At 39.1% G+C, this 72,089-nt stretch overlaps 1 protein-coding gene and 1 pseudogene across 1 annotated transcript; both read right to left on the reverse strand.

Moving 5' to 3' along the window:
• Window positions 1-2,052: 2,052 nt before the first annotated feature.
• On the reverse strand, window positions 2,053-43,768 carry STMN2 (stathmin 2). Its single transcript, XM_032469961.1, has 5 exons — window positions 43,390-43,768; window positions 25,425-25,520; window positions 21,345-21,517; window positions 9,280-9,471; window positions 2,053-3,404 (listed from the first exon to the last, which is right to left on the reverse strand). Exons 1-5 carry the CDS (start codon window positions 43,406-43,408, stop codon window positions 3,345-3,347), a joined length of 540 nt encoding a protein of 179 aa, XP_032325852.1. The 5' UTR covers window positions 43,409-43,768; the 3' UTR covers window positions 2,053-3,344.
• Window positions 43,769-57,760: 13,992 nt separating this feature from the next.
• LOC116660544 lies at window positions 57,761-57,863 on the reverse strand (annotated as a pseudogene).
• Between the last annotated feature and the right edge of the window lie 14,226 nt (window positions 57,864-72,089).

A 72,089-nucleotide genomic window follows, 5' to 3' on the forward strand; every position in this document is an offset into this window, starting at 1 on the left:
AATCCTTTACATTAGCTCATCTAACCTCATCAGTAGTCTCCTCAGACATTATATTAATCACCTTACAATGCTGTGTTAACAAACCATGTTAAATCTTGGTGGCTCATGACCATAAATATTCACTTTTCTTGCATACTTTTTTCTGTTTCAGACTGTGGGTCCGCTGGGCTTGGCTCCAGGCTTATGACTGGGTTCAGGTCTGCTCATGTCCACATTCTCCTCCTAACAGCAGCTCCTCCAGGACAGATTCCCAGGACAGATCATAGAAATGGAAATCTTCGCTAAGTTAAAGCCTTTACTCATGGCAAATCCATTATTATTCTATTGGCCAAGGGTCAAACCCAACATCGGTGGGGTGGGGAAATATATCCTGCTTCCTCCAGTGAGCCTTTCATGTTGTGTTAGAGATGCAGGATCATTGGTTCCCTGAACTCACCAGTCTCTTAGCCCTAACCCAGCCCCGAAGTGCTTTTTTTCTATTGTTTCATTGTCCTGCAAGTGGAGTTGTTCATCTTTTTCTTCTTGAATTCTTTTGTGTCCCACTTGTTTTGAGTAAGATTGAATGCGTTTCATTTCATGCTCCACCCTCAATGGAAAGGTGCCCTGACTGACACAGTTACCCTCGGTGTGGCCGCCACCAGGAAGCTCCACACCTGGGTCCATTTCACTGCAGTGGGGCTGCTCGAGTGAGCTTGCAGACAGACAGCATCAGTGCATCATCAGTGTTACCTGGGAGCGTGGTAGGAGGCACATCCCCAAGCTTCTACACAGACCTCAGGAATCAGAAACTCTGAGGCTGGGGCTCAGCGTCCTGTTTTTCACAAGCCCCCCAGATGACCCTGAAGCATGCCAAAATGTGAGGACCACTGGTCTAGGGATGTCCACAGACATAACCCATTCTCACCGGTGTGGTGAGATTTGGGGCTGATCTACTGATCACAAGTAAGGAGAGTAATGATGACAAGTGGGTGTTGTGACCTGGAGCAAAACTGCTTACCCCTCTCTGGGCCGTAGTTTCATCACCTTTGAGATGAGGCTGTTGGACTGATCAGCAGTTCCAGTTTAGGGACCCACAAAAGAGTATGAGAAGTGTGTTGACTTATTTCTGATATTTCAGAAAGCTTCAGAGAAATTTTGTGTTTCTCCTCCATATGCTGCAAGGACTGACCAGTTCTGGGCTGAGAGAAGTTACGAGCCTGTGAGCTGCTGGTGGTGATTCATCTTCATATTTCCAGGGCTTAATCACAGGATCTGGCTCAGTAGAAGCCCAGCAAGTAATGTTTTCTGAACTCAGTTATATAAAAATCAGAGTGAAAATGCAGCTAATCGGAAGCTCTGACTGGCTTCCCAAAAGAAGATCACAGAACTCATGTTTCTAAGGATGTGTGGCAATGGGTGCAATGCCAGGGTCCCACAAATAAAGGATGCTGAAGATCGGGGCCAGGTGGCCCCCACCCCACACTTGGCTTGTTAGCACTCCCATGGACGATGGCCCAGTTTACTTATTCATAAATCTGTGCGGTTTCAATTATTTATGATTTTCTGCTAAAACTGGCTGTGGTTCCTTTGGTCCTGCAGGGTCCATCTGGGTCATTGACAGGACCCTGCTGTGCCCATGTGTGCAGTAGCTTCATTGGCAGCGCAAAATTCAGCAGTATGGCAGGGAAATCACATTTTAGCAGGCTGGGGAACATGTCCTCTGGCCACATGGGAGCTATGAGGTGATGCCAGGAACCATCCAAGCGCTTGGAAGGGGGCTGTCTTCTGCAGAATGACTGGTCCCAATCCGTGGTATCTCCTTCCACCTTGAATGTTTTTAAGGGGAACAGATTGAAAACCTCTCCCGCTGTGTGGGCCTGTCAGAGGGAGTGAGAAAAGCCATGGTTCCCGCTGATCCAGAAGGGAAGTGAATCAGCAGGAAACCCTGGTTTCCTTCAAACTCGAATTATTGTCTCTTTGCTTAGGAGACTGTCTTATCCCATGGCCACCCTTTTAAAACCTGAACTATAGCGTCAGACACATGGAAGGGCGAGAGAACAGACCAAACCTGTATTAGTTCACAGAACTCCAATTCTTTATTAATCACAGCTTGCTCACAATGACATACAGGAAAATAGCACTAATGAAGAGTAAATATGCAGGCAGCAACCTTCAGGAGTTGGGAGTTGGGGGAGAAACGACTTCAAAACTGCGATAGGTACTGATGGTGGGTGTCTGGTGATTCTCGTAGTTGGCACAAATGCCCTGCCTAGCCCCTTTAGTGGCATCAGCCCTCAACAGATGGCGTGATTTTTTTTTTTAAAATAATAGGCAAGATCGCCTCACACTGGGGAAGAAAGACCAGCTTACGTGAAAGTCCGCAGTGTTTTTGACTTTGTGCGTGTGTTTTAATGCAACAACCAGCTCACAGTTTCCAAGTGGAAAAATATTCAGTAGCATTATGTACTTGTTCTATAGGTAAGAGCTTAAAAATGAACATCAGCAATCATGGCATCCACAAATAAGCCACCTGACACAGTAATTCATTCCATCAAAAGAACTGAAACTAGAGAATTAAGCCCACTTCATGAAGAGCGATTTCGCGGCTGCTTGAACCACTGGGGTTTGGATCTGTGTTCCGCACTTGAAAAGGTTCAGCTTTTTGCTTCTACCCAGATTGATCTCAGATCTGTCTTTTCGTCCATCCCTTTCTACAGCCAAAGCACATTTGTAGCACATAACCCAGTAGAAGCGGAAGTAAATGCTAGGAGTAGTGGTTTTTCTTAGCCTGGTTTTGTAGTTTCTAGGCAGTAGATTATGAGCAAACAAATGTGGCGGATCGTGTGGAGTTGTAATACCTGTGATCTAGGTGTGGTCTCAGTCAAGTTCAGAGATTACAAAGCTGTCTAGGTCATTAGGCAATGGTGGGTTTCTAGCACCAAAGACTGTCTACTGACCTCATTTTTCCGTTGGAATGAAAAGGGCAGGGAATGGAGTTAGACATGAGGGCTTCAAAAAGAACAGACCTAGCAAATTCATTTGAGTGGAAAGACACGACATCAAAAGCCTGTTACAGGACATGTAAGATTATGAAATAACTTGCATAATGCAATACTCGTATTTTTTAACAAAAATGTAAGTATTTACAAAATAAGATCCAAGGTATTTTTTTAAACATCAAGCAAAACATTCTGCCAAGAGACCGCATTGATTTTTTTTTTATTTTTGATTCTGTTTTTTTTTTTTTTTTATAATGAGTTCTTTTTAAACCATGTCATACATTTCCCATACTGATACCGCATGATCCATTATAATATAGGCAGGGGGATTTACTAATGGTGGGGCGGGCCATACCCTCCGTGGCTTCAGCCGGACAGTTCAACCTGGAGTTCCTTGTTCCTGCGCACCTCCGCGGCATGCCTCTCCTGAAAAACACGGAAGTGAGAAGAAACATCACCAGCCTCGTCTGGTCCATGGAAAACCATGAGGGCTCATCCACTCCTTTGCATCCTATGTGCTCAGCTGGAGGTAACCCAGTTTGGTGTCTACCTTTAAGAGGTAGTCTCATTTCAAAAGAAAGGAAAACATTTAGGGTCACATTACAGAAGATAATAGAAGATGAATAGTGTCTAAAAAAATGTTATCACTGCATTTGATTAAAACGATGACCTAAAGGTCCTATGATTAGTTTTTGACTCTTAGGTCTACTGTATAAATCCAGAGAATAGCAATAAAATATTGTATTGTTTTCTCTATCATTTTTAATGGTGTTTGTCTATTTCCCTCACATTTTAAAGGTTTGATAATTGCCAGTGGACACTCTGGGGGGGGGGGGATTAGATGCAGAAAGAGGACTTTTTATGCACTTCCTAAGTTCTTAATCCATTAGTCGATGCCTTTGATGAGTCCGAATGATCTTTCTAGGCTTACTCTCCACCCTTCTCCAGCTACATGATGCTTCAGTTCAACAGAATTGCCTTTTCATGCAGTTTCAATGCTTAAGTTCCCTAGTCTTCCATCTCCACCTGTCAGGAGAGTAAATTTACTCTTTAATCCCTCTAGCAGTTGTCTTTCTCCATTAGGATTTTTTTTTTTGAAACTGAAAACTCAAAGTGATCTCACTTTCCAATTGAAAACCTGTATAAATCTTCCCTTTTATGTGGCAGCTGTAAAAGGTCAAAAAATAAAATTCTAGCTTATACTCTGGGCGTTTCTGTTCTTGTCTCATCTGCTCTGCCAGGCAGGTGCTTACACAGAAGCTCACTGAGGGCCAGGGCTGTATTTTCTCACTTCTGTTCCAGGTGCAGGGCCCATGATCGGATGCTTATTGACACAAGGAACTGAGACACTGCACTTGGTTTGGGAGCTAAACTTTCTCAGGAGGGGAGCTGCTGGAGGAAAGGTGAAATGGTATTTTGAGTTCATGGTTTTGCATCGAGTGATTACAAGCACACAGTCTTGCCTATCATAGGTGCAAAGTCAGAATTTGTTAAACTGAAATTGAAAAATGCCAGTTACTCTTAGTATTATTTATTTTTCTCTTTAGAATTTTTTATTGCTATTTCCCCCCTCTGTAGCTCCAGAAATTTCTTGTGGCTCTCTATATAGATTCCTTTAGTTCAGGGGCAATGACCTTGACCAGCTATAAAGGAAATCTTATCATTAAACCTATAAGCAGAAATGAGTCTTTGCTTATAGTTTCTTTATAATATTAAGCATTTATTAGGCACTTAATATATACCAGTTCTACACAAGCACAGACTTTACCTGTATTAACTCCCTCGATCCTCACAACAGTCCTGTGGTTTGGAGGCTCTATGATGGTTCCCATTTTACAGATGCAGAAACTGAGGCACAGAAAGGCTAAGTTGCTTGCCCAAGAGCACATGACTAACAAGCAGCAGAGCTGAAATCAACCCTGGGAACCTGGCTCTACAGCGCCCCCTCTTAACCACTGCTGTGCAACCCCAATGAGAGTGTGAGGAGAAAATTTAATAGTTGTGTGGAAAAATGTGTCTTTTCAAATGCAGATTCTGGGAGAAAAAGGCACATCCAAGGCATTCCTTCAACGATACAGAATTAGAGTAAGCAGGAGTTTGACTCCCAAGAAAGAATTTAAAAGCAATTTTATTTAATTGCTTTAAATGAGCTTTTTGTCTATATAAAAAGCCATGGAAAGAAAGGGAAAAACGTGTATAGAGAAATCATGTCCTGGTTGGTAATGTCCCTGGGGAACCAGCATGGACAGCTCTCTTCCTTTCTTTTTGTTATGCTATTATGAGAAAAAAGATGCCGCAAAATGTTTTCCTCATGCAGAAAGAAACTAATCAGTAAGAGCTGAGATCCGACAAAAATTGAGAAAAAGTCCAGACCATCACTCTGCTAGGAAAAAGCCAGCCTCAAATCTAAAGATTCATATGAACTCAAATTTATAATGTAACAGGAAACATTATAATAAGTAGGCTACCTTGGAGCACACTATTTCGTCAACTCAAAATTAGTTGTAAAGAAATGGATTTTTGCTGTTGGAAAGAACAATTATAACCTTTGAGCTTCAGATAACATGAAAAAAAGGAAAAATAGTGTTGATTTTCAAGTATTTCAGTAAATCTATTATTTGAAAATTTTACATTCAATTCGTCAAATACATATTCATGAAATTGTAATGTAACCTTATATAAAAATGTGGGAGAATCAGAGGCAGATATGCAGGAGACATGTAATTTTCAGAAGAGTCTGTTTTTCTTACTAGTAAACTGTTGGCAATTACTAGTCACTGAAGCAGCTATGATTCAGAGTCAAGTCTATCATTGATAATATTCATTTCGTTTTTGAGCTTCTAATATTTGCCAGCCACTGTCAGACACACTGGGCTGGACAGACTGAAGCAGATCTAAATTTAGGATGCTCCCTGCAGTTTAGCCCCGGCCTCCCATCAATATTGTGTAATAAATAGTGTTTTAGCATTATATGCAACTGTTCCTTTGATATGCAAAAATGTATGAGAGGTGGTTTTAGAAAACATTCTGATTCTCTGAGAAAATGTGATTAGAGATATTTCTGTACTGGAAGCCAAGACATCTGATATCTTTTCTTTTTTTCTTTTTTTCCCCTTACCTTTTAATATTCCCTTCACTTCACTAGATAGCAAATGTAAAAAAGCAGCTTGAACTAGATAAATTAGGGTATCAATGCATGAAATTCTGGTATGTAAGTCTATTTAAATGCAAATCGACATCATCAGAATCCTTCTTTTCACTAATAACTATGCAATTCCAATACCAAAGAGGGGTCAGGAGTGGCTGGGCGTGCAGGAAAGTGCATTTTCATACATGAAGATGACACTGGTCATGGAGGAGTATAAACTTCCATGCTGCTGCCAAGCCTGCTTACTCTGCAGTGTGTTGTGAATGACAAAGTTACAGCTTGAGCCTAGCATGCAAGTTTGGAGTCAAAGAGACACGGGTTCGAACATAGGTTCAAACTGAGACTCCATGATCTACTACTTAGCTTTGTGATCCTGGCCAAATGGCTTAACCTCCCTAAGGACCAGGTTCCTTAGATGTGAAATGAGGATGATAACAATATTTCCTTTCAGCATTGTTGTTTGGGTTAAATGTGCCTGGCCTACAGTGAGAAATCAGTAAAGGCTAGTTATAATCATCTTTTTCCTCTCATGATTCATTTTCCAGACATATCCCATAGGAAATAGTTACACAAATGGCATTTGTGAATCATAAGGACAGAAAAACATAGTCAGATGAGAAGAATGAAAGGTTGCAAGTGGATGGAAATTGATAATGGTTGAAAATCTTTATCTGTAGAGTTATTTATCATCAAAATCATCTCTTAGGGCAAGAATCAGAGTCTGACTCTCTTAAGAAAAAAATATTTTAAAAAAATCATTTTAAGCTACATCATATTATGTGATACTACTTTAACTAAAATAATAACTATAATGTTTTCACTTGATCTTTTCTCTATTGTTAGAGGTGAAAATATCAATTACATTGAAACAGGGTCTAATTTCTGGACTTTGTGGTTGGGTAAGGTAAAGGAGTTGTCAAGGAAGTCTGGTTTTTTGACTTCTCTCATCCCTGAACACCACCTGAAGCTCCTTTTTAAGTCCTGGGTATGACTATTTACAGCACTCAATTTGAGTGACAGAAATAGATCAGCCTAATGTAGGTCTCTGTGGCACAGGCATCCTTCTGCCCACACCCCCCTCATTTGATTCTTTTCTATATAATAAGCTGGAGTGTTGAGATGAAGTGCTATGGAAACAGAAATGGAAACTTGAAAAAGAGTGTAACATTACTGTTTGAAGGAAGAAAGAAGACTTTTACAGAACCAAGATAAAAAATACTTAAATATAATTATGACAGCATAACACAACCTATTTAAGAAGCCTTTGGCTCAGTGGTTCTCAACTCTGGCTAAGCTTTAAAAATAATGCCCATCTCTGGGTTCTGCCCAGACAATGACATCATTTTGAAGAAGCTCTTCAGTAGATTCTAAAGGGCAACCGGGATTGCTTTTGCTTTAGGCTTACAGTTTCAGCTAAAGGTTTTGTGCTAACATGGCTGGGATTCCCAGAGGTCTGTGGGAATTCAGCAGCAAATGATGCCGAGAATACCATCATAGCCTCCATCAAAGGACACCTTCCTCTCAGTCCAAATTGTGACCCATCACCATCTAAGGACATTTCCCCATGCTCTGCTCAAATGCTCAATTCTTTCATTTGAGGAGGAGAGGGACTGAGGGCGGGACAGTAGGCAGGTTGCTGCCAAAGCTCACGTGGAATTGTGTCACATCTCTTGGCTAATTGACAGGGCCAACGAGGGTGTCAAAACGGTTGGCCTCATGATTAACGAACAGGTATCGTTTCAGTAGTAGTCATCTTGATGTGGCAGATTCCAGGAGAGCTTCTGTTGTGTTGTGTATGTGGCCCGAAAAATTATGTGGGCTGCATTATTCAGCACAGGATGAGATGCTGTCAGCTGAGATTTACATCAGAACAGGCCACAAATCTGGCTAGATACTGGAATACTGGAATAATCTAGAGAGTTTAAAAAATATATGGATGCCTTGATCCCCTCCCACCCCCATCCCCACCCCAGAGATTCTGCAGCCTGATGTCAGGAATATTAAGCATTCCACAGGTTGATTATCTCCAGGACCAACTGTATGAGTGCACGCGTGCTTGTCTGTGTGTGTGTCTGTATGACGAGGGGGAGGAGGTCGATCCCAGGTAAGAGTGGAAAGAGAGAAAAAAGGAGCTGCCCAGGGCTGGGGGGATGGGTGGCGGTAGATACACACACAAAACTTAATTGCCCATTAAAGTCCAACACTTCTGTAAATACTAGCTAAATATGCAACTTTTATGAACTATTTTACAACTGAAATCAAGAAGGATATGCCGTGCCTATGGGTAATTTCAAATACAGTAATTCTCCTGAATTGCCGTGGATTGATGTAAATCTTGCACTGGATATTAAACGTGTAATTGAGAATCCTGGCTTAAGATCAGCATGTCCCATTCCTAGAAACACCACTTGACTTTTTTTTAGAGCCTTGGGTGAGTGGTGAAGGTTGAGTCACAATCATCCTGAATTAAAGATACAGTGGTTCTGACAGGACAATTTCCAGAGGGTCTCCAGCACTGCTCATCCTGACTGATGGGAGTGGGTGTATGTTCAGGTTGGTGAGAAGAAAGGCACCAGGATATCAAATCTTGAGGAAATGAACACCCCCTGCTAGTTTTCCATGTAGATTTTCCTACATGGAATGAATGGGCTTCCCACCGTTCATAAATATTCTGTCTTTTTCTGACAAATATATTTTTCCGAATGTGTGGAAATATGTCCAAATATATTTGACCAAAATATTTATGTAGGTAATAATACATATGAATTAAACATTAGACCAAGTATTCAATCTATTATTTTACCATAGATTATTGTAATTCATTACTATTTGGATGAAATATTTAGTATTTCCAATTTAAAATTTTCCAGTAGATGGATTCTTAAGATTTATACTGAAGCCTTTTATACATTTGAAAAGCAGGACTCAGTCTCCCTCTGGAAAATGTGACAGAATTCCAGCTTTGAGTGGCACTCCCATTCTCAACCATGTTGCCCACCAAGGCAACACAGACCCCCGGGAGACCCTGCCCATGGGCTCGGCTGTCCTCTGCACCTGCAGCAGGTTATGTCTCTGGTGCCTGGGCATTTGAGAATCCATCTGGCTGTGTTGCACATGAATGCATGCACCTGCTCAGGACTCGGTTATGATTACCTTTTCCTGCAGACGTTCAATGATAGCAGCTAGATTAGCCTCACGGTTTTCCTTAATTTGTTCCATTTTCAGGATCAGCTTCTCCTCCGCCATTTTGCTGAAGTTGTTGTTCTCCTCCAGAGCCTTCTGGAGGACTTCTCGCTCGTGTTCCCTCTTCTCTGCCAACTGCTTCAGCACCTGGGCCTCCTGAGACTGGGGAAGAAAAACATACCCATCTCAGAATCACCCGAATGCAAGCCTGGAGGAGTAATGGTCCACGGATTGGAGAGCGAGTTCTTTTCAAATAAATGGTACTTCTAGCCCTGAGCACTGTGGTCAGTTCCCTCCTCATGCGCTGGCCTTGGAGCTTCCTATAGAATATGGTGAGTGAACTGGTTAGCTGGATTGTCAGCTGTGAGTATTTTGGATAGACTGTTTTAGAAGAAGAAATGTTTAACCCTCACGGAAGAGTTTTTGTTTTTGTTTTAATAGGTTGCCGCTAAGCATTTATACAACAGGGAATGCTGTAATTAACCACCGGACGGCAACAACCATAGAAGCCCGAGGAAAACAGGTGAGGACTGGGGCAAGTTCCCTTCCTTTCTCCGGCCTCATTGTTTTTTGATCAGCCCTAGGCTGGGCCCTGCAATGAGCCTTTTGACTTCCCCCAATCAAATCGTCAAATTCACTTTCTCATTTTATTCCATTCCCACCTCCACCCTTTTCTCACCCCATGCACCAAATTCTCTGTGGAAACTTGTGAACAGTGCAAACTTCACATCCATGTGGCCACAGACAACAGAAAGTCCTTTTCTGGCCCCATCGTGAACATGCCGAGGCCACCTGGGTCATCTCTGAAACCCTGTAATTGCTCAGTGATTACAGCAGAAACATCAGAGTCCTGTGCACCCCACTCCTGCACTCCCCCCATGTTTTGTGCACTGTAATTCTCCTGCAGCACTGGGAGGCTGTCTGGCCCTGTACAATGTGTGTTAACAATCATAGGGCACTTGGTAAGTATACAAAGGCTGCTATCCACCTCCAGAGATTCTGTGGTTCTTCGGTGAGACCCCGAAATCTCTATTTTTGATAAGCATACCTAATAATTGTAATGTAGGCAGTTCATAGTCTACTTTTGGAAAAAATATAGCGGCATGGGCTTTGGTGTCAGGCCTGTGTTTAAGTCCTAACTGTGTTACTGACCCTGGAGGTGTTAACATCATTCCACATTCATTTTCTCCTTCACAGTTATGCAGCCAAGAGAAGTCTTACCCAATAGTGAACTATCCAGATTTAAGACTAAATTATTACACACCCATCTTTCCTGGGTAATTCCCTGGGATCAGCTGGTCTCTGACGTGAGCCTTCACGGGAGTAGTTGTAAATGTAAATATCTAAACAATGGTAGATTAAAAAAACATCCCATGGGCTAAGCATTGATTTTCATTAAAAGCATTAATAGGAAAACATTTTAGTTGACGGTGGTCGTTGTGGGGCCTGATTGGAGAGATCTTGATGTTTAAACAGTATGAAGTCGGACGGGAAGAAAATTCTCTTCAGATAAATTCCTACAGGACTGGTAAAATCAGGCAGCCTTAAGAGTCTCTGTTGACGTGTTTATTCTGAAGTTTATCAGGAATATGTCTAGTGATTCACTGGAGATTAAGCAGGTCATTCTGGGAACCAGTCCCACTTCTTGTTTTAACCCCCTAACGTTTTCACTGACACCTTCAGTAGACCCCGTTCATTCCTGCTTTGTGGCAGCTTGCAAAAAAAGAATATGAAAAATGATAAAAAACAAACAAACAAACAACAACAAAACATTAACACAAAGTCAGTTCAAACTCAAGTGGAGCCTTTTGGGAAGAAACATGGAAAAATATTTTCTAGCTTGTTCAGCCTCCTGCCTCTAGGTGGGGCTATTGGTAAAGCATTCTACATTGATTCTGCATTTCTAACGCCACCACGACTACTGAACTGTGACAGGGAAGCAGAGACTGCCTAAAGGGGTGTGTATATGTGTGTGTGTTTGTGTGTGTGTGTAAAGTTTCTCTGAGAAAAGTCCTCATGGAATTATCTTTTTGGCAGATGGAAAAAGATAGTATCTATCTCATAGGATTGTTTGTCAGCCTCAAATGAAACAATGTTGGCCAGGTACTCAGCAGTGTCTCACATGGAGTAAGTTCATACTGAGCCAACAGCAGCCATTATTATTGAAAGTAAAACTCAAAACACTTGTGATGAGGAGATGATGGAAACTGGACCTCCTGGTACAACTAAACTCAAATATAGACTCTTGGTTATCTCATGAGTGCAGGATATATGTTCCCATTCCTTTGAGTATTGACAGACAGTGGGTTCAGGGGTCCTCATGGTTGATGACAGCCCTTCCCTAACTCCCTCTGGGCCAGCACACGTCCATGGAATGAGGCTGTATTGACAGGAGTTTTCGCAGGTAAGTGAGCACCACAAAGAAGAGGCAACGACTTCAGTCTTTCATTTCAGCAAATTCAATTCAATCTATGTAACTTCCAGCCCAGAAAACGTTCTAGAGGGAGAGAAGTCTGGGTTATCACCAAAAAGCAAAAAGGGTGCGATGTATCCAAGAATTAAGGGTTAAGATGAGGGCCCTCGGTTTCTCCTGTAATGTCTAGAAAACAGTGGGGCCAGCTTCAGAAAACCAAACCAAAGCAAAACGATTAAAATAAAGCAAAACTAAATTTCACTTTTCCAACTCCGCTGTAGCAGTGCTTTCTGATGGTGTTCCTCCGTACAACACCGTCCATCAGCCAAAGCTGCTGAAGGCAGCCATATGTGACCTTTCTGCTCAGTGTGTTAGCAAGTCCTGCCCTCTCTTTCTCCTCCCATTGATCAGTGCAGCCCACGCTGCCCTGGGTAGGAGCTACCTGGACTTTTTTTTCTTTTTGTGGTCATTTCTCACATAGGGAGTTATCACCGAGAGTTATCAACTGCGTCATTTTAAATTTTCAGATGCTGAAATTAATTTTGGCACTTTGTTAAATTGTGTTGTAACTTAATGTTTATATTTGCATTCTTCATTTTCTTTCGTTAAAGAGCCAAAGACAGTCAGGAGACAGCAGGGACACAGGATCGAGCAGGGAAGGCCTTGGCATTAAAAGGGTATTACAGCAACATACTCCTTTTCAAATCTCTTGACTTGGTGGGACACGTTTGGTCTGTGTGGACAAACGCTCCCGCAGGGCCGGGATCGGTAACAGAGTGAGGCCTTCTGCATTGAGTGGATGTGGCGTCTGGCCCAGTTTGAAAGGCCTCAGTTAATGGCGTTAGTACTTTTGTAGCCGTTGGGGCTAAATGAGATTACCCAGCCTAGGTGTCAACTGCCTTTCTTTAGCACAATTAACGGGGTGACACAGAAACAGAAGGCAGAGTGTTTTCACATGAGGCCCCCGCTAAATGACAAAGACCTGCCAGATGGGGCCAGGCTGCCCTTCAGGGCCACTCACTTCCATGGAATCTTTCCTTCACACCGGAAGGGAATGTTACAGCCACCGTTGCCGCAGCCAGTGCGTTATGTAATAATAAAATATAATAATTAATATATATTTAATTATTACATAATATAATAATATTATATATGTTTCAAATATTCAAAGCTCAAGCCCATGGAAAAAAAATACAGGGTGAGAACTTAATTATGGAAAGAATTCCTCACCAAGAAAGTATGTCTGCCTCCCTATTTTGGGGGGACAGCGTGGGTAATTGGGTTTATTTATTTACTTACTTTTTAAAAAAATTATTTTTGGTGGGATAATCGGGTTTGCTTAGTCCCTTATTTTTAGAGCAGGTTCTGGGGATTGAACCCAGGACCTCAGGCATGTGAAGCCCATGCTCTACCACTTTGAGCTATTCCCTCACCCCTGCCTCCCTACTCTGGTTCTCCCTCACAAGGTCTCCACTCTTAAATTCTTCTGTGGAGCTAATAGCCATGAGGGCCTTTGCCAAAGTCCCTAAAGTCTCTGGAACGCCATTGCTGCAGAAAATCCTAATGCTTCTTCCTTCCGACACAGCCTAGCATCCGGATGCCACTGTCTCTAGCCTCTGTACCTTTATTCCTGGGGAGAAATTGATTCTCGCATGAATGAAGCTTCATCTCCCAGTCATAGCCTCACTGGTTCTGATTCTAATATTTCTGTGCATGAGCAAATAAGCATCTGGCCCAGAGAACTGCCCTCAAACAGGAGGTGGAGTAAGTGTGAGGGTGCGGAGTGAAAATGTGTAATACACAAGAGTGGAAGCATTTTCCTTCAGACCAGCGGAGGTAAAGGTTTTGCTACATGGTCAAATAGGTATTTTTACTTTGTTCCTTGCTTGGGCAGATTAGCCAAAAAGAATCTCGATGGCACTGAGTGATAGGGAGGCTGGAGAGTTGGGGTTAGCCGAAGATTGTTAAAGATAAATTGTTGAAGGGGAAAGGATCTGACTCTGGAGGAACATTTCTGAATAGTGCATACTTCCTGTTGAAGGTCACTGAAATATTGAAATAGAAAATAAGGGCATGATAATGATCAGCTGGTGTAATGCAAATGTCAAGGCGAAGTATTTATAGAACCAAGACATCCAATGTGACATTCTGGGAGACGAAGGGACCGTCTCCATCTTGCTGCCGTGACAGCAGAGCCGTATTAGTGGTGAACACCTATGCGAGGCATAAACTTACACTGAACTCAGTTATCACTGCAGTAATTACGTGAGAGACGCGTGAAGGGAAAAATAATGAGATGGTGAGAAGAGTTATTGTACGTTGAGGAACACTTTAACTGGATCATTTTCCAAAGAGGTTCATTACCATTTCTTATATTACTGAGTATAAGAGTTTAATTACTGTATAAATAAAATGGAAGATAAATTCGAGTTAAGCGGTATATAAAGTTCACTTTACTCTATGTACACATTGGAGTTTTAAGACGGTATTTTAAACAGTGCTACTTTCTATTTCTACGTGTTCTGAAGTAAAGACATTTCTACCTCTTTATTTTCTTGTCCCTTTTATCATTTTGATATATTACTTGCCTTCCAGAACCGTTTATCAGATGCTAGATTTCCTACTACAGAAGTGCTTTTATGGTGGTAGGTTAGATGGTGTGTCTCTAATTTTTGGAGTTACTGTTAACAATGAAAAAAAAAACATTAGTAACCCAGCTAGAGTCACAAATAAAGGCTTGTTAAGTGTATTTATATTAATTTATTATTAAATTAAATATAATTGTGTATAATTATTAATGTTATTATTAAAATTAATTTAATTAAAATTAAAATTTAATTGTGTGAAACAAAAGGGCTCAATATTCACTTTGTGCTGAAGAGTCAGAAGCATAATAAGACATTTTAAATGACTAAAATCCAGAGACTTTTAGAATGAGCTCTTCTTCAAGAGTCTGTAATGCATTCACTGTGGTTAACTCCTAGGAAAAGAATCACGGGGGTGATTCATGGAGAGAACACCTGTGTTGAACTGTGGACTACGTGTTACGTTCTCTAAGGAGGAGAACGCTCCCTGAATGTTGAATTGTGAATAAGCTAGGACTTTAGTTCATAATCCATTGCTATACAAGCCACCCCCTCTTTCCCTGGATTCGGCTTTAATTACCATCTACAATGTGAGAGGCCAACAAACGGATAAAAGAAGTCTAGCAAGTTTGGTGACTAATGATCCACTTTGAGGCCGTATTATTAAAAACAAGCAAAGCAACACAACTTTCTTTCGGAGTTTGGAGTGCCAGTATCTCCAGTAGGCCAGTTATAGCTTACTGGAGCGGTCTGAGTAACATTCTTTTTAATTTAATCTATTTGAGGGTGAGATTTTATCAATGTCATCCAATTCCTTAAGTTTTCATCATTTTTTAATAATATTAATTTTTTTCAAGCCATGTTTAGTTGGGCTGAACACTATACATCTGTTAATCATCAAACTGTCTTTCTTTGTAATTTTACAGGTAATACTTTATAATATTTAAAAATATTTATGAAATATATGGTAACATTTCAGTGTCTGTGTTAATGAGAAACTATAAAATCCCGTGTTTGCTAGACCTTTATTTCCGTGAAGTTGGGAACTGGATGTGTTTTTACACAATAATAGCTGACGTTTTCAGAGTGCTTGTGAGACGTCTGCATGTGGAGTGACTCTTTTATTTCTAGCAATAACTCCAGGGTGTAGGATCTATTGTTGGGCTCTTTTTACAGATGCATAGAATAAGACATGGAGAGATTAGTGACTGGCCCAAGGTCACACAACTATTAAACGGTGGAACCGGACTTTGATCACAGGCATTCTCTTTCCCACGTGTTCTTAACCACTACACTTTTAAAGAAGCTCTTAAACACTGTGCTTGGCTGATGATAACCATGTAATTTATTGTCCAATCTGGGATGCTTATGAGATTGAGATAATAATGATTTCAAAACAGAAGGAAAAGCTGGAGTTGTCCTGGGCCAACTGGGATGTATGGTTAATTTAGTTCTGCTGCCTCTCACTAAATAAATGTTTGTTGAATGAATAAATGGATGGATGGATAGATGGATAGATGGATGACTAAAGTATTCATGTCATTTCATCCGCGTGGGCAAGCGGCAGTATGGAAACTTTAATTTCAGATAATGAGATTCAAGCTGACCTCATGAGGGAATATGGTCTTATAGAGATGAATACGATTCTCAGAGATAATCAAAGAAGGAAGAAAAAATCGGAAAATGGCTTATTCCTTTTCTACTAAAAACCCCTTCTACTGACTAATCAATGGAGCATTAATTCTGGTTCAAAGGACCCTGAGGAAGGAGCGTTTAATGGACTGACCAGAAGGCCAGAGCTGCACTAGTTATCAACAGATGGAGTGAGGAACTGGGGAAACTGCCAAAACATTTAACACAAAGTGCACTCGAGCCCATTTGGAGATGCCTCAGTGGCAGCCCTCCAGCTATAAGTCCAGAAAGCTCTAGCAACACAGCCTAGATCACTGTTGCCAGATGTGGTCCTAAACTCCCGGAAGCAGGCCTTTCAAAGGCACTGATGGGGGGGGGGGTACTCATCGCCTTTTTGTTTTAAAAGCCCAATCAGAAATCATATTTCACCTCTATGTCATGTCTCTCTTTACATTTACTTTGAGTTAGAATTATGTCAATTTAGTGAGAAAATGCTTATTTTATGATAATCAAAAATATTAACTGGCAGTTTTGGATTGTTTTGATTATAACCAAGACAAAAGGAATTTATTAGTACTTATTTAGATGTAGTATGTTTGATAGGCAGAATCTTGAAAAACTTGTAACTTATAGGAAAGGGAATGAAACCATGGCAATAAGAATGTTGCTGGTCGCTGGGCTGGGTTGGACATCTGTGTGTTTTTGAAAGCCTTTAGTGACTCCTTATTTCTTAGATAAAATGGAGTTTGATTTGCCACCTAGTCTGGCATTCGAGGCCCTCCACAATCTCACCTCGCTACTCTGCAACTCCCTACCCAAACCCACTAGCTCAAACTACTGGTCTACCCACTGCTTTGAAACCGCACTTTCTGTATTCTCACCTTTGAGTATCCTTAGTCCTGAACCATTCCCTACATCTAGAACACATTCGTGTCTTCTCTATTTGGTTAACACTATTTATTTTTCTAGTCACCCAGCTTTTTAAAGCAGATAGTTCTCTGAAAAGATGCTGTGATTCACAAGTAGTGAAATGACTTTCTTTTTCACTGGAAGTCAAAGTCAAGTCCTTAAACATGCTACCTCTGACCTCGATTCCTACCGGTCTCTCCTTGCTCCTTCTGCTTCAGTCATACTGTTCTCTGTGTTATTTCTCAAACAATCCTAGCATACTCCTACCTCAGGGCCTTTGCACTTGCTATTCTCTTTACTTCAAACTCTACCCCCCAGGGAAGAGCCGCATTGCTTACTCCTTACCTTCCTGCCTTTTTTGTTTGTTTGTTTCCCCTCACTATCTTTATGTCTTCTTTCAAATGTTCTCATATTCAAGAGGCCTTTTCTGACCACCCCATACGAATAGGACCTTTCATCCCAGCACTGACAACTCTTTGTCCTGCTTTATTTAGTACCATATGATGTGTTATCTATTTATTTATTAGCTATTTCTCCCCAACTGTAATATAGAGTTGATGAAATATCACTAGTGGCTAGAACAGTGCCTGTCAAATAGTAGGTGCTCAATAAGTATCTGTCAATTGAGTGCTTTTCCCCAGACTAAGAATTCTTTGGACTGTAGACTTTATTTAGTGCAATTTCAGAAGATGTCATTTGGAAACTTACTGACTAGAATTTTGTTTTAGGATAGGAGGATGAAATAAAAAGTTAAACCAAGTTACATATTGCTCCTTTAACATTCGGCCCTGCAAGTCATCATTGATTTACTTATTTTAAAATATTTTTAGTTCTAACTATTGCCAGGTGCTATTAAACAAAAGACACACTCTTTACTTTCATGGAGTTCATACTCTAATGGGGTATACAGGGGTAAATAAATGCGCAAATAAATATATCCTTGCCAATTGTGCTAATTACTACAGAGGAAAGATCAACCTGAGTACCATGAGAGAGAATAACAGATATAGGCTGGGCTTGGAGAAGCCCCCTGCCCACAGTGAGGGACTGACTGTAAACTGAGACCCTGGGGTGCCATAGGTAGCCAAGGAGGATGTGTGGGATTTAGATCCTATTATTTACAGTAGGTCTTAAACGTCACTCAGGTTGGTTCTGATGATTTAAAGATTGAAATCATAGCATGGAAGTTTCTTTCTAACTTTCTGAGTTTCTATATCAATTTAATTTCTTAGAAACTACGTAAGAAAACAAAGTTGAATCTGAATAATTATCTGGTACTAATCTGAAAAAGTTTGACCGAATGATCCCCCATTGATGATTGGAAGTTTTCTGGTCTAATCATCCGTATCTTTGCTGTCCAACTCAGTAGCCACTAGACACATATGGCTATTTTCATGTTTCTGTTTATTATATTAAATAAGACTGCTGAAAAATTATAAATACGTATGTGGCTCACATTATATTTCTATTAGTGCTATTCTATAAAGTTGCATTGATTGCTTGTTTTCTTTCTATTTGTATGAAGATAACCATGTGGGATATTGACAGGTTGAAAAAAGAGAATTTCAAATCGAATAATGTAGGAGCTAAATAATTATTCTAATTGTTATAGTAACAGTAAACATTTACAGATAAAAATTGTAGGTGTCTTCTGGTAAGGACACCTCAGTTTTCTTTGGGGACTCTATTCCTCCACACGTCCCTCCCCAGGGATCTCACCTCAATACCTCTGCAGGTTAGAGGTGGTCATGTGATCCATGCTAGCCAATCAAAGTACTGCATTCCCTTGGCCACAATGACTGGCCCAGGGTTGGGCATGAGACCCAGGATAGGTCACTGGGTCTCAATTTCAGGACTTTTGTGTTAAAACTCTGAGGGAAAAGAAGCTCTTTTTCTGCTGGAATTGCTAACTGGTGAGAAAAATAATTTTGGACTGACTGCTTGAAAATAAAATTCCCTGGTATTGAAACCAATTAGATGTGGAAAGAAATGAAAGATCTAAAAAGAAAGTTTTCTGACAATACCAATCTCCTGGATCAAGTTGCTTTTGAAGCTGTAACCACTCCAAGACTTTTCAGTTACATACCCTCTTTTTGCTTTAGCTAGTTGAGTTGGGTTTTGGTTATATGCATGTCCTTACTTAGATGGCTATTGAAATATACACACTTGCTGAAGGCTCTTTAAACAGAGTTAACAGTTTTTCCAATGAGTGCTAATTAAGTGAGCAGAACTCATTAGAAAAAAATCAATTAATGATTTCTTAAGTTGGCACTTTCTGTTAATTAGTTATATTTTCTTCTAATTAAAACCCTACCACCAGGACATAATCCATATAATAATTTTTGCCTTGAAAATTTTAATAAGAGCAGAAATGTGAAGAAATACTGATTTTAAAGGGTTCCAAAAAACATTTTTCCTGGGTGCCACAATGCTAGATGATTGCATTTGTTAATGTCTTTTAGCCACGTGGCAAATTTCTAGGTCAATTCAATTGTTTAACTGTGTAGTTGTTGATAATTTATTGTCAGGGTGCATGAATTTTTACCAAAGTCAGTAATTAGTTAACTCAGGGAATATAATGAGAAAGCCCAGTGAATTTTGATCATCTGTATGTTCTTCTTCTTTTAATAATTTCTTTTGAATTAAATACACCAGCAACATCCTGAACCATGGTGTTGAATTTTCACCTCTTAAGTTTCAGCTTCAGCTCAGTTACTGACTTTGTATTCTAATCAAGTCATAGCATCTCTATTTGTCAACCTATGACCTATTCCTATACCTGTGACCTGTAAGATGCCAGTGTTTTGGTGAGAACTTAAATTGCCTTGAGTGCAACATGCTCCTTACTATTGTAGTTAGTTATTTGTATCTGTTGGCAGCACAGTCTTAAAGGACTGTAACTCTGAGTAAGTTCAGTGAGGTTTACTATGAGAAGAGAGCTACAACTAACACCAACTGAAGCTGACACACATTTTTAAAGCAATTTCCTGTGTATGTATAGGAACTTCTATTAGTATCAGTATTAGAATTAGTAACTTAATTTCCTCCGTTTGAAAGTATCTATAACAACCGTAATTCATCAAATACAATAAATACATATGTAGAAATATTTATCAAATGCTTAAAGAACTTCACTTGAGTAAGAATTGAAATTGTGATCAGTATGTTACACAATATAGAAACATTTTCCAACCACAAAGCTTAAAACAAAAAGCATTTTTGGGTTTAGAAAATTTAATCTAGGATTTATAATCTTTGAGCTTTGTGTTTTGATACTACATATGTATGAATATGAATATACGTGTGTGTGTGTGTATGTATATATACACACATACACGCAAACACACTATGGGATTTGTTCTGCACTCCCTGTTAGAGAATTCAGTCTTTAGGGGAGGGACCATCTTCGTTTTACTTTGTAACTACCCAACATAGAAGTGCTTAATATATTGACTGATTCTTGATAAACATCTTAATAAAATAAAATTATAAATGCATAGTTCCCATTCAAATCATAAGACCATGCATGGAGCATATTCTTAGTGATTACATGATTCTAAAAATATATCATGATAAAGCCAGTGGAAAATACAACATAGGAATGAATTATTTGAAATAATTTCATTTATGTTAATCCAGAGCATCTCGATGGGACAGATTACCATAATCAAATAGCTGGTACATATATATTCACACCTAATTTCTGTCTCTATGTATAAAGTCCTTGAGATTTCTGAGTGCCCTCCATTTTTAATACCTTTGGCTTTTCTTAGTCATCCAATTGTGGAAAATTAAAGATTTAGCTCTCTAAGGAAAAGCTCTCTAATACAAACTAGGACCAATGGAAAAAGAGAAAAAAATGCCATCAAGGCTTAGAAATGGTTACAGGAAGATATCCAGAGATTCTGGAGAGGGCTCTGATCTTGGATGAACCAACCTGAAGGACAGGGAGTGAGACCTTGAGGACAGGGGCAAGCTTCTGGCCCTTATCCTGGAGTGAACAGCATTTCTGGGTGGGAAATATCTCAGAGGGAGAATCTGGTGATTTCTAGTTCCAAAGAAAGCCATGCGCTACACGGGGGGCAAGAAGCAGACTGGGAGAGAGGAATCACCACTTAGGCGCCACTTCCCATCCCAACCTCTGGAGTGATGCTACCTAAGGCTGAGCTTTCTTGGCATCGAGGATGGGTCAAGGCAGGCAGGCGTCTATCAAAAAGGATCCAAGATGGGAAAAGGGCACTAGGGCATTGAATTTGGTTTCTGAGATTTCTGGTAGCCTCAAAACAGCAGTTTTTACTTGAACTAGCCTGGCTCTGTGTCTAGAAGACCTACATGTGTTGGAATGGTGCAGATTCAGGCAACACTGTCCCTTGGAACTTCTGCCAGAAGAGTGTGTGTGTGTGTGTGTGCGCAAGCGTGTGCTGGCGAGGGGCTAGGTGGGGTGGGGAAAGGGAGCGAGGGGAGAGCAGTATTTAAAAACCCATGGGAAAAGTTACCTTTCTTCTTTCCTCTGCAGCCTCCAGTTTTTTCTGGATCTCCTCCAGGGACAGATCTTTCTTCTTGGGAGAAGCTAAAGTCCGTGGGGCTTCTGAGATGGGAGATGGTGGCTTTAAGATCAGCTCAAAAGCCTGGCCGGAGGCACGCTTGTTGATTTGCTTCACTTCCATATCTGAGAGATGAACATTGGAGAATGTTAAGCAGCCCGAGAACAAGTGTGGGTTTACTCAAATAATTTGAATTCTGGCAATTAAAAGTAGCCTCGTTATTCTGACAAATAGGGAAAAAAAAGCTCCATATGATCATTTGCTCTATGTTTTTCTGAACACATAGACTTCTTTCTTTGGTATAATTATGGCTATATTTTAAATGAATACATATTTACAGAGTTGGGAAATTCAACAATGTCTATCGGGGGTTGAATAATGATGGATACATTCAGGAAAAAAGAGCCTGGATTGATTTTAAACTAAACTTTATTATCGTTTTGAATAAATATGAGTCTCAGAGGAAAATCAAGTAGCACGGATTTATATTTATTTATTTAATTTATTTTTGGGGGGAGAATGACCATGGCTGGAGGCATTTTCAGACTAAATAATGAGGAAAACAATGAGGTTCCTCCAGTTCTCTTATATAATCCTGTGGCCGGAAGTCAAGTTGCTGTGTTAGAACCGATGTAATTCCTGAATGGTTGGAAATATTTGGCCCAGTCAAGGCTGATGTGCAAAGCCTCCTGCCAGTCCCTGTTTTGCCCTCCAGTGTGTTTGTTGGTCTGAGTCTTCAAGGAGGACAGTGCCCACCCTGGGGAGGACACGGTGAAGGGGCTCCCTGTCTTCAGGGTGCTTACAGTCTAATGAGGACAATAAGACAGGATCCCACTGTAATATCTTTGCTCCTGTTTGGTTGCTACTTAGAAGGTCCTCTTTCAACATCACTCAGCTGTAGACAGGAGCCGGGGAAGAGGCATTGTGGCGGAGGAGGGAGGGGGCGACACCTGCTTATCTAATTTATCCACTCTGTAGTACATTTAAAAGCCATTTAAAATCAATTAACTGCATAATTTGCATAATAATGAAATGAAAAAAACTAAAAAATAAATGCATCATATGATTTGTAATGTAAAAGAATATGATCGATAATATAAAATAGAGTGAGAGGTCACATCTACTTGGACATTCGTGTAATTACACAACTTACAGCTTCATAAAATGTAACGATGCTTAAAAGCTCATTGGACAGCTCTCGTTTTTAGATGAGTATTTTTTATTTTGAGCCCCAGATTGCACTTCTCTCATTTCAGCCCCCTGGTCCTTGTCTTGTCCTCTGAACCAATCCAGGGTCAGGCCAGTCTCTGTTGTGCACAGCCATCTTTCAAGTCTTTGAAAACAGTTATGATTTTTCCATTTCAAATCTTCCCCTAAGGCTAAAACATCCGCAGTGCCCTCAGGTGGCGCTGCTTGGAGATCTTTACCACTGCACCACTCCCCAACCTCACGGTGCTCGCTGATTTATTAATGTCCCATGAAAATTGTGGCAACCAAGCTGGCCAGGTCTCCAGGTGAGTTCTGACTAGAGCAGAGCAGAGAAGAAATATCACTTCTGTTTTCTTTTTTTTCCCCTTTAATAGAGGTACTGGGGATTGAACCCAAGACCTTGTGCACACCAAGCACACACTCTACCAGTGAACTATTCCCCCCACCTTGAAATATTACTTCTCTTGATGCAAATATTAGCTTCCATTAATGTTCTTTTAGCAGCCTGGTTAGTTCATTTTGAGACTGTGGTCAGATAAAACCCCAGGTGAACAACAACTGACCTTATTTAGATCCTTGAATGCCAACAGATCAGATAGACAAAATCAATTCAATAAGTTTGTTAAAAGAGACTTTTTTTTTTCACAAACGTAAAAATATTAAAAAATTTCCTGAAGGCATCCAAGTTTATACTTGTATCTTAAATACAATTCTATAAAAATTATAAATGGATGGAAAAGGATTTCAAGAGAACATGGGCAAATCAAAACAACTGATTTGATAAGGTGGTGAAATTTCTAAAGGGATTGAGTTAGAGACTCTGGGATCAGAACTGCCCGGATCTGCATCCAAATAGTGCCTCTTCCTAGCTGTGTGATCCTGGGGGAGATAATTCACTTCTTTAAGCTTTCATTTCCTCACCTAAATGATGGAGATAAAAAGGCACTTTCCTCATGAGACTGTTGTGAAGATTAACAGATAAAGGATACTTGTCCAAATTAATCAAATTTTATATGTGAAATATGTGCAGTGTTTTGTATGTCAGTTTCCCTCAATACAGCTGTTAAGAAATTAAATTGTAAAGAGATTCCAAAAGAAAAGGTATAAAGGTTACTAAATGTAAAGCACAAGCCATAGCACTTAGTGTTTATAAATGTAGACAATAATAATAATAGTTATTATTATTAATTCTTGTTATAACACTTGTCTGCAATAAATACTTCAGATTATTAGCTAATATAGAAACACAAGGCAAGGTTAAAGACTTTGGGAATTTGAAGTTGTCTACCAATTCTTTTTGGAAGTGGTGCACAAGCAATGTTGAATTATCTAGTCAACTTCTAAGACTCAGCTTATATATAAACATATAACTTCAGATTTTTGTTTTCGCCTCTTCAATCCCTAAGTGGGCAGAAACCATCACTGTCTTCTGGGTTTCCCAGGAAACATGTATAACGTCTGTCTCAGCACGTAACCACACTGGGTTCCAGCTACTGGTTATACGTATGTTGGGCCACAATTTCCTGGAAGAGGCCAGAGCCGTCTTCATCCTCAGAGCCTCAGTGACAACACATAATGAGATATTAGAGTCTCAGGAGAAAGAGAGCTGGTCACTGGTCACAGCCACTCCCAGCAGATTTGGGATCAGCCTAGTGTATTTGTTGACTGAATGAACTTATACAAAGTAGGCATTGGGCCTGTATTCTAATGAGACTTTTGGCTGGAAGCCGAAACCTTTTGGCATGAAAGACATTTCCTTGTGAAATAATCAGTTCATATTTATGATGCTTGTGCCATGATAGAATAATTTTGGAAGAAGAATGCCGTTGAGTCTGGGAATATTTTAAAGGCACAGAAGGGGTTAATTGCCATGGACTCCTTCACTTTATCTTTAATGTATTTCTTTATACATATGGGAAAGAAAAATCATCGTGAGCCAAACAGGGAGCCAAACATGCCTCAGCTTCGTCTAAGACACATAGAACTGCACCAAACATTTTGATTAAATGGACTGAGTTAAGTGAAGATGGTATTATTGCTAATGACAGCTAGCATTTTGAGTGCTTACAAGAGGCCAGGCTCCGGGCTAAACACGAGACCATTTAAGCCCCACAGACCTGCATTAAGCCACTGAAACCCCACAACAACACTGGGAGGAAGACACTAGACTTAAATGGAGCTCAAAGAATCTCAGTTACTTGCCCAGGGTCATGTGGATAGCAGCAGAGCCAGGAAGGAAATCAGACTAAGTAGAATGAATCCAGCTAAATCAAACCCAAAGGGATTTACTGCAAAATAAAGTTCACAGCCTTGACAATTCTTTAGGATTTAAAAAAAACATCCACTTTATCTGGGGCTTTGGCTATAAGTCAGTTTTATTATTGGAACTTGTTAGGTTGTTGACATATACACAAAATATGGGGACTTTAGAAAGACCATTATACTAAAGCAAAAACTGCTGGTGGCTGATTTTCTCTCCCGAGTTTTCAAAGTATACAGCATTTTCTTGTAAATTGTGATCTGCTCTAATTACAGCCTAGTGTATTATGTTATTTGTAAGGAAAAGCGTCTGATGTATTTTGGATGTTGAAATGCTAGATGTAGCACCTGATAGCAACTCGCTTTATTTCTTAAGACACATCAATGGTGCTGTTATTAGCATCAAACTCATACTGCTTTGAGCAACAGGCAATCAGTAAGTCCTAACAGCTAGACCTGACAAGTCAACCGTAAGATCTGCCAAATCTTGATCTCATTCTACCAGGAGCTGTCAGAGAGAAACAAATGCATCCAGCAGGGGCGTTTCTGCTGTAGGCAACTCACCGTCGTAAGTGTAGATGTTCATGTTGCGGGGTTCCGGGTAGAAGCAAGAGCAGATCAGTGACAGCATGGACAGCTCCTTCATTTTTTCCTTGTAGGCTGGAAGACAAGGCCCAAGATTAGCATCTTTCATTTTCTGGATTTCCTCTGAGCTCTTCTTTTAATCCGAATAATATGTGTAGTCCCCTGAAGAATGAGTAATGCCAGGGACATTGCTCTCTTTCAAAAAATGTAAACAAACAAAAGATGGAAACAGAACTCCAAGGTGCATATTCCTTATTATGGAGGACATAAAACACATTATTGCAGATGAGAGAAAGGGAACTAGAGGAGGAAAGGAAGGTAGAAGGAACTGAGATCCAGCAGGGCAGGAGGGAGAGGCAGGAAAGATACGGAGGAAGCAGAAACAGACAAAATGGGCACCAAGATAGTCCATTCCAATCTGCGTGCATGCAGGGCTGTTGTAAATAAGTCAGATTCAGGATGTGTCCTTTGTTTGAGCTTGAATCGCCACACATTCATTTGGGAAGAGGCAGAGAGCTCATGGAGACAATTAGTAAGCAGGTACATCCCCCAGGGACCAACATTGCACACTTTCTTTTATCTCCCTCTTCCTGCACAAGCCAGAAACCTGGAGCTGAGATCTGATAGAGATCTCCCTTCCTCTCTGCGCACACAGTTTGGATGCCAAGCAGCCTGCAGGAGTTCAGACGATGACCTCCTTCCTCCCTCGCTCGCCCCCACCTCCCAATCCCCCATTCCATTTCCCCCCTTTCTCCTTCAAGAGGCCTCCTGCCCAGGCCACCTTGGAGGGCCCGTTATCCCGGTTGGACATCACCAGGTGGGGATAAGGAGGTGGGATCCTCTCACCTTTGTTGATTATTTAATTAGTGAGATTAATAAATTAAGGAAAATGGAAGAAAAATAATAGAGATACTGTGCACTAACTTGTGAGAGAGTACAAACAGATGGTGCTGTCCTAACACATCAGATCTCACGGGGAGCAGGTGCCTCTTGACAGGGTCTTCTGATCGTTATGTGACCAGGGAAGAGGAGTACGTAGGGAAGACGGGCATACCTAGGTTGTTTGGGCATCGTTGCCAGGGGCGTCTTCAGTTGGCCAGTAGGGGGCGGATTCAACACCTGGATGCTTAAGAGCTACAGAAAGTCAGGTTGGGAAGGTTCTAAGACATCATTCAGTCAACTGTCTTTCTATTTGCAAAAGAAACTGGCCCACAGAGGCCAAAGTCATATACGGCCAGTGACTAAGCTGTGGCCTCTGGATAAAATGTACTAAATCATTCTGTCTTAAGAGACCTTCTTCTGGCTCTACCTTTAGGATGAGGGTCAATGTGTCATGAGGGCTGGACATGCTTGCACACAGTTGAACCACATGCAAAGACTACATATTGTCAGATTGCATATAGCTCAAACTAACACATCCAGAGCGTCTCTCTAAAAGAATCTCCTTCCCTGTTTAGCTTAGGGAAACTTAACGTAAGCAACACAATTTGCCTTGTGCCAGAACAGTCCTGCCAGCACCCATTCCTGAGAGATTTTATTGGATGCGTTTGGCATTTTAGAGGGCTGAAACCATATTTCTTTGTCTTAAGTGTCTATTTAGTTAATAAAATTATGTCGCTTATAAAGGTCCAAGCAGCTCTTCACACGGATGCTCAGCATGAATCCCAATATCTGTCACATGAAAGCATTTTGTGGTTCAATGCATTTAATTCCATGAACTGATTAAAACCTAAACAGCAGGCTTTGTAGGCTTGAACCTTTTTTGGTAAGAGAATGCCATATGGTATCCAGCACATTTTGCAAAATTAAGCACACATTAGAAACACATATTAAAGATACCAACTTTTTTAGGTAGGGACAATCCAAAAGCAACATAAAAGATTTTCCATCTCATAGAAAAGGGACCTCTCCTACACTGTTGTTGGGAATGTAAACTGGTGCAGCCACTATGGAAGACAGTATGGAAATTCCTTAAAAAACTAAAAATAGAGATACCATCTAATCCAGGAAATCCCACTTTTGGGCATACACTCAGAAGAGATGAAAACTCTAATTTCAGAAAGATCTATTCACTTCAGGTGTTCCTAGCAGCACTATTTACAATAGCCAAGACATGGAAGTGCCCACCAACTGATGATTGGTTTAAAAAGATGTGGTGTATATACACAATGGAATATTATTCAGCCATGAAAAAGAATGAAACATTTGCAGCAACATGGATGGACCTGGAGATTATCATATTAAGTGAAGCAAGTCAGACAGAGAGAGACAAATATATGTTATCACTTATATGTGGGATCTAAAAAAAAATACGAATGAATCTATACAAAACAGAAACAGACTCACAGACACAGAAAACAAATTTACTGTTACCAAAGGGGAAAGGGGTGGGGGCAGGGATAAATTAGGAGTGTGGGGTTAACAGATACAAACTACTATACATAAAATAGATAAGCAACAGGATTTACTGCACAGCACAAGGAGCAGTATTCAGTGTCTTGTAATAACCTATTGTCCTTAGTTGGCTGTACTGCACGATCTTGATTATATACTGTTTTGGGCCATTCAGTACTGGTTTTTGATGTGAAATTTTTGTTTACTAAACTATAAGCTCTCTGAAGGCAAATGTTTCATCTTAACTCACTTATGAAGCGATTTACAGCATAGTTCTGAGTGGAACAGAAAGCAGGTGCTTAAGAAATCGTTGGCTGTTTTGTTCATTGGTTTTAAATGTCTCTCAATAAGCAAGTTTTTATGATCACCACCTATGGTCAAGAATTTCTGTGAGGAATTATGGAATTACAGAGAGATACAATAGATGTGTCCTCAGTCTCAAGGAGTTTTCAAGTCGAGGAAGTGAAGTATATTGATATAAAAATCAATAAAAACACATGCAGAATAGAGTAAGTGTCAAATAGAGGCTTAGATAATTAGTACTAGAAACTGAGAAGAACCTCAAAGTCCTGGGGCTGAGAGGAGGGTGGTCAGGAATGGCTTTACAGCCCGGGCTGCCAGATTTAGCCAATAAAAATATTGAATACCTAGTTAAGTTTTAATCCAAATATGGAATGGGATGGGACATACTAAAAAGCATTCCTTGCATTTTTGAAATTCAAATTTAACTGGATATCTTGTATTTTATATGGTAATCAAAGCAAATGGACCAGGATCCTAAGACTGACTAGGGTTGAGGAGAACAAAGAAGAGAGAAAGTATATGTATTATTGTTGACGTGGAAATGGGCTTCTGAAGACACCATAGGGAAGGCTTTTATGGGAGGGGTAGTGAGTCCACAGAAGGACTGATGACTCAGCTCCAGCGAGCATCATTCACTGCATGGTCTTCGTGAACAGTGTTCTCTCTGCTTCAGGAGACAGCATTCATCACTCTCATAGACAACACTGCAATGGGATTTTTAGGAGTCCTGACAGTAAGTTCTCTTTGAGGTCAATTTTGCTCTGAGATTTTGCAAAAGATGCTTTGATTTTTGCTTGTGTGAAAAGGTTTTTGTGACTTAAAAGATTATGTTTACATGAAAACAAACATTGATTTTTTGTAAGAATGTTAGAAATGTCAAAAATTTTCAACATGTAAGCTTAAGAGAAATTTAAGCTTGAGAGCTTAGTTGTGAGTCTACCCTCAGGAATATTTAAGTGAGAAAGCTTGCAAGCATGCAGTTGGCAATGGGTTGGCTCTGGTTTGCCTGCATGGTTCTGGTTTAAGCCTATTCATAACATTTCCTTTCACTGTCAAAAATCTGGCCATTATAGGCATCCTAGCAATAGGGAGCCACTGAACGTTTTGAAAGTGGAGTTACCTGATCAAAGTCTCTTCTTAGATTTGGCCATCTTATGCAGGAAAGACCCGTCACTAGGAGACACTTGAAAAACAACTGAATGGAGCTCAGCAGGTAATGCGGCATGGCTTTGGGAAATGGTAGTGTGAAGAAAGGAGGAAGGGAAGATGCAAGAGACTTTATGAAAGATGAATTGATGGAAAAGAATAACTAACTTTGGAGTCAAGGGCAGAGGGAAGACAGTGAGAGATCTTTGTGGATGGGTAGCCAAGGGAAGCTTTCCAGAAGTGTCACTAAAACTGAGTCTAGTAGGATGAGTTGGCCTTGCACAAGATAGAGCAAGGGGTGAGGATCTGAAATATATATAATTTGGATAAACTATTTTTATTTACAATAAAACAAATCCCAAGCAAATGCAAAAGCTATTAGAAACATGCTAATAAGATTTCACTATTGGTATTTCATACTTTGGGTTGATGATCATTTTCTTCATTGGTTTCCAGAAATCAGCATATCTTAATCTCTTCACTGTACCCGAACGCCAAGCAGAGTACGCACGTTTGTAAAGATGTGGGAGGAGATAGCTAATTCCATATAATTTTTTTCATAGCTGGTTGCATTTGCTATTAGCTATTAATGTTTGAAAGTAAGCCTATTTCTCTAGTAAATTCAGTTAAAATTCAACCCACAAAGTATGATGATTTTATAGCAATATCCACTTAACCTAGTGGCATCTGGACACTGAAAGCTTTTCCAGTCTTCTGAATGCCTACAGTGAACAATGAATAGCGGTAACAGCTGTTACTCACTGAGCACATAACGTACCAGGCATGATGTTATTTGCACGTGTCTTCTCATTTGATCATCTCATCAATACTATGAGAAGTCGTATAATTAATTCAGATTTACAGATGAAGTTAAAAGACTCAGAGAAGTGGTGTAGCTTGCCCAACGTGTGGTAGATAACAAAGCTTGGAGTTTAATTTGAATGTAGGTCTGTCTGACTCTAAAGGCTTTGCTCTTAACACGTCCCCAACAACTAGCTCAGATGTATTAACACAGCTGCACTGTCTACACATTGTTTCTGACAAGAAAACAAAGTATATTATTACTGATTTTTTAATAATCAGTCCAAGACATTTTCCCCCCACTTTTCTTTGGCGTTTGTTCTTTAATTAACTCCCTCATATGAGTTATTGACTACACGGCTACAGATAAGTGTAGAGATTTATAGAAAGTGGAATGTCTTGTTAGTTGTGGATTTTCCTTGGTGCGGAGATGGCTGGAAAACTCAGAAAGAGTTTCTCAAAAGAGATTCTTAATATATATCCTTGTTATATGAATAAATACATCCTAATACACTCATAATACAGCTAATGAGGTAAAGGGGGAAAGCAGTCATTACCTGGGTATTTTCAGAAAAAAATACTCTTGCATCAGTTGTTTGGATATTTTAAGAAGAATATGTTTTGGCAGGCTACCGACCACATTTTCTTTATTTTTTATTTTTTGCTTTTCCCTGTGTGTGTGAATCTGGAGATTGTACAGTTCCTTCGAGGAACAAAGAGGAGCTGGGGAGAATGATACAATGGGTACCAGAGATTTAATTATCAGGTTAGATCCTGGGATAGATTAACACAGCAGAGATTTTGTTTACTTGGTAAAATATGAAATGGACACACACATACATATTTTCCCATTCTTCTAAATCTGTATCACGAATCTAAGTCTTTTGTTCACGCTTTCAAATACATAATTTTATACATACTGTTTCAACAAGAAAATAATGTATATTAAGAATGTTATTCATATAAATCATCATATTAATAATGTTAATAATTATTCATGACAATATACTCCATAGTTTTTGAAAGGGCCAAATAATTAAAAACAAGCGGTTTAAAAATGCTCAGTTTTTGACTTCACTTGGCTTGTGTGGGAACCACTGTCATCAGTGTGAGGTCTCATCCTTATTTGGTTATTTGATTTGGAATCAGTAATATTATAAAAATATCTTCTGTTTATTCATCCTGGGAAAAATTTTATTTGACTCCTCAGTTCTGGCTAATGCGGAGTGTAAAACAGCAGTAATATGTATTAAGACTTTCTGTTAACATGTGAAAGACAGTTCAGGAATGCTCTGGAAATGTCACGAAAATGCTATCTTGGGAGAAGTATCTCATAATCTTGGAATGGACTGCTGGTCTGTGTCCCAGCACAGCGGTGTTCTTAACAACTGTAAGACACAGTCATTCAGGACACTGGACGCCTGACCGCAGACTTGTGTTTTGGGGACTCTGATGAAGGATGTTCAGGACCTGTTAGAATGTCCCTTTTCCTCCCTCCCTTTCTCATGTTTTCCCCGTGACCATTTTAGTCCAGCAGGGAGGTTTTCTTGGCAAGTCCTAAAATACTTGATGTGAATTCAACCTAAATTTCTTCTTCTGAAAGATCTCTGGGCAGAAAGTAAAGGACAAAGTTAGGTGATATACAGAAGGCAGGATTTTTAGGTCCCTGACACTGGTTTTACAGCAAGTAGATTTGCATTGGTTTCTAAGAGATTTCACTGACAACATGTCTTTACTTGAAGCTTTCCAATTTATATAAACTGTGAATTAAATGTATCTCTTTCTTTGGGGACTGTCATTTCCAGATAGAGGCAGCTTTAGGACCTGGTAAATTGGGAGCAATAGCTGTGGATCTTGATGCTGGTGCCAGGATTTAAGTGACAAACAACGGGAGAAACAGGGTACTCTGCAAATTGTTTCTAAAGACGGGAGACTTACACTCACAGTCACACATTACAACTGAACCCACACTCCACCACTGATCTCCTAATTCAGTCCTCCCCTCTCTCTCCCTCCTATTATCTAGCTCTTTACATAGATGGGAATTAGTTACCTTTAAGCTCATTTTTTGGTGCCTCCTTTCTCCATGTCATAAAGCAAGCTCCTGGTGCTCATTTTAACTTATTTTGACCATGCTGTATGTTACTGGGGTATATGTGTATGGACTGTGTTTGGTAATCTGATTGCTTTGGGGTCCTAGAGCCCAAAGTCACATATTTTCTGAGTCATCTGTCATCCTGTTTAGCAGTACTTCTGGGAGCTCCACCACTGTGATTTTCTTCTTGAAAGATGAACTAGACTAAAACGATTTTATTTAAAACATCTGCATGCTACATTGGCTTCCATTTGGACCTCCAAAAAAAAAAAAAAACAAACCCTCTGGTTGATGAATATGTAATTGAGGATTCAACATTTAAATGAAAAAGACATTTCAGATTTTTAAAGATCTATTTTAACATCCCAGAAGATCACTGATATGAGGTAATGTTCTAGATATTTCTGCTACGATGATGTAATGCTAATTGGTTGGGCACAAATACAGATTCAGTTTGCATTTATTCCACTCACCTCTCCTGACAAAAATTATGGTCTCTTAAGCTTTAGTAACCTGGGGTGGGGGGGGCGGGAGTTTGAAAGATTACTATTTTGATCAGCCAAAGCAACATACCATTTCTGTAGGAAGAGATATCAAATCAAATAAAGGGACACTTAAGAAGGTCAAAGGTATACAACCCATCACGGGCTTTTACAGAAGCATATGAGCCTCTTCATTTTCAATTCCACTGATTCTGGGCAAAGTAACTGCGATGAGGAAAAGAAATTGGGCGACACAAATCAGTCCTTGTGATCAAAGTTGTAACAAGAGCAGTAAATTGTACCAGCTTGGGGCCTCACCTTACTCCAGGTCAAGCTCCCGTTGAATTTAATGAGCATTCTGCTATATCACGCAGGGTCTTGTTCTTTTATCAAGGGGAAAGATGAAAGAAATTCTTATAGTCCTACAGCGAGACCAAATGACACTGTGGTTTCCAGGAGTAATGGAAGCACTTTATTCTGTTTACGTTTCAGGATTTTATCACCAAGCCTAATTCAGGTGCTCAGGGATTATATTTTTCTTAAGTCCCTAAATACTACCAAGTAGTCAACACAAACCTAGGTGATAGCTAAATTGGTTGGGACTTAAATGAGATACAGCCAGAGTGCAAAAAGGAAGAGTCTGCTCTTCTGGCTGAGGGGGTTCTCACAGAAGAACGGCTCTTCTGTCCCCTCCCTGCCGTCTCCTGAGCTGGTTGCGACTGCCATTTGAGGGCTGCCATGACTTTCTCTGAACTGTGTCTCCGAAACGGCTGAATGTGGTAACCAAGTGATTGAAATCTCTCCCCATTGCTGTTGAATTTTTTGGCTGAAGGGTAGAAAAATACTTCACATCCATTCTTAATTCAGTAAAGCTCATACTTCCTCTGCAGACTGATTACTGCATGTGTGGGGTGAATTCTAGAATCAACAATGTTTTGGTCATCGGTGATAAGAATGTTGGTTTCTTTATTCCCTTTGCTGTTAACAGATAGCTTTTCATCAGAAAGTATGCCCTGACTTCCCCTTCACGTGGATCTTAGAATGAAATCTGACTATGACTCCTGTCTTGATTTTGCATAAGGTGGTATAAGACCACAATTACCTAGTATATTCTCGATGAAAGCAGGGACTTCCAGAAATGGAAAATGCAAGACATTATAAGCGCAAAATTAAAAAAACTTGTAATATACAATTCATATGACTTTTACCTAATGGGCTAGCTGACTTTATATATTATATGTCTTTTTATTGAAGTATAATTGATGTCAGTATTATATTAGTTTCAGGTGCACAACATATCAGTTTGATATTTTTATACTTTATAAAATGATTCCCACAATAAGTGTGGTTACCACCTGCCATCATACGATGTTACCACAATACTGTTGACTATATTTCCTATGCTGTACGTGACATCCCCATGACTTATTTATTTTATAACTGGACGCTTGTACCTCTTAATCTCACTCACCTATTTCACCCAATCCACCACCCTCTCCCCTCTGGCAACCACCAGTTTGTTCTCTATGAGTCTGTTTCTATTGTTTTGTTTTGTAGATTTCACATACAAGTGAAGCCATATATGTGCATATGTATAATATTCATACATACATATATATCTTTATTAGACCTGTGTTCTGGCCCTAGCTCTAAAGCTTACCATATGTGAACTTGACTAAATTCTTTGAGCTAAAATTACCTATTTTTTGCGGGGGGGGGGTAATTAGGTTTAGTTATTTATTTTTGGAGGAGGTACTGGGGATTGAACCCAGGACCTTGTGCATGCTAAGCATGCATTCTACCACTTGAGATATACCCTCCCCCCACAAATTTACCTATTTTTAAGCAGAGTGGCATGTATACTGTGCCCATCTCATAGGGATTATATGAAGGTTAAAAAGCATGGAGTGGGTGAGTATGTTCTGAGAACTACAAGGTCCCATATTGATAGATCATGTGATCTAATTTTTCTTTTGAACGTTTTCAATCTTCTATGTTTATCTGCTCCTCCTTTTTATTCTAACAGGAAAAAGTAGGTCAGAAGGACAATGAAAAGACAATTTTTAAAGTGACAAGAAGTCCTGGATCTTGTAATCTGTGCATTAGAAGACTAGAATCGACTTGGGTAATTGTCCATATTTTTGAACAATGATTAGGAGAAGGATGCTAATTGGCACTTCTCAGATAAAGCTGTGAGACTAAATAACAACAATAGATGTGAGTGTTGGGGACAAAAAAGAACCACATGGTAGTAAAAGCAATTATGTTCCAAAGCAGGGTCCCAAGGCAGGCTGCAGTAACTAACTCTTGGTAGAGTCTGGAAGTGATAAGTGACACCTTGGTGCGATTTTCTGGTCTCAGTTTTGTAACAGTCAATATTTTATAGATTGAGCTTTATCACGTGAGTTAGGTTTCTACTTACAAGGAAGCCCAACCTAAGAGACTGTTATTACGTTTACTGTAAGCAGTTTTGTTGAATGGAAATTAAATTTTATGACAGCCATTTATAGGAAAAAAAAAAAAAAAACTTCCAAAAGAGGGAGTAGAATGAAAACTGAAACTTTAAAGCACTCTCTTGTACAAGTATTTGTGGGACTAAGTTTAGATAAATTTCATCCATTTCTTTTTATGCTGTTCTAAAGACATACAGCTAAAAGCCTGACAGTTTCATATTACTGATGATCTATTGTTATACTAAGTAAATATTTGTGCTAATGGTTGGACGTGCAAACTCTGACATCCAAAGTGCAATTATTCCAGAAGAATAACTGCTAAATAAGCACTCTTACAAGCATTGCTTTATGATTAAAAAAAAAATCAATTCCAGACAACATTATGTTTAATGTACTACACAAGAACTACACTTACCAATTTTTGGCACCAAAAACAAATTTTTGGAATCTTGAAATTTTTCCAAGTATTAAATATTTTAATCTGGAGGTCAACAAAATTACAAATGAGAAAAACCTTAAAATTTTGGTTATGGTTTTACAGTGAAATGTGTGGCTTCTTTTCTTGAGCACGATTTCTAGAGAAGCAGTATTTCCAGATGACTAGCAAAGTGATTGCTGAAATGCATTAATTAACCTTTACATTCACATAAAAGTGTTTTGTGAGAACAAATGTACACAAAATGTTATCTTTAATCATGACTAATAAAAATGGGTTATATAAACACCGGTTTTACTACTGCAAATGTCTACTTGACAAATGACAGGACCTGCCTCCTTTATTAAAAGATAATTAAAAAGGTCTCTCAAGGGATTCAGAGCCTTCCCACGGATCTCTCTTGCCTGCCCGCCTGCTTTGAGGTAGTAAGATGAAGAGAGTCTTGAAGTAGTATCTAATGGTTATATTAACTGTGGATGCCTGAGTTGTATCTCCCTTTTAGCTCTAGATTTATTTAATAAAACAAAATTTTAAAATTAAACATCAAAGGTTTAGGGGAAGAGCTAAGGATCCATTTTGAAATGGGTTAACCAGGCAGATAGCGGTAAGATTAAGTCAGGGCTCCTTCTCCCAGGACTGGGCATCGCTGTGTCCGCACCTGAAGTCCCTGCTGTGCTTAAATGAGCCTTCAGAGAGCCAGGTGGTTCCATGCCTTACAGCCCCTAAGGTCTCATAGCTCCCTTTCCCCCGAAGCCTAAATCATGACAATTATTTTAATAAGCCCCAGGTTAGCTGCTAAAGCTAGTCATTACTGTGAAGGTATTTCCTCTTCAAGTTGCGCTCGGGAAGGTAAGACCACCAGGCCTGTTTAACAAAATGGCGGCATCACGGGTTCGACCTCCATGACGGGAGCCCTCTGACAGGGAGCAGATACGAGAGAAGCTGGTACTGGTTAAAGGCGCTGATTCTGGAGCCAGAGGCTTGGGTTCAAATTTTAGATCTGACGAACTGTATGACCTCGGGCAAGTCACTCCTCCTCTCTGTGCCTGAGTATCCTCATCTATAATAGGACCTACTTTTTAGGGCTATTGGATGATTAACATAGCTAATATGCGTAATGTGCTTAGTGCCTAGTGTGCTATATATGCTGGACAAGGATTAAATCAATTAAACTTACTTCTTGCAGACACTCTGTAATTTATATCTATGCCAGAAAAATGATTTCTGAAAAAAAGCCGTGTCACAGAAAAATTGTTGGTTGAAGGACCAGTCAGAAAATTTTGGGGCTCAGTCTTCAAGATCCACAAGTTTAGATTTTTGTTATCTCCAAATGAAGTGTAGGTACAGCCACTGCAGACTGCTAGGATTAAATGTTTAAAACACACATTATTTTTATAGCTCTGTCTTAGCACGTCTTCTACTTTTTAAAATGTACCAGGAGTTGCAAAAATGGAAAGTTTCCTAGTTTTCAAGACTCTGAAATGATCAGTTATAGACAACCGGAACAAAGGAATAGATAACTTTGAGCCTTAAGCCAAATTCATGGTGAAACAGTAGATTCTACCAACTCTCTGGCCAGTTTTATTGGGATGTTTCCTCTACTTGAGAAATGGTAAATTTCTCATTTGAGATATTTCATGCATAGAATCACTTTTGCAGGATAGCATTTCCAGAAATGTGATCATGTTTGCATGGTCAGTCACCCACTGCATGGAAGACTGACATATGATACCTTGGGTAATATTCCTTGGAGACCCATTTTTTTTTTACCTCTAGGTTGACTTTCTTAGAAAGTTAGTATCAAATAATGGAGGTCCTTTATTGGCTTAAGTAAGCAGAAAACACACACACAATCTGTTTTCAAATATCCAGCCATACTCAATAAGTTATTAATAATTTTCTCATATGGTATCCAGTAAGAAAGGCTGTTAGGTAATTCGGTAAGTAATAAATATGGGATATATTGAGAGACAATTCTAGTGCTGCTCAGTCCTCTGTGTTACTTTCTTTAGTATGTAGAATGTTTCCAATGAATTAGCCATATGGTAAATGGAGTTAAAGACACTTGCAAGAGATTCCACAACTAAAAGTTTCTGAATTGAACTTTTTGTTCTGCACGTTGTTTTGTAAGTGACGGTAAACTAGCAACATTGAGTTGTCATCTTTCTCAACTGTGCCACAAGCCACATTTTTTTTCTTACACACACACGCACACACACACACACAGCCACATTCTCATTTCCACATTTCTCTTGAAGGTCTTCTGCTGAATCCTGCAATGTGAATATATTTTTAAAAATCTAATTAAAAGAGAATGATGACACAGAACACACAACTCCCAGAGGAATGAAATCCCTAAGTGTATGAGTTTGGAGGTGAAATATTTTGTAAAAATTGCCATAGGCTTGAAAATGTTAAGACATGATGCCGGAGCTTATCGTGGGAGGAGCGCGTGTATCACAATTTCATATTTCTAAAACGGATGTGTTTGGTGGTTAGAACCAGCATCAGCTGGGAGCTTTGTTAGGAATGCAGAATGTCTGACTTCAACCAGACCTACGGTATTAGAAATTGCATTTTAATGAAAATTGCAGGTAATTCACATGCACATGAAAGTTTGGGGAACATAGTAATATGAATCTATTAAATATTTTACAGATGGATTATAGTTACATGAAATATAAGATAAAAAGAATTCCCTACCAATGCAAACATAAAAGTATCCACTTTTGATAATCCTAAAAATTAGTTCCTACTTATCTGTTTCTTCTTATTTCCTTAAAATTAACATACATTTTCTACTAAACTAAGAAAATGACTACAAGGAGGTACTCAATAATTACTGAAAGCCGACAAAACATTAGATTTAAATGTTTGAGCTGAAATCACACTGGATTTGGTTTCAAAGGTATCCTTTAAATGGAAAAGAAAAAATGAACTTAGAAAGTAGGAAAAATAGTAACAGCCAGTTTGGGGGCCCCCTCTCAGTATCACATTGTATCTACCTGCTTCATCTACTAACTTGCAAGCTCCCTGAAGGTGGGGAGGGACATTCAGGTGTGTCTTCAATGCTGAGGACATTTTAAATAAATGAATAACTAAACAATGTTTTTGTTTAATTTATTCCTTAATTTAAACATTGAAACATTCTGTTCCCATATAATTTTGATATTACTACTGGCCATTTTCTACTATTTATCTAGTGCAATCCCTTCAAATAACATAAATGATATTATAATAACAATGTAATGATATTATAAAGTAAAATCTTAAGAGAAAAATTAACCAGGACTGACACCTACTTCCAGATTATAAAGATCACTTATTTCATTTTATTTCCTTGAAGAAGTGTACAAACTGTTTTCATCCACTAGGTTAAGCATGCTATTAACTTATTGAAGAAGTAATTGAGTGCTCCAGATAAAAGAAAATATTTTGTTAACTAGCTAGTATTTGGGACTGGGTTTAAAATCGACCTACTTCTTTAGAGAACTTGATTGCCCTCTAGTGGAGTTAAAAGTTAATGCAGGCACCAAGGTTTTCCAATTCAGAGAACCAGGAAAGCGTATGAGCTTCGGGTTCTGGAAACATCTGGGTAACTGGCTAATTCCGGTTTTTTTTTTTTTTTTCTTTGTCTGAAAATTTCTTGCATTTTTCATATAAGGTCACAGATCCTGTGACAACAGAATGATGTATGTTTTTCGAGGGCCAAAGAGGAAACTGATGTGCACCGGACTTAGGTATCAACAGCTTGGGGTGGCCACACCCAAAGCAGGTAGCCAGCTGCTCTGAGGCCAGCTTCTTTCAGCCTGCGTGAGCAAGGGGCTCCTGGGGTGGGGCTGGAGTTATGGTCAGTTGGGATAAAAAACACTAGTGATTGATAAATCAGAAATTTTCCTAAAGATGCTGTGGATTTATCAGTAACAACAATCCTCAATTAATTATGTAATTGATTTGTCTCCCATTTCATTTTGAATTATACAAATTTACCTTTAAAATTCTGCTTGATAACTGCTACTAGATATTCACAGAACTGAGTAACTATTTTGATCCTAAATCATAGGGAGGAAAGCCATTTAATTGTGTGAACTGGCTTTATGGCACTGTGAGAGGACATTTCTTGAATCTGATTAAAACGTAGCCGTTTGCAGCATTTCACCACTGAGAACAAGTTATCTGATGATAGACAGATTGTGCCAAATGATTAAATGCCTATCCCACGATCTATCCATTAATAATTTAAAAAAGACCATGAAAGTAAGTAAAAGTGCTTTTAATGTAACAAATAAAATTCTGCTAAAAATGTTAATGACTAAGGGCAGAGGCAGTTGCTCTAACAATAAAAAACTCCCTTCTTCCTTAGAATAATTTACTACAAATCTTAAATCACGTCACAAAACCATGGTTAATTTTGACAAAATAAAGTTGTAGATTTTGATATGATAAACCATCCAATCTCAATTATTATCATTTAAAAATGTATTTTCTTTCAGAGAAATTTACCATGCATAGACAGTCGCTACCAGGTGTATTAATTTTATCATTATACCAGCTACCTGCTTAATGCTTACTTACTTCAGGCAAAGCATACTCACCTTGTATAAACTATATATATATGATTGAGTGATAAGCTACTGCTATTTCTCTTTTAATTTTATCCTGAAATTTTGATCCAATTCCTCCTCTTTACTACTCCTAGTTATTTATATATCCATTTAGAAGGTGCCCACTTCATTAGAGAAGATAACAGGGAATATTATATGCACGGAGTACAATCATGCTGAATACAATAATTGTTTAATGAATCAGGAAAAAGCACCCGCCCTGGTGGTTAATTGATTATGCTTTGCAACTGGAATGATTTCAAAATCCATTATTTTAATAATGCAGAGGCTGTGCTGCTTTTCATGATTTGCTTACTCATGGCAGAAAGGGCCCTTGCATTAGTCATATTTGGGGTGGGATTTTTATTAATAGGATAGTGGCTACCATCTTACGATCTAAGTTTTTATGCAGAATTGAGACAGTAGCAAGAATTAGCAATTGGAAGAACAGTTTCTAAATAAAAAGAAACAATTAAAATCGTGCATAACCTATATTTCTATGGAATACAAGGCGAAGATCATAATATTTTTAATATGTATATTTTCATCCATTGCAGCCACAAGCAAGTCTCTGAAGAGAACTTTCCAGCAATCGTTGGCTCACAAGCCCAGCCCTTAACAAGCACCTGCACTTATATCTGACCCACATGAACACACATAATCCTTACAGGAACCAAAAATACATTTGCTTTATAACCTAAAGTGCACAGGAGAGTGAATTCTATTTTTTTTGGGGGGGGGGGCGGAAGAAAGAAGAAAAGTGAGTACAAGGGTTAATTCTTAATCAGGGCAATTCAAATCTTTTGAATGAATATGGCCACTGAGTCATGAAATAATAATAATAATTTGAAATAACAGCAATAACACTGATGATGATGAGTTTGCAGACGCCTTCCTGCAGCATAAACCTCTCGGTGGGGGTGCAGAGCAGAGAGCGAGATCGCCCCCATCCCCCGTTCTCAGAACCTTTCTGGACTTGCGGGCGAGCCGCGAATTTTGGGAAGTCGGGGTAGCTCAGGACACTGCGCAGAAACCTGTCTCCTGGGCTGCACCCGAGGGGGCTAGCGCCCAGCTCCCGGGAGGGGACCGCAGGGCGCGGCGCGGGGCTCTGCAGGGCTGGCTGCGCTCCACGCGCCGCCGGATCGCCATGTGCGCCCCCACCCGGCCAGCGGCTGTCGGGTCTGCGCCCCAGCTGGGAAGGGTGGGGTCGAGACGCCCCTCGCTAGAGGAGCAAGGGTCTCTCCTACGGAGACTATCCAAGGGGTCGCCACCCAGGAGAGCCTGGAGAACAGAACGTGGGCCGTGGGCTTTGGCTGGGGGAAAATAGCCCCAAGCTCCGGGAGCTGTGGGAGGGAGAGAAGAAAAACCCTCCCCGCACTCCTGGGAAGGGGTCACCTCTGAGGGCCTGTGGCCGGCTAGGGTGGGGCCGCGCCTTTGTGTGTCCGGGCGGGGCTCGAGCCAGCCTTTCTGCAGAGCCGCACACTTGTCTGGGAGGGGCTCGGCGCTGGGATCCGGAGCAACACCCAGTGTCTGCGCCCATCAAAGGGTGCCTGGGCTATTCTGAATTGCGGCGCTAGAAAAGGGGGCTCTAGGACTGCAGATCTCTCAACCCCTCCCCAATTCCCTTCCCTTGCCCTGCATCTGAGCCCGAGGTCTTCCGGGCTCCGCCTGGGAGGGTAGGGCAGGGCGGAGCTGTCCAAAGCGAGCCCTTTTCGCAGCTTTTCCCCTTATCCGCATCCCTCACTGGGTTCCGGGGAAGGGGTGCTTCCAGCTGCCACCCGATCTCGGACCCCTCCCTGCCTGTGCCCCTAGGGGGGACCGAGCGCCTAGCCACGGGGCACTGGAGGAGCAAGACGAATTAGGGATGGAGGCCCTGATCTGGAGCCTCGTTTGGTCTCTGTGTCTCGACTATCTGTCTGACACAGGCTGAGCCTATGAAAATTGCCGATTTTTGGCCCTGTGTGACCTACAAAAGAGATATTTCATTTGGCTCAATTAAAGACCTTGACCTCTTTTGCTTCTGTATTATTATACATACTCATATCTAGGTCCCAGAAGCTTTTCCCGAAAAAGATCGAGTGAGTTCAAAGAAGCTTTTATCTGCGTCTTGCCCGAGCACCCCATGTAACGTGATTTTGAAAAGACTGTTAATCCACTTTTCCCCCTTCTCTCTGTAAAGCAGAACAATGAGGCCAGGGTGGGGAAGGCGAGGGCAACCGCCAGGTCCCACTCGGAAGCCGAGGCTGGGAGTCAGGAGCGCGAAGCGCGGGGCGTGGCGCTGCTGTCCCTCCAGGGCTGGGCTCCTGGGCGTCGCGCTGCGCTCCCCACCCGGCCCCCTTTCGGCTGAAGATGCTGCACCGGCTGGGGGGAGGGGTGAAGGCGCTGGCGCGGCTCCGCACAGGGTGGGGCCGTCCGCATTGTGTGCCCAGCGCTGCAGGTGCCTGCCCCCCACCCCTCCGGGACCGCCCGTCCTCACACAAAGAAACCCCACCCCAGCGCCTGCGAAACCGCTGTCCCTCCACCCCTCCCCAACCGCGCGCTTCCCCGCCCCTGCAGCTGCCCACCCGCGCCCTCTGTGCCCTCCCGACTTCCTCTCTCCTTCCCCTCCCTTTCCCTAAAACAAAGGAGTGTAGGTCCCCCCCCGCCCCCGCCCCGCGCCCCCACCCCGCGGCACCGCGCCCCAGGACTAGCGGTTTTTCCGACCAGACAATACCATAAAATTTGCCCGGTTCTTTCACCCGCCTTCCTTGTCTCCACCCATCTTTCAAACAGCCTAGATGGGACCGCTTTGACTTTGCATTTTTCTCTTTCCTTTCTCCCACCCTCCTTCCTCTTCTCTATTTTCTTTTCTCCCCCCCCTTTTTTAAATAGAGAATAAAGAACGTTACAAAGCACTTTTACAAATGTCCCTTAACCCCATTTAAGTCTTACAGTTAAGGTAGCCCCTTCCCCCTACGACTGAGCCCTAATTTAAAATATGGAAACAGAATAAATTCTTTACCCACGGGAAGGAAACTTACCTGCCTCTACCTTAAAAAAAACTTCGCTTTAGATTTCCAAGGATCCCCTATTTGCCCTCCCCAAACCCCAGAACTGTCCCCGTCCTTCCTGATTCTTATGTTCCCAATAACGTCTTTTTCTCTATAAAATATCTCTAAAATAGCTCTAAGAGAGAAGGGGAGAGGTGGGCTCCAGGTCGAGCCGAGGAAGAACGAGGCGCGATGCCTTACCCATTGCTGTTTTAGCCATTGTAGGGATGTGCAGAAGCTGAGCGGTGGCGAAGGCGGACAGTCCAGCTACAGCAGCGGAGAGAGCGAGAGAGAAGACTGAATAAGGCACTGAGTCTGCAGAGTGGGACCGTGCGAGAGAAAGAGCAAGAGGCAGGAGCCCATGAATAATTATCACTCAGAAGCTCAAGCAGATTGGCTCCCAAGGTCCCCTGACATGACTCCCGCAGAGTCAGAATCTCCAAGCATTAAATATTGATCGGCCAATGGTGCTGGAGTACAAAGTACCAGAATGCAGTTTGAAAAGGAAATCAGTCCTTCCCTGGCAGCTCCCCCCATTTTGGGGGCCTGGTAGTACAGTCCAAGTAGAGTGGAGCCTTAGCCTAGGAGCCTTCTAGGAGCTAGAACTGGGCTGTGCCTACCTGGGAGCCAGGAGGCTTGACTTGATTCACACATGTTTTGGTGCACAAATCGAAATTAAAAAAAAAAAAAGGAAAGAAATTCAGAGGCCTGAGAAGTCTTCACAACATGCTGGCTGTTGGAAACATCTGTTTAAACACTGTTTTTACTTGTTCATGTTTTCTCTTTCACCTTTGGCCATGTCCTTGGTAGATTTTTGTCTCCCAGGGTGACCCCATGTCTGGCTATGGTGGCAGCTCAGAGCAGAACTGCGCTATGATCCTTTGTCTCCTAGCACAGCTGGGCTCAGATGTCTCTGGACTCTTGAGGATCTCTCAGCAGAGCAAGGCCTGATGTTTTCTACTCTTGGCACAGAAGGAAGGGGCTGTCTGGGAATAAGAACAAGTAGTTATGGTCTACCTGGGGACTTTGTGGAAGAAGACGAGAGTTAGCCTCCTGTGCCTGGGTCCTGTCCATCTGGTAACAGGGCAGAACCAGGATGACTGTTGGCCTGGGCATTGGAGGACCCATGGGTGGGTGGCTGACATGCTGCCCTGGAGATGTAGGATTACATGGGTTGAAACCTCAGGTGACCTTTCCAGGGCTCTAAGGAAAACCCTTTAGACAAGAATAGAGATGAAAGGCATGATCTGGAGCATGATTTTTTTCCTAAGATCCAGAGTCTCCACTGATATAAGACAAAGAAAGATTTGTTCATGTTTCAGGCTGAGCAGTGTGAGGATCTCTGAGACCAGCTGCAAAAAGTGACTTTACACTACAAACCAGATATTAATTAATTCATTCCTCCTCACTTAATGAATGCCATTCATTAATTCATTCTTTCTCCCTTGACTCCCATAAATATTCATTGGGCATTTACCATGTGCCAGGCTCTGAGGATACAGGAGTGAGAAAGATTTTAGGACTTGTTCTCATGGAGTTTTTAATCACTTAATTTAACACTTCTGTGACTTCGCTGAACCTTCCTCCAATCTAGGCCCATTCAGAAACTGTGGTTTTGACGTTTGAAAAATAAGGAAATAATCCCTAATTCCATTGCATTTGAAAACTAAAAGAATAGCACATTGTTGAAATCATGTACATGTACAAAACCCTGGCAAGTTTTTAATTTTATAGAAATGAGTAGAATTTTTCTCATGAATGGAATAAGTTCTTAGCAGCTTTCTATCAAACCACCTTTCAAAATGTCATGAGGCTAGAAGCCTCATGAATAATACGCAGTTTTGAAAGCATAAAACCATTTGAAAATAACCGGGTACTCTCCTTGGTGCTGAAATAAATTTCTTCACCTCCTATTAACTTGTAAGACATTTTAACTCCGTGGACATCTTGCTGAATGATAAGAAGCTACTGAGTTCTGACCTGCTGAATCATAGGAAAAATAAAAGATAAAGTGGAGATCAATAAAATCATTTATTGAACAGGAAGATTGGAAGATATTTTTCCTGTCATTGCACAGATCTGTGACTATGACACAGCAAGAGAGCAACATGGAAGTTGGCAGGGTCTGGAAATAAATCCCCTTTTCTCCTTCTCTATGGGCATTTCCCACTTTCAATGTGAGAGCCAGTTCCCTCTGAGTGGAGTAGTTACCAGTCATGAGATGACAGATGGTCAGTTTGTCTGTGTGACTAATATCTTTAAAATATTCCTCTTCTCCCCACCACACCTTTTCCCCTCAGCTATGTGTCATCTCTATCTATTCTTTAGGTTTCTTGCAGAAGAAGATTCCTAAGTCACGGCATTAATGTCTTTGACAACTACCGTTGGCAGTTGAACAAGATCTGTTGCACTTTTGATCACTACAAGTAAAACAAAACAACACACACTTTACAGTCTAATCTCTCATTCTCTGGTGGACATTACTTACTGATGGATAGAAATGTGAGATGGAGGTCAGTGTGCACAGGAGCAGGTGTAAGATGTGTTTAATTTTTTTCTATTTCTTACTTTCTAGGTGCTAGCCACCTAACCTGAGTTACGTATGATTTTTAAATAATGGCAAGCAGGGGAGATGGTAGGTAAGTATGACTTACTATAGGATATAAAGACAGTAGTCTATCATCAACCGGCTAAGAAAAATTAAATTCAAAGAGCTGAGTTACATCAATTATTGTTTCTATTTTCTTCTAACGTAACAATGTCAGTCATGCATCTCAGCCTGAAAGGGTAGGGGCAAAATAGGGACTGAGAAATTATCTCATATTCAATAGTTTAATCATTATTCATTCATTTGTTCAGCTAATTCATTCATCCAGCAAATACTTAATGAAATTTCAGGCTTTTGTATTATGAAATCACCCAGGCTTCTCCTTAGTGTTTAAAAATTATAAATAAAGAAAATATAATCCCCACCTCTTTAAGATAATGTTATTAACTTTGGAGGATGAATATTATCCTGTATATCAGTTAGAGTACTTTTGGTTGCAAAGAATAGAAAAAAAAACAACCCAAATTGGCTTTGATAATAAAAGGGGATTTGTCAGCTCTTCTAATTACAGAGACTCAAGTGGGCTTCTGAGGTCTGAAGATGAGAATCAGCTTTCCCTGAAGCAAATGGTTTTGATGGGGATGGGTGGATACCCAAATTGAAGAATAGGTATTAGATCTGTACAGTGTAAATAAGGACAACATTACCTATCTTGCAGAATTTGTTGTAGACTGAAGAATTACCACGTGTAAACTGACTAAATCACCATACGTATTTGATAAATTGTAGCTACGATGTTTATGGCTTTCAATACGTTTAAATTTTTGAAGGGTTTTTTAAGGGTAGGAACTGAGTAGTGTATATCTTTATAGCCCTTTTAGTGCTTGGCTCCATAATTCACATGATAGATAGTCAGTAAATGCTTGTGAAATAACAACAACAGCAATAATAATTTTCAACACTATTGAAAATAACTTAAGGTGATTGAACCCAATGAAGCCATAGCGATGCTTCCAACCACCCTTCTTTGTTTAGCGCATCTTGGGAAAGGATCCTAAGCTGTTTACTATTGTTTCTTTTTTAAAATTTTTATTTATTTGTTATTGCATTACTTAATTATTTTTTATTTTTGTGGGGAGGTAACTAGGTTTATTTATTTTTAGAGGAGGTACTGGGGATTGAACCCAGGACCTCGTGCTTGCTAAGCACACGCTCGACCTCTTGGGCTATACCCTCCCCCTGTTTCTTTACTTGTATCCTGCCTCATTTCCAAAAGGACATAGGGGGATAAAGCTTATGTCAGTAGAGGGCCCTTATTAATTTTTAAAATCTTTAACAGCAGTTAAAGGAAGTTGCGGAAATCAAAGACAAGCTAGCAGAGATTTTAATTACTGTGGGTTTCAATGTGTTGTGTGTTATCTCTGCAAGGAGGCCTGAGGTGTTGATGTCTTTCCAAACTGGAGAGGAACAGTTGCTTTGGAGGATTAGCTGATGTCATCTAATACAGTCATATGATTTTCTGCTAATAATAATCAAGTGTTTGGGGAAAAATTTTAAACTGATTATTAAAAGTTAGTGAGATATGAAAAATATTGTTAGAATTGAATTATTTTGATCTGACCTCAGTTGATTATCAAGGAAGTTTATTAAAAAAAAAAAAGCCAAGAATTGTTTTAGGTGGTGGGAACTGCAGTAAAAGCTGAAGATATCTAGAGATGCATCTAAAATAGCAACATATGAAAAAAGTTAATTGACTAAGATTTTGATTATTTTGCCATATTTAAACACTTATAGATTAATAAAAAAAATAAGAAGGATCAGTGTCTCTTAATAGAACCATCCAATATGGTTTATTTAAAAGGAAAGTCATTCTAAGGAGAAAGTTAGTGTTCCTTATTAACAGTGAAATCTACATTGTTCAGGAATTTTTCCAATGATTTGCAGTTGATTCTGTCGTGGAGAATGAACTTACGTTATTATTTTCCTCTTAGATTAGTTATTAAAAATGAAGACTGCTTAGTTAATTATGATCTCTTTTTTTGTACCTAGGGTTTTCTTTATGTCCAAATGAGATCTAATGACCATATTAGTCATTAGAATAATTTACCAGAAGCAAAGTGACTTACTGAAATTAGTTAAGTCCTATTGATGATTTTATAATTGAACGTCTCTGGAAATGAACTTGCCCTAATCATAAGAAGGACTTGATATAAATTTAAGAAGTTGAATCCTTACATTAAATTGGTAATGTTGAAAAACTATTTGCTATCTTGGCAGCAACTACAATAACATTTTCCTTCTTTCTGTGAGTTGATTTACAGCTTGAGTCCAAAGAGAGCATTAGCTGGATACCACGGAAGCTGGGAAGTTGATGCCCCTTGGGATTCCACTCAGCATTTTAGCTTACAATACTCGAGTGAGAACACAATGGAGACAATATTGAAGTGCCCGGAAGAGAAATCTCGGAGAAGTGTGACTCACTCCATTTATCCCAACGGCCTTATTTTACTTTTTAAATAAAAGGCACAATATAAGTATTGCACTATACATATAGTTAACATTAGTTACCTAAGAACTTTGTTTTATTTAAATCACATCTGGAAGGAGGAGGCGGGGCACTCAGGAAAGAGAAAAGCAAAAGCATTTCATTGTACTGCTTTCCAGAGATACTTTTCCATTAATCATTTATTAACTCATTCTCTGACCCTCTGAACTTCCTCCACCCATATCCTACTTTATTATCAGATGGACTTGAATTAATAGATGTAGGTAGAATTTTTAAAAGGCCATTTCATCAAATATTCAATTTGACAGTAACATCAGCCTTGAGTTCCACTACAGATAATAAAAATCTCATCTTTTTTTCACACCTTGATTGACTCTTCTCCCCACCCCCCAATTTCTTCCTCAATCATAGGGTAAATAATTACATCTGACTTTTCAGCAATTCAGGTCCACGACAGTGAAGCAATGTGCAGATTATGCAGCAAATGGTGCCTATTGTGACAGAAAAAAAAAATTTCCCACAGATTTGCTATTTGGCTTTATTTAGAATGTGCAGGAAATGTCTTCTTTTGGAAGGAGGATTTCAAAAACTTGTGCATGCATTTTATATTATCAAAGCTAAGGACATTTTTGTGATGAACAGTTTCAAATGGGCACAAAAGAAGAGAGAGAAAATAACAAACTAGTATCAATCAAGTTAAAAAGTTATCAAGATTTCCTTGCTTTATTTTTTCTTTATTTTCCCACCTCTGTTAAAATCTTTATGGGGAAACAAACACCACTTAAATTTGCTCTTACGTACTTAAATATCTCTAAAATATATGAAACTTTTCTTACATAAATGCAGTTCTATTATTACACTTAACAATTTTAATAATTCATTGGTATCATCTAATACCTGGCCCATAATTTTCATAATTGTCTCAAAAATGCCTTTTTACAGTTTGTTTGAGATGGTGCGTGCATTCTATTCAGTTTTATGTTTCTCAAATCCCTTTTTTTCCCCTCAAATTCTCTTTTAATCTGGAGCAGACCTCCTTTCATTTAAACAATTCCTGCCAGTGAGCTATTGCACAAATGGGGTCACTTGTCTTATGAACTTTCTCACATTCCGGAAGTACCTGTTTGTTTCCATGTGGTCGCTCAAATTCCCCCTGTGTTTCTTGTAAATGGAAGTCAACTTTCTAGTCTTGATTAGACTCAAGATCGTCTTGTCAAAGAATAATGCAGCTCTATTCAGTTTAATTAAAAGCACAGCTGACCTTTCCTCACATGTGATGGAACCCCATCATGGCTCCAAGGCAAGGAGTGGTTTATAGAAGCAAAACCCACAGCATCTGAGGAACAGTGAAATATTGTTTTTTTGTGAAAGGATTCCTTAACATTTATCAGGGGAACAATTTCCTCAAAGCAAGGTGGCATTTATCAGGAATGGGCAGCTGTCAGGGAAGGCAACTTTAGGTATTTATGAGTTTTCTGAGAAATCCTGTGGCTGAAAGTGGTATGTTTGGTTTCAGGGTATGGTTCTCACTGGACTCTTGGCTGGACTTCTGCTGAACTCTCCTCCTTAGTGAAGGTAAGACCACACTGTTTCCCTGTTAGAATAACTTTGTCCTGCTTCTGGTCAAAGTCAGCTGAGTGAACCATGGTGGCTTCAGCCTTTTTGATGCCGTAGCATCAGCTGTGTGTCAGCCTGGCACAGTGGCTTAGTGGCAGTAGAATAATTTTTAAGCATCAGCACATCATTTGGTAAAAGTGACAAGATATGAATCATAAGCATCAAAAGAAATACTTGGAATCCCACTGTTTGTACTTAGTTTTTGATTGGCTTGGAACCAACTAGGAGTATAAGTCCCATGGATCAGTTTGGCCAACTTTAAAAATTGTTGTGCCTATTCTATGATCTTCTTCAGTCCTTTTCAAGACTGTATAATATTTAATTTACCATAATTTATTTAACCAGTCCCTACTGATGAACTTTGAGTTGTTTCCACATTTAGTATTAAAAATAATTCTGCAAAGAATAACATTGTACATTACAAAATTCATAACTTGCCATTTCTTGACAAATACCTAAAAGTGGAATTCCTTTCACATATTGTCAAGTGAAACACATCCTTGAATTTGGCTATAGATAGCTTATGCCAGGTCTTCTTTAAATGCAAATAGAGGAAAAACCAGAGCAAAATTTCCAAGACACTATCCTGTGCCACACAAAGATGTGTAAGACACAGACTTTGTAATTAGGAGCTTGCAGTTTAATGAGAGAGATGGATATCCAAAAAGACTATTTCAGTGTGTTTTCAAATATAAAGCATTTGCAAAGATCTATATGCAGACTCGGAGTCTTCAAAAACAAGATGGACAGAAACTATGCAGGCAAAATAATTATATTTATTTTACGTCTATTCCTTGACTATTATTGGTCTTGTTTGTTCTAATCCTTATTTGCAAAGTAGCCCCAGAAGACTAACGAATCAAGCTGAGTAGATTAAAAGCAAAATGTAAATAAGGAGAGAAAATTACTCATGTGAAAGGCAGAATACAAGGCTAATTAATACATTCTTTGGGTTCTAGTGAAAAAGGAACTCTGCAGTTCATATTTAAAATCAGGGTACTTTATGAAAACAAAGAAACTTTGAATTCTCTCCATATTCAGTATCTGAATGTTTTCCCACTTAGGCTGCATGAGGTTTCCCCCACTTGGTGAATCATTATGCCCAGGGGCCCCCAATGCTAGATTAGATGGAATACTTTTTTACCACGTAGTCACCTGGACTTGCTTTCTGCCTGAGGTTTTTAACTCCCCCTCCTTTTCTAGAGGCTTAAGAAGGTCTATTATTATTAGGAAAGGACAGTTCTAATTTTCCGCTAAAAAGCTCAGTTAAAGATCAATGTTATTCCTTCCTACTTGGCATTTGAGTGATTAGAAAAACTTCTCCTCACTTGTTAGATGCTGAGGAAACTAACCGAAAGGGGGAATCCTGGGACAAAGGCACATGAGCCTGTTTCCTCACTGGAGAAGCTGTTCAGGAAGAACTGCAGGTAAATTAATTTCTCCTTCAAATAAATGTCAGTCCAGACTAGTACTATGTATTGCAATGCTGCCCTGGGGAGAGAGGAGAAAGAAAAGAATGTTAAGGAGATGTCTTGGCTAATAGCCTTACGTGAGAAATAACCTGCCATTTCTCAATCAACGTCATTTCCATGTCCTGCAAGGAAATTATTTATGGGCAGGGGTTATCTGGCAATTCATACATCGTTTTGATCCACATCTGCCCTCTAGGTTTGGCCAGATGGGTTTAAGAGATTTAATTTAAAAAAAGTATCACTTTCTGCTGCTCCTTTGCAGTTTGGTTGACCTCCCAGGCTGAGGTTGTATTTGTATTCATGGACTTACTGTATTTTCTTCCTTCACGCCAGGTAGAGGGGAGTACTTGAACACATATCATGAGGCATAATAAAATCATAAGCATTAGAGATGGAAAGAAATATGAAATTGACCACCTAGCTACAAAATAGGACTTACATTCCAATATACTCTCATCAGAAGAAGACACAGAAGCCTGTTTCTCAACAGCTTCCAATTCTTTTTGATTTTTAACTCATCAGATAGATGAAGTATAACCATTTCATATTAATAAGTGTACATTTTTGAGATTTACCTTGTAGTAGTCATCGTGGGCTTAATCTATACATTACTTAATTTGATTTAATCCTCAGGACAACTTTATATGATAGATACTATATCATTTTACAGGCGTGGAATCTAAGGGCTAGGAGAGCCTAATAATTTGTGCAAAGTGACAAAACCACTAAGATTTGGGCCCAAGTCTACCTGATTCCAAAACACGTGTCCTTAGTAACTATGCTTTCTCTGTGTGGAAACTAAAAAAAAATATTTTGGATTTAGAACATTATTTTAGAGTTTATATATATATGTTAGAAATTTGATGTGCTATCTTGGGGAATAATGAGAAGGGGTCATGACCAAGGATTTGAAGTCTGGGCACGAATTTCTATGGCAGAATATGTGGATTCTAACCATCTATATTTATTTAGCTCTGTGTATATGAGTGAATAAATGGGGTATTAAATGTTTAACCAAGAAATTATTATTTATACATGCACAGTTATGGACATACACAGAAATTCCTTAGCTGGTTGATGGGATTGCTGCATGCATGTTCCTGCTTATCGGGAGCCGAGTACACCATTTCCTGTGGGATTGATGTTATTCATCATGTTTATGTATTAAGACTAATCCGTAGAAAGCCCATAATTTTATTTGTTTTTTGTGGTCACATCCTCAGACTCATGAATGCTGCCTGGAATATAGTAGACAATAAAAAGACATTTTGTTGAATAAATGAGTGAAAGAAACTGAAGAATACCACTAATCCCATTAAAGATGTAATTGTTATTTTTATTATTATAACCATTGGAGGATACATTCAGAATTCTAGCTTGGGATGTCAGTAATTTATCTCTCCTCCCTCCTTTCCTGAATACACAAAGGTCTGAGTGGAGACCCTTCATCTAGTTACTAATTTATTTTGCACAATTTGGGAAGAGGTCTCCAGTAGGCTTGGGATCATTGCTTTAGAATGAAGGGCTGAGAAGGGGACCCTGGAGGCTGGGGGCGGAGGCTTAAGGAAGAGGATCTTGAAGAGGTGTAGGGGTGTGTGGCAGGGATGTGAGGACAGGTTAGTGTGTAGAAGGAAGGGAGGAAGGGAAATCTTCACTGATGATGATGTAGAAAGAACTCCTGCAGCCTGATGTGTGTGTGTGTGTGTGTGTGTGTGATGGGAAAATACAATTTTTATTGTAGAGTTATCATAGGAATCAATCCATTCCTAGCCACAGCATAAGTATATGCATTCAAACTTCAAATCTCAAACCATTCATAAGGAGCAATCTTCAAAAGAGACAGGAGATTCAGCCATACCAGACCAACAGGATTTGGGAGTCAGGGAAATTGCGTTTAGCATAAAACTGAGGAAAATGTAGCTCTTACTCTATTTTTGATTCATTTGTATTTCTTGAGAAGAGCTACTTATAAGCAAATGATGTTTTGTGAAGCAAAAAAAGTCCAAGGAAAAAAGAACACTTCCATAGAAATGCTTGGAAGTAGGTTTGCGTTTCTTTTTGCAATATCAGTCATTATTGACACCAAAAATACTAGCAACCCTGGAAGAAATGGAAGGCATTTCATTTCTCTCCCAGTCCACATGTGCTTCCCAGAAGACCTTATTAGACTTGGAAAAACTAACGAGAATGAGGTCAAAGCAGGGAAAGGCTGTTGCCTCTGCAGTAGGAAAGGGGACTCACCCCAGAAGTGGAAGGGAATAAAATGGAGCCCTTGAAGAAACTGACTCCCTGATGAGCCTCTGTATCAGAGAACTGAGTAGGTCGTAGGGGAGGCCCCCTGCCAAGCAAGACAGCGCCCGTCTGGCTGCGCACCCTTGTCAGGACTGCTTCAGTTTTTTAAGCAAGTTCGTCACTTGGCGCAGCTTCCGGGAGAGAAGTCTGCCATTGCTCCTGAGTGGAATTACTGATCAGGAAAACTTGTGAGACATCTTTCTAATTCATGCTCAGATTAAAAAAAAAAAAAAAAAAAAAAAAAAAAAAAAAAACCTCTCTGGTAGGGAAGGAGGAAAGCCCTGTGTGAGTCTCTTATCTGAGTAACTTCTGGTTTGGGGCCCAAGTTGGTGGCGTGCTCTCTCATGACAACTACATGCATTGTGAGCCATTTTAGGGAGAAAGCTCAGCCTGGGAATGTGAGACGCCTGACCTGGTGCCCTCCCTTCCCAGCTCTCCAGTTCCCATGGCAGCAGCTCCCACACCAGAGAGGAGAGGGTCACCTTGGTCTCTGCGTCATTTCTGCTTCTAGTATGTTGCAGGGAGCTTTAGAAAATTCTAGGCCTGGAGACCAACCTTAGTCACCTTCCTGATGGGCAGGCCTTTTTCGTTTCTAGTAACCAAGCTCTTGCCTGCTTCCTGTGGGCAGCTCACTGCCTTCTTTCAGTAGCCAAATCCTAGGCATAGCTCTGTCTATCCTGGTTCTCCTGTAATACTGCAGCCTTACCTCATACCGTCTCAACTCTCCCAGGGATCGGAGTGCAGGCCCTGAATCACAGCCACCTTGGCCGGGTCCTTGCTTCCTGCTGATCAGCTTGCTGACTGCACGACTTCCTGGGCACCATGCTCCTGGGCTGGGGCCACCTCTGAAGCCGGCTGTGTTGGGAATGTAAGGCCCATGAAAGCAGAGATCCCTTCTGTCTTGTTCAGCATTATATCTCTAGGGTCCCAAATGGTGCCTCGCATGTATTTGGTGTCTAATAAGTTGTTTGTTTGTTTTTTTTGTTTTTGCTATTAATATCTGCTCTAGGCATCTGTGTTGCCCCAACTAATCCATCTTATCTAATTCTGGATGTCTGAGGTCTGACCTTCCCTCCCTGATTGATTCCCAATACTGACATCTGTAATTTAGTTGGAGTCCCACACTGATTATTATTCATAGGAATACTTAGCACTTTTCATCATCAAAATGTCTTCTAATTTTAGTTAATTAATCAACCACAGATTTGTATGGAGGTGACTATAAAATCTGATGTGTGGTGGTAAATCATTGTAAAGTAGCATGACAGTTTATATGGAAAGAGATGAGAGTGAAGTTTCTTTCAGATTAACTATTGTTGGGAAGTCAACCTGAAGAGCCTGGTGTCCCCATAGTTCCCCAGATCACCTTTGTACAATGAGTCAGGGGTACCTGGCTTCAATCTTGAGCCCATCAATTCCTGCCTGACTATCGTGGGCAGGACTTCTCACCTGTCATCTCAGCATCCTTGTATGTGAAATGAGGGTGATGCTAGTACCTACATCAGAAAGCTGTGAAGATTAATGCAGAACACCGAAAACTGCACTTGGTACAAAGGGAGGGTTCAACCTATAACTAACAACCGTGCAACTCCATAAAATTGCTAGTTAAATCAGAAAGGTGACAGGTCCTGAAATTTTGAAGCAGTGGAAATTTACTTTTTGATGCAGTTCAAAGAGTGGGAAGGCTGTGGAGCCAGAGGACCAGGGCTTCCTCTTCTCGTGAGATGGATGAATTTGGACAAACTGACTGAGTCACAGGAATGCAATGGAATAAAGCTGCTCGGAACTTGGTCTCATATCCTGGCATCTATATCTGTATCTTCCTAATCTATAAAGTGTGCATATGAGGAATTACTTTTCAGAAAGTATTAATCAAGGCAATGTTTACAAAGCTTAGGGCCCAGCAAATGGTAGGTACTTGATAAGTAGTTATTATTTTGGAAAAATAAAAATATTTTTAGTGCTTAATATCATGTATAGAGTTAGATCTAAAGACATTTTAGTTAATGAAAATTGAAACATACCTACCTTGGATTTTAAGTGAAACAATAATGTTTAGAGCTTGAAGGTCTGAAGATAATTTCTACTTTATTAAAAAAAAAAAAAAAAGCAAAATGATTTTCAGAAAAAGGACATTTTCCTCCAGTTCTCCCTTTTTTTCCTTCTCTGAATCTTTGGAAGTCTGCTTCACTTGAGTCCCTCAGTCTACTGATATGCAGATTAGGTTTCTTTATTCTATTTTGGAGTTTTCCAATGCAAAACTCCTTTCTTTGGTAAAAATCTCATTGCCCTTGAACTTGGATCTTTTTCCCCTTTACATCTGTATTTCTTGACATCATTATTACCACCTTCCATCATTTAATTTTGGGTTCGCATTCCTTTTATTTGTGTTCACTCTCTGCATCTTGATTGCCACCTCTCTCCACTCATTTCTGCCAGCTTTGAAATGTGCCCTGGCACCCGCCCAGGCCCAGGGCAGACCAATGCCATCACATGAGTGACTGCAGAAAGCCTTGCATGGAGTTGTCTTAGAGTTTCAGAGGGGGTCTATGGCCAGGCAGCTGGGGAAGGTTATACATGAGAGAGCTCATTGGCCTAGGTGACGTCTTAAAGTCTCAGTCTTTGTCTAACTCAGAAGAGCTGGGCAATGCCATCAGATGTCTTTTTTACCATTGCCCTTATTGTGATAAGTGCATCACATGAAAAAAGGAATTTATGCCATTGTGTCTTTGTAGGAAAGGAGAGAGAGGGTAAAAAGGCATATTTTGGTAGTTTATAGGGCAAAGAAGTGTATGGAGGAAAAAAATACATCCCTACAATGTTAGTAAACAATTTTTATTTATTTCAAAAGTGTTCAGAATTGCCATAAAGTTCTTTTTAAGAAAAAATATAATTTTTGGCTTTTATATTAATAAAGTATAGAATTATTGTGTTTCCCCCATCAACATCTCATTCCTTCAATTTAAACCAAGTGCACAGATAGAAATGTTGACATAGGTTATTTCCAACTTCAGTCCCCTCGGAAGAAGATCAACTAGCCGCTATCCATTGACAAGACACCACTGTGAAAATCCCAGAAATCCAGCGGTGAGGCAGAAGCACCCACTTCAAAGCACAGAGATCCAGAAGGACCCAACCTTCTCTTGGGAGGGGAGGAGGAGCGGCTACACTCTGACTGCATTGCCCCTCCCCTGGGACTGCACCGCGACACACCAAGGGGCCTCTCTGGGCCTCTGGGTTCTCCATTGGGGAAAACAAACAGCTCAGCGTGGACATCCAGCTTCTTTATCATTGCTTGGTGCTTCCCAAGAAGCCCAGGGAAACCTGCACGGCTTGACTACTGAGAATCAGATAGAAACAGAGGATGGAAGAACTTACAGCAGCCAGCTGCTGTCCCTGTTAGAGTGGCTACTATCAAAAAGACAAGGAGTGACAAAAATATGGGGAAAGGGAACCCTCATGTACTGTTGGTGGAAATGTAAATTGGCGCAGCCACTATGGACAATAATATGGAAGTTCCTCAAAAAATTAAACATGGAACTACCATATGATTCAGCAATTCCACTGGAGTATATATCCTGAGAAAATAAAATCACTGTCTTGAAGAGATATCTGCACCCCTATGTTGATTGCAGCATTACTTACAGTAGGCAAGTCATGGAAACAACCTGTGTCTGTTGACAGGTGAATGGATAAATAAAAGGCGAATGGAAAGAAAATAATGAATAGAATATATATATATTTGAAATTTTTTATTGAAGTAGAGCTGACTTACAATGTTGGTTTCAGGTGTACAGCAAAGTGATTCAGTTGTACATATACGTACATATAAGTAATGAATAGGGCATTGTTCAGCCATAAAAAGGAAGGAAATCCTGCCATTTGCAACAACACAGATGAGCCTTGAGGACAGTATGTTAAGTAAAATAAGTCAGGCAGAGAAAGACAAATACTGTCTGAACTCACTTATATGTGGAATCTAAAAAAAACTACAACTCAAAAACAGAACCAATTGGTGGTCGCCAGGTAAGAGGTGAGAGGGGAAAATGGGGGAAGGCGGTCAAAGGGTAAAAACTCCCAATTGTAAGATGAGCGAGTTCTGGGGATAGAATGTACAGCATGGTGACGTAGTTAACAAGAGTGTACCGTATTTTTGAAAGTTGCTAATATTAAACTGACAATATTAAACTGACAAGAACAGATACTACACTTGATCTTAGCCAAAAGACCGAGAAGCGACTACCTCCAAACTTCTTTAAATCCTCCTTTTCTCCCATTGAACTGCTCAGTTCAGCTTGACAACCCAGTACCTAATCTCCACAGAGCCCACTGTCCCTTCCCCACCCCACCCCACTTTCATTCTCAAGTTCAGAGATTTTATTTCCTAGTCCCTGTTTCCTACACATCTGAGCTCTTTATTATGAAAATTAACTTAACCTCTTTGCTAAACTGTTGCCTTCTCCTAAGAATACACATATTCTAAATCTGTTCAATTTGCTAGCCCCCCTGTAGCTATTGAGCACTGGAAATGTGGCTAAGCCAATTTGAGATATGAGGCAAGTGTATACACACTAAATTTCAAAGACTAAGTGTGAAAAAAGTATGTAAACTATCTCCTTAATAATTTTAAAAATTGATTGCATATTGAAATGATAATATTTTGAATCTATTGGGTTAAATAAAATATATGATTAAAATAAAAAAAAACCAGGTGCACAGCATTCACCTTCATATAACATTTCTGAGAGCTTGACGTGAGAAAAACTTTGCTTTTATTATGTAGTATTTTAAATATTCAAACTCTTTTTCTTCTAGCGCACGAGCTCATCATTTTTCACGTTTTCATTGTCGCCTCAATGAATGAACTTATTTCATTGCCACCAGGAGAAAAAAAGACCTTTATTACACTACAGAATCAAAAAAGATTATGAATAATTATTCATATAAGCTACATCTGCAAGGCAATTAGAAGGAGCCACTTTTGTTTTTTAACGTCTCTGCGAGATTCCTCCTCTGACTCTGCTATTACAGGTCGATGCTTCCAAATATGAAAAAATAGAAATAACCTGATTTTCAAATGGAAAAAGATACAGAGAAATGCTGCCTAAAAAAGAGTCAAATATCCACTCAAGTGCATTATTACGAAGTGTATCTTGTTTTATTCTTTTTCTTCCTAACCTTATCCCAGGCTAAACTGAGAAGTAGGCAATGCTTGCTCTTAGCATCCTTTCTGAGCCACCTTATTCTGTCGCATTCATCTGTATGGTCCTCAGGCTACTTGGGGAGGGTCCTCCACTAAGTGCAACACTTGGTTCCTCCTTCCTAGATGGTATCCCAGATCAGCTCGTTAGCGCATGTATGCAGAAGGTCATATCTGCAAATGACCTACCATAGCTAGGAAAAAATGATGTATGATTTTTAAAACACAGAGACATCCAAATGACAAATATCCCTAGGATAAAAAATAGCACAGAGAAAAAGAATGGATGGTTATAAAATTAATTGAAACATTTATTCTAAGCATTAAGCAAATATAAATTTAAGTAAACGTTGTCTTAATATCATTCAAATCTTGCCTTTTTTTTTTCAAAATGGTTTTATTCATTAGGAAAGATTATATTAAACATCATTTAAATATTCAAGCCCTGAGGCACACCAGGTCATGAATTGTATTAATTTGCACAAAATGAAAGTTTGCGTAAATGGCCAAACATAGTTTCCATCCTAGAATATTTTATCATAATTATGAAAGATCGTATTCAAGTGCTAGTGGATGGCTTGAAGAAACTGGAAACATATCACCAGTTCAGTGCTCTGACTGTGAAATGAGCAGTATTTACTCTTGAAAACTTCACTCAAGTAATGAGGCACATTAATTCTGAGCAGTGTTTCAGTTATTGCTCTGAATTTAATCTGATCTTTTAATTCTTCTCTGCCTATAAAAAATTCATGGACTGGGTTTGATGTATCCCCTGTTTCTGGTAAGCACATACCTTGCTTCTAATTTGAGATATAGCTAAGAACAAGACAGGGCAGGGGAAAATGCTTGATCTTGCTATAAAGTACAAAGTACATGACCAGAGAGAGCTCATTAAAGTCAGAAAACACCTTATGTGAAATTTTGTGAGAGTCTCTGACTAACTCTACTCTTGTGATAGTCTACTTTGGAATTCAAATACTACAAAAAATACTCATTTTTTCCCTCTGTACTTCCCTGAGCTCTGAGATCACTCATTTCTGTCTCTGGTTCATCCTCTCTTTTCCTGCCTTTTCCACACCTCAAAACTCCTTCAAGTTCAGCCTACCCATGCCTGGCCCTTAACTATCCTCTCTTGTGTTTTATTTTTTTTTATTATTATTTTTTTAATGTAAGCTTTAGCTCACTGCTAGAGATTTTCCTTGAGACTTTCTTTACTCTTTCAATGGAAATGTGGCTTCCTCAAATAGCACTATAGATGTAGATATGGATGTGGATATAGATGATAGACTGTTGCCTTCTTTTGTGATTTTTGTGAACTCAGAAAAGCTCCACCTGTTCTCAGCATTTCAGTGCCTTTTGCATTTCAACTATGTCCTGCCTTTGCTTCATTTGGACATTGGGTCCATTCTACTGTTCACATTACTCTCTTCCTATTTCTTATCTCCCACTAAGCAAATAGCAACTTGAATATTCACATTGAACATAAGATGCCAAACCAAAGTTCCTTACTCAACATACTACCAGTGACCTTAACTTCCACTTCCTAATGCTATTCTTATTACTCTCACATCCTGGATTTTGTCATTACCAACCCAGCTCCAATCATTGCATAGATTGCTGACTTGTTGTTATCTGACACTGAGCTGACATTTTTTTTTGGTTACAGTTGCTACATCTTAGTCACTTTTTTCAGGAACAAGCATTTTCTCTCTCCTCCTTTGTCCCCTTTGCACAGGTTGGTGCAGTAGACAGAGTAGGAGGCGGAAGGTCTGAGTCTCTGTCTTCTTCCACCACGAGGTAGCTGAGTGACCTTAGTTCACTTCTTTGGTTTTCAGCTTCTTTTTTTGTACAATGGAAACAAAATAAAAACCTATTTCACAGGATGAAGTGAATTCTCAGTGGACTGAGTTGAAGTTCTGGTGAAGATTATTGAACCTATAAATCATCTTGAAGTTGTTGTTTGTGGTTGCAATCACAAGGGAAATATTTTTAACCAAGCACCATAACGAGCAGTCACCAAGCATGCCCAGTCATCTTGTAACTGTAAAATGATGACATGTTCATAGGCATGTGATAGGGAAGTTCGTCAAGAAGACGTGACCACTGATTTGACCTGTAGGCTGGACCTGGCATTGGAAGGCTGCTCACTCCACCCCTGCCCCCATCCTTGGAATGCGTGCTCCACTTGCCTTTCCTGAGCTAGGAGCTACCCAAGGACACAGCCTTGAGATAGTAATGTGGTGTTGCAACCATCTGGACTATGTATGTGACTGAACGTTTTAAAGCCTCTCTGTAAACTTACAAGATTTGGAAGTGGGTGCAGAAATCTACTTGTCTTGAGGCTGCCCAGGACAAGTCGTGTAGGTCGATCCCCCCTGCCACCTACCAGTCTGGAGCAACCTGCCTCTTTCTTCCGCCTCACCTGAGCCTCCGTGTCCAGGAGCAAATTCCAGATATGTCCCTGGAAACTTTTGAGGAGGAGCATATGGAAAGTTCTAGGAGGTCTGACCAATGCAAATCTACTACACAGCCTTCGGTGAGTAATAAATGAGCTACTATTTGGAAAACATTTTGGCACATGGATTTATTTACCTCTTTGCCTTTCTGTGGTATCATTTCTCGGATTTGCTTTATCTGCTTTTGCATCTAGCTCACAGAATATTGCTGAAAAAGTCATTTAGTGGTGAAATGATTTATTACGCTGAAGATTTATGACATCTAATTTCAGCTGGGCTTCCACCATCACTCCTTTCTTTTCTTGTTTCTCTCATAGATCACTCTCCCTGACCTGTCATCCTTCTCTCCCTAGGCTCCTAGTACCATCTTCTCTCTTCATTTCAGTCCAGCTCATCTCACAAAGTAGACTTATGTCTTTTAACTGGACTTAGCAGCTATGAGAACTTTGTTTTAAATTAATGGTGTATCATTCATTACTATTCCTTCCAAGGTGAATCACAGAGGCAAATTTGAGTCTTTTGCCTTTTAATTCTATTTGCCTTTAATTCAGTTTAATTCAATTCCTTTGCACCTCCAATTACTTGCTCAATCCTATTTTCTTTCCTATTTTTCTTATTAAAATTTGTGCTATTGCCCTAGGTCCAGTTCTCATCATCAAAATCTGAGTGTCCGCAATGAGTCCTACCTATTTCTTATCCAGTTCATCTTGCACATTTCTCTCAACCTAGATTTTTCTCCAGAGCCAGGCCTCTTGGCAACACACCCACCCTATCCTGGTCCCAAATATTACATACACTACTCAGCTTCCATTACTGCATGGAACTATGGAAAAATCACCAAAGTTTTCACAAAACACTGAGCCAATTGCATAAATCTTCCTGAGAAAACAACTTGTTTTGATTAAAGGAGGGAAGGTGTACTTCCAAGGAATGAGACTCATGGAATAGTCTAGCTTCCAATCTTACACAGTGGTTGTAGAAACCATGGGGTGAGTCAGGAAAGAGGTATTTGGATACAAAATTCACTTTTAAGTTCTGACTACTTGATTTTCAGATGGTTTAAAGGAAGTTTTTGCTTTCATCATCCAAGAGTTCTCCATGAAACAGTTGTCTGTAAGAAGTCTGATGCCAAGAAAGATTGAATACATTGGCACTGAAAATGGCTCACTCCCTGAGAGGTTATTGCCATCAGTAACCCATATTATCATTAGAGAAACTTAAATATTTCTTTATTCATTAATTCTTTATTAATCAAGATATTTTGTGTGTGCCTATTACATGTCAAGCACAGAGCCAGTTCGTGACAAAATCAAAGTCCCGTATCAGGTCTTATATATCAAAGCCCTCGTGTGTTAGACCACAGCCTGAGGCCTTTTCCTAAGCACATGCCCAGGGTGAAAATATTTTGCTCTGTTTCATTGAAGAGTAATAAAGTGATTTCTAAACCATAGTAATCATAACTTCAAATGAAAGCAGTCAGATTCACAAAGCCTGCATACTTAGGGCAACTAACACTTTTGATTCTCGGGCAATTATGGATGGAACAAAGGACAATAGATCATCTCACTCTATGATCCTCTGAGATGGTTCCAGGGACATTTTCAGTGCTCTCCATGGAGCAAAGATCTGAAAGCTTCTTCGTAAACATAGATTCTTATGAGACTCTGAGATCAAGTTCAGATGAATGCAGTTTAGGTTCATGAACGTGTAATATTGTTTTGAGTGCTTTTGATAATTAACACACAAACAGGCACAGATGTAAGGCCTAGTCTCTGATTTCAAGGAGGTGAGAGTCTGGTTGGGAATAAAGGGCACATACAAGTGAAACAGTAAGCAACAGTACCAAATTCTATTAATTAAAATAATGTGTGATGGCCCAGGAGAAGATAGGCCGATAGAGCCAAATAAACTACAGAAGTAGAACAAAGTATGTTAGAGAATTTAGCACAGAAAAAGGTCAAATTTCAATTCCTAAGAAAAAATGGGCTTTCTCTACTATTAAAAGTAGAATTGGGAATTTTGTCAGGGAACTGAAAAATAAAAAGTATCTGACAAATTAGAAAATAATGCAAAAAAAAAACATTATTAAGGACATAGACATTTCATAATGATAAAAGTTTCAAGTTGCCATTAAAGTATAGCTCTTCTAAACTTGCATGTGTCTAAAGATGGCTTCAAAATATAGAAAGCAAAAAGTGACCTAATTGAAAAGAAAAATAGACCAATTCACAATCAGAGTAGGAGATTTGAAACAATTGTCTTGCTAACTGATAGATCAGGCAGATAAATAAATGTCAGGATGTAAAAGAGTTTAACAACATCAAGTACAGACTGCACCTAATTCACGTTTAGCTGATGTTGCACTCACCAACTGACATATACATATTCTCTTCAAGTACATGTGGAATATTTACCAAGCTTTTATGTGCCGCCCGTAAAGCGAGTTTTAACAAATTTCAAAAAATTTTGATTATACAGAACATGTTCTTGGATCTCAGAAATAAATTACAACAGACACTCAGGAAATCTCCTTGTGTTTGGAATTTAATCAATACACTTTTAAATGAATGATGGGTCAAAGAAGAAATCATAATGGATTTTATAAAATCTTTTGGACTGAATAAAGGAAGACACATGTCAAAACTTGTGATGCCACTAAAGCAGTGTTTGAAGGGAAATGTGTGGCCTTAAATGCATATATTAGAAAATAAGAAATATTAATTACCTAAACCTGAGATACTATAGAAAGAATGTCAAAATAAATGCAAAGAAAATAAAATAGGGCACATTATAAAATGGAATACTCTGCAGCTTTAACATAAAATGGTGTATATCTAAAGAATTAATGTGCCACGTTGTGGAAAGAAAGAAATAGTTTGTTAAAGGGGTTATCAGGGTTTCCTCCTGTTTATATAAAAATATATATGCATTGAAATATGTATGAAAGTACACACACCAAACTCTAAAACAATGATTCCCTATGATGATAGTATTTTGGGTAATTTTTCATGTTTTCTTTATATGCCTCATATTTGAAGAATTTAATTCATAAAAAGTAATTATTAAAAAACTCAATTAAACTCAGTAATAAAACTATTTTTATTCTAAACCCCCTCCTCCCAAATTGATATGAGATAATAAAAGAATCATCAGTGACCAACCTCTGAAATGTGTGGATTTAGCCATTGGGTAATTTGCTTGCTCAGAGTAAGGAGAGATCAAAGAAGTCTTGGAAGTGGTGTTGGTCAGGAGAGCCTTCAATGAGAAAGTCAGAGCATAAGCTGGGCCTTGAAAAATGGATAGGTGGAATGCAGTGGTTCTGATAGGCCAATATGGGTATACTCTGTATAGGGGCAAAACTGTACTTCACTATAGATTAGGTTTTCTGTGTGTGTGTGCACATTGAAGGGGTGTCAGTGGAAGATAAAGCAAGCGTGATTGATTCTAATCTCATTTAATGGCATCAGCCTTAAGTTAAGACAGAATCTTATCTTGGATATTTTAGACTCTTTCCTCTCTCCCCATGCCCGTATCCAATTGATTTTCAAGTTTTACAGATTTTAGATTTCAAATATTTCTCATCTGTAACATCCTCCCTACTCTTCTTTGAGATTCTGATTACTTCTTGTATATATTCTGCTATTTCATACCTCTGTGCCTGTGCTCTGGATGTTTGCTCTAGCTGGAATGCCTTCCTCACATGTTTTTCCTCCTGGCTAAGTTCTTTTCTTTTCTTTTTTTTTTTACTTTTAAATCCATGCTTAAGTAACTTTTTTTTTTAAACATTTTTTATTGATTTATAATCATTTTACAACGTTGTGTCAAATTCCAGTGTAGAGCACAATTTTTCAGTTATACATGAACATATATATATATTCATTGTCACATTTTTTTCTCTGTGAGCTACCATAAGATCTTATATATATTTCCCTGTGCTATACAGTATAATCTTGTTTATCTATTCTACAATTTTGAAATCCCAGTCTATCCCTTCCCACCCTCCACCCCAGTTCTTTTCATTTTTAAGATTAAGGTGAGGCATCATCTCCTCAAGGATATCTTTCTTGAGGGATAAATATTTCTCTTCTAGGCTTCTATGTTGTCTTTACCTTTATCCTAGTGGTTACCATGTTATATAAAGATGATCTCTTGATATACTTATTTCTGCTACTTGACTATAAACCTTGGAAGGGTAAAGGCTGTGTCTTATTCAATTTTGTTACCACAGAGATGACACAGGCACATAGTAGGTGTTCAATAAATGTTTGATAATTCTTGTCATTGTAAAATGATGAGGAGTTTGGACCTCAGTCTGTAGGCTTTATTGATTCCTATAGGGTCCCAAGATAAGTTCAGATACACAATGAAATAGGTGAAAAAATTTTCCTATTCTCTTCTGGAATTTTTAAATATTTTTCTTTGTTAAAGTTTTAAGACGATATCTTACTTAAGTTATAATTTAACTCTAACCAGGTATGTCATTGAATTCTTCAGTACATGATCAAAAACCATTAGTCATCAACTTCGCTATGTTATGTCTATGACTGCTTCCCATCGATACTATTTTAAAAAGGGTAATTTGGAGATGACGTTATAGAGACCTATCTATTTGTATTGGGCTTCAGGTGATTTTGAAGATGTCAAAGCAGAGAACGTATAATTTAGCTGGTGAATTCATTGATGTCACTTTTATCACTGCCTGTGTTGAGACAGAAAAGCTAAAGACCTTCTCTCCTGTAAAGACGTCATGCAACAGAAGCACAAAGCTCTTGGAATCAATGATCCCTTCATACTGGTCAATCAACAGCACAGACAAAAAATGTGTCTTGAAGAGGGCTGAATTTAAAGCCTGGAATTTCACCAAGACTAAAGTGTTCTCCAATCCACAGTCTTCTCAATCCATCCTCCAAAATTGCTTTTTATAATGTCAAGTAAAAGAAGCCTTACATAATGAGTGACTTTGGTGAATCCACTTGTCTTGGAAATGGTGGAGCTTATTTGTAATTTGCAGCAGAATGAGAACAGAATTAGTCTCTTTAAATGATGTCATATACTCCAGAATCGCTGACATTTTTTCTAATAATCTGAAGTGGGGAGTGAAGGAATATATTTTCTTTCAACATGTGACCGGGTGAAACTACAGGTGTCTTAGTGACCTCATTTTTGGACTTTCACATATTGTGCATGTGCTGATATCATTTTTTGGGCTTTTTGGGAAATTACAAAGTTGACTTCAAAATGGTTAGAGTTACTTTACTAAGAAAATTCATTTGGAAGAAAATGTCATCTACTCTGCCTATAGAGGGAGCGCTTGTTGTGCTTGAGAATACACCTGGTTTTATTGATTTGTTGCAGAATGATGTCCACTGTCTGTTAGTCATTCTCTATTAGCATCCATGGCATCAGAGATTCTGAGAAGAATCCCAAAGTAGTCTATGCGCCACAAAAATCCTCCACTTCAGGAGAGCCAGAATCTTGAATTAACATATCTTCAGTTAATTTGTTAGAAAATAGTAGAGAATAGAATTATGCCTTTAAAAATAACCATGTAATATATAAATTCATTTATATACATATATATAATACACAATAGATAAATATGCTTTTAATGTTTATGCTTTAAAATACATATGTAAATAATACATATGAAACATAATAATGTTTTAATAAAAACATAATACATGATATAAATATGTACATATCTTGAAATATATATAATACATATGTCTTTAAAAACAGTTGTACACCAGAAAGGAATACAACATTGTAAATCAACTATACTTTAATTAAAATATATATACCTTTAAAAATAAAGATATTTAAGTTAATATACATATAATATAAATATGCACTGCATTCCAAGAAGAGTAATTTGATTGCAACCAGCAACATATGAAAGTACCTTGCTTCCTAAACCCTTTCCAACATTGGATATTATCACTGGAAAATACTTTCCATCACTTTGGTAAGTGAGAAAAGTATATTATTATTATTATCATCGTTATTTCTATTTTTAATTCTTTGATTAGTATTGTGATCAAGTTTCCTTTTAACATCTTGATTTTTCTTTTGAGGTTGATTGTCGCATTCATTGCCTATTTTAATGAGAGTTTATTTATCTTTTTTATTATCTGTCTGTTCTCTTTATGCAGTAAAGAGTATGTACTCTTTCTCCATCCCACATATTGTGAATTTGTTTTTCATTAGTGTCTTGTCTTTCAACTTTGTTTAGGATGATTTTTTAAATGTTTTCTCACCTTAAAAATGTGTAGGTTATTCAGTTTAATAAGCCAGTGGAAGAGTCCTTGTTACACTTTGAAATGGACTGAACTTTAGAGAAGAGATCTTAGAGACTTTGGTACTTGGATACATATGAGTATTTCCGGGTGCTTATCTCCCCAACTCCCTAATTTGTAACCAGTCATTCTTCTGGCACTTGTGGAAAATAGTCTGGGGTTAGTATAGTTTTTCCTTTGCATGGACTGTTTTTGCTGAAACTCTTCAACATTAGAACTTAGTTTGGTGAACTGTATTTACTGGCTTTAGCAACTAGTAAATAACAGATTCCATCCAGTTGTCTGAAGAGCATCTTGATGTTTTTCAAGGAAACCAAGTTGTTAAGTACTCTGTAATATATTGGTGAATGACTCATTTCAAGATAACGCATACATGGAAAAATGAAACTTGGAGTCTAGTTCTTATTGTTGAGTATTACTCACGCTCACTACGTGTCACAGACACTGAAGTATGGCACAGATATTGAAGGAGTAGGGAAGAGAGACTTTCCAGGCTAGAAAAACAAAGAGAAAACTGGAATTCAACTACAAGTTCACTTAAGGAGAGACAGTAGGGATATTCTCCCTAGTGATTGGTGCATCCAAGGTCTGACATAGAAATATTCTCCCAAAGACAGCTTCTTCTATTGTAAGAAAAGAATGCAAAACTTGCATCCTTTCAACTTTCCTTTAAGCAAAGTAACATTCTCTTTGGAGTCTCTCTTTCAAAGGATGCTGCTGTTGCTGTCAGTATTTAAGAGAGGAGTTCAGGTCAGAGGCACAGTATGCAAACATCTTTTAAAATGTGGAAGTAAAGACAAGGGTTGGCAAGGAAAGGGACATTTACAGATGGAAAATTTATAGGCATTTTGTGTCAGACGCAGACCTGTTGTAAGAGTTGTTGCGATCTTCTGTCCTTTCCCAGGATTATGGGTCCTGACAGAGGAATAGGAAATCCTTGTTCCCCAGGAGGAGTGATGGTTTGTTGGCGATTTCTGCTTGGAGGGTCCCCATCTTAGGTCATCCTGCTTAGGCTGCTGGACTAATGAAAAGGCAAATTTCTTGGATCTTCTGCCTGTTTTTCCCTCAAGGCATAGGCTTGAGTATTGTATTTCCTTCTAATTACAGGGCATTAACGTAGAGCTAGAAGTTTACACGCTACAAATGAGTCTTATGTAGCACGTTTATCACCTCGTTAACATCTCAAGTCAAAGTTTTATTATACCATATCACATTCTGGAGATTTTGTAAACTGAGATTTGGTAAAATTGCCGTCGTAAAAATCTACCATATAAATCAAATGAGAAGACCCAAGATCCGACGTACTAAAATTATTTTTTAATAAAGAAACTATGCTTGAATAGGAATAATTATAGTAAGATGACAGCTAGTATATGGACAGTAGCTGATTTATAAAATCTTTTGGCTTATTAATAGAAGCTTAGGGAAGGGAGTGTGGCTTTAATTTTTTTTTTAAAGATGATAGGCTATTAGAATAAAATAAAGACTGATGTTTCACTGCACCTTTAGAAGGATTTTAAGATGACCCATCCAGACTGACACTGTGTTGATAATGTATATGCTAAACAAATACCAGAATGGGGGCTGGGGGTAGGTTGAGGGAAGAGAGGGAAGTCTTTAGTTTGGGTTGGTGGAATAAGCTTCACTGCAAGAAGGAAACAATTTAGAAACGTTAAATGTTCATTTGACAGAAGTGTGACTATGTACATTTTGATTTTCTCAGCGAGTGGGGAGAAAGCACAACTAGTTTAAAAGCACAGTAATACTAGTGATGATAGCAGTAAAACGGCTCAGCATGTAGTGCAGGTTATGGATTACAGAGATGTATTTTTTAAATGTTAAAGAAGCCAAATTTTAATACACAGATAAACATAAATTTTATCTAACAGGGATTTCTGTGTGTAAATGGTGCTTTTAGAAATTGAAGTTACAGTGTCTTACACTTTTGTTCATACTATGTATCTGTACAGACTAGTAAATGCTTCATAACTGCATAATATTTGAGGGTAGCTAAAATAGTTACTGACAGTTTTTAATGAGTATTCTTTTCAGTCATCAAGTTTACAGTGAGCATTTTCAGTGTTTCTGGCTTTGTGCCAGATGTTTTGTGTGTGTGTGTGGTGTGTGTATATATATATATATAAAATATATATATATATAAAAAATATCCTTTCAAGTGAGTTGGAGGATTTCTTTAAACAGCTTTATTGAGGTATAGACTGAACTTCTTTAAAGTGTTCAATTTGATAAATGTTAACCTCTATATGTAACTGTGAAGCTATCTTCACAGTGTGGATTGAACAATCCATTACCTTGAAAAGTTCCCTTGTCCCCTTTTGTAATTCTTCTGTCCCTCTTCCTCCTGTCCCCAGTCAGCCACTGATTTGAGTTTTCCTCTTATAGACTACTTTGCATTTTCTAGAATTGTACACAAATGGGATCATATATTCTGCACTATTTTTTGTCTGGCTTATTCTATTCAGCATGATTATGTTGATACCCATTCAAGTTGTCATGAGAGTCCCCAGTACCTCCATTAAAAAATAAATAAACCTAATTACCTCCTCCCTCAAAAAATCCCTACTTGCCTGTCTGCGTCTTCACTTCATCTTCCCTCTTCTTATAAGGATATTAGCGTATTGGATTATGGGCTCACTGTACTTCAGTATGACCTCATCTTAACTACTAATTACATTGGCAATGATCATATTTCTGGATAAGTTCAAATTCTGTGCTACTGAGGGTTAGAACTTCAACATATCTTTAGGGAACACAATTCAACCCACACCAGGTGTTTTTGTCACATTTAGTAGTACCATTATTTTGGGGTTAAAAAATCTAACACCCTTCTATTTGTCCCTTCTGTTCCCCTCTTCCTTTCCTTTTGCATTATTTTGGGTTAAGAACTTTTAATTTCCCTTTTTGGCATATTTTAAACAATCTTTCCTTTTAAAACATTAATGTCTTGTATTTTACAGTACACTTCTTTAATTTAACACAACTTTTCTTCAAGTGGTACTGTATTATGTCATGTGCTGTATAGAACTTAATACATTTACATTCCCTTCCTCTGGGTCTTTGGTTTTTTTTTTAATGTACATTTTATATGCAACTCATGTCACATCTCACAATAGATTGTTGTTATTTTTCCTTTAAGCAGTCAGTTACTTAAAAATATGCAAATATAAGACATACATCTAAAATTGACCCAGATGTTTTACTTCTGGGACTCTTCATTCCTTTGGGTGGATCTAGATTTCTATCTGTTAAATGACTTTCTTTGCCTTGTAGTGCACTTCTGTTGAATTTGAATTCTTTTAGTTTTTGTATGTTCTCTTATTTTTTAACACTTTTACTTAGAAATAACTATAAACTGCAGAAAGTTGCAAAGAATAGTACAAAGAAGTTCTTTATACCCTTCCCCCAGATTTTCTTAAAGGTGACATCTTGCATAGTTATAGTACAATATTAAAATCAGGAACTTGGCATTGATGCAATCCATACACCTTGACAGCATTTTCACTAGTTTCACATGAACTTGTGTGAGTGCGTAGTCCTATGCAGCTTTATCGCGTGTATCCCACGTAACCATAGAGGTTCCTTCGTGCTATCCCTCTGATTCATCCTGGCCTTAGCTCCTGGGAACCATTAACCTTTCCTCCATCTCTACAAGTGTTACTTCCTTTTAATGATACTTTAAGAATTCAGTACTTTAAAAGTCTTTCTTCATGTCGGCTGGCTGGCTTAGTTGCTGAGAAGTCTGGGATTACTCTTTGCTCGCTGTACGTAACGGTGTCTGTTTTTACTTCAGGCTGCTTTTAGGATGCTTCTCTTTATCATAATTTTAAGTGTTTGGAATTTAATGTCCCTGATTGGAGTTTTATTCAGGCTTTAGATTTGTGGATATGTGGGTTTATAATTTTCATCAAATTACAAGGGAAAAACCATCAATCATTATTTCATCAAACTTTTTTTTTTCCTGTCTCCCCTCTCCCTTCTCTCTTTATATGTATGTTAGGTCACTTGAAACTGTCCACATCTCTGGAGCTTTATGTATATTTTCCTCGCTGTGTTTCATTTTGAATTGTTTTTATTGCTATGTCTTCAAGTTCATGGATCTTTTCTTAATATGCTGTTAATCCATCCATTGTAATTTTCATCTCAGGCATATTTTTATCTTCACAAGTTTGATATGGGTCATTAGTAGACCATCTATTTCCCTGTTTAATATGGTCAATCATCCCTCTGGTTTTCTGAATGCATGGAATACAGTTATAATTGTCTTAAGGTCCTTGCCTATTAATTTTATTATCTATCTTATTTCTAGGTCTATTTCCATTGAAGAATCATATGTTGCAGCTTGTCTGTATGCCTTGTAACTTTTATATTGAGTGTCAGAATGTGCCTTTTATTGAATGTGAATTTTACCTTGTCGCGTGCTGCATATTTTTATAGTCTATAAATACGCTTGAGCTTTCTGGGACAAAGTTAAGTTCCTTAACAGCTTGATCCTT

The sequence above is a fragment of the Camelus ferus genome, chromosome 29 (assembly GCF_009834535.1).
Source record: "Camelus ferus isolate YT-003-E chromosome 29, BCGSAC_Cfer_1.0, whole genome shotgun sequence".
Lineage (NCBI taxonomy): Eukaryota > Metazoa > Chordata > Mammalia > Artiodactyla > Camelidae > Camelus > Camelus ferus.

Excerpts from the sequence above, each read along its gene's own strand:
- STMN2 (XM_032469961.1), bottom strand. Across the intron at positions 9,472-21,344 it reads CTGCAGAGGAAAGAAGAAAG|TCTCAGGAGGCCCAGGTGCT; the intron begins GTAACTTTTCCC and ends TTTCTTCCCCAG. Across the intron at positions 3,405-9,279 it reads TTGAACGTCTGCAGGAAAAG|GAGAGGCATGCCGCGGAGGT; the intron begins GTAATCATAACC and ends CGTGTTTTTCAG.